The sequence below is a fragment of the Hemiscyllium ocellatum genome, chromosome 22 (genome assembly GCF_020745735.1).
Source record: "Hemiscyllium ocellatum isolate sHemOce1 chromosome 22, sHemOce1.pat.X.cur, whole genome shotgun sequence".
In the NCBI taxonomy this organism is placed as follows: Eukaryota; Metazoa; Chordata; class Chondrichthyes; order Orectolobiformes; family Hemiscylliidae; genus Hemiscyllium; species Hemiscyllium ocellatum.
In genome coordinates this window covers 29,005,336-29,077,424 of record NC_083422.1, presented here as the reverse complement: position 1 = coordinate 29,077,424, position 72,089 = coordinate 29,005,336, and the positions used below count along the sequence as shown (strand labels likewise).

The window sequence follows — 72,089 nt, the reverse complement described above, 5'->3', positions numbered from 1 at the left end:
CCCTTACACACAAGTGTGTGTCTGCTCGAAAATGAACCCTGAGACAGAAAGAGGGAGCAAGGCAGGAGGAAAGGCATTGAATCAGTCAATTATCCAAACGAAATAGTGCCTGCCCATCTTGTTCGGATAATTGAGGTTCCTCTGTACACTGCATCAAACAGCGACATAGATTAAAGTGGAAAGTTCCTATCATTTACAAGTGGTATTACACAGTAACATTTTTTCACTGGTTAAGAAACTTTATTTTGATCCCAGTTGCTTAAAGGAAGTCAGAGTGTGTAATTGCCTTGAACCTTATCTTTAATACACCAATCCTAAATGTCTGTAGTGAAAGGTTTTGCAAGTGGTATCTGCAGTGTTATTTTCATGTCTATTTGGATGGAAAATTTTGGCCACCTCCTCCCCTTTAATTGTGCCTCAGTCTAGCTCCATAGTAGAACACTGTTTCAAAGCCAACCACAATGTCAAAAAGGCACAACCACTGGCAGCTCCTATGAACATTACAATAATCTCTTTTCTGTTTGAATCCGAGGTCTGTTTTCTCCAATTAATTAGCCTTTGTGATACTCTTTTGCATTATGCAGACCAGCTCTCTTGTGTTATCGGTATTGGGTCATGGTCACAGCTGACAGAATACTTTCTCTGACATCCCCTCCTCATGATGTCAGATTACTACCATGGTTTTGTCTGAAATTTCCCCCCCCCCAATGGAAAACAAACGTTTGCTGGCAGAATGTTGCATTCTTTGTTGATTGGCAGAGTCTTATGCATGTTTCAACAGACACCCAGCGCCGAACAAGTAATTTTGATACATGCTGGAATGAGGCCATTCAGTCTCAGAGTCCAGTGCTTCAACAACACACTATTTCTCTCATAATCCAACATAAAGCTACTTTGTACAGCAAATTGTACTCTGTTCCAAGAGTTGGATTGTGTTGCAAAGGAGGAATAAAAGATGAATTTCTCTTAGATGACAGATATAAAGTGATGAGAAAAAAAATTCAATCTCTCAGTTTGCAATTCCACGGGAAACTGTTCAGGCAATTGTGTTCATACAGTAAATCACAGATTGCTAGTGCGCCGCTCTGAAATAGTGGTGGGGGGCTTCTGATTTGCCAATGAATGGAATGTACTTTTCATTACTATTTTACAGAAAAATAACATGATGGAAATCCTTTCCTCAGGTTTGATGTTGGATAAACTGTAACTTTTAAAGGTAGTGCTTATACTCATGCAGCCACTTATAGATAACACTGGGGCTGCAAAATTTGGCTGCATAATGAATGTAATTGTGGGGAATAAGGTTCTATTTCAGATCCAAAATGATACTTGCACATTTCTGGTGCAGGCTGCACTGAATGGTATTTTGCCCATGTTGTTCATGCAGGCACTCAAGATGTACAACAGAAGAATACAGAGCAGGCAGATCTGGTATTAGTCAGCAATGCTGGTTTGACTCTCATGGTGCATTTTCAATTTTAATGTTACAGCTAACATTCTCTCTTAATCCCACATGTCCAAGCATGCCCAACCAGAGTTCTTTAAAGGATCATCAATCACTTTCAGATTATTGCTGATTCTTGCCGCATTTTCTTGTGTGTTTGAAGATTTGAAATATTATTTACAGTTACTGAGGTCTACAGGCAATGATATGGCACATGGTGAAGGCTTTGATTTTATTTCACTGCTCTGCTCAGAGAACTTAGTCCTGTCGTGGGTGCAATGGTTTCCATGACGACTGCATGATTGGGACAATAAGAAGACACAAATGAGGGCAAGCTGCTTGAAGCTGAAGAAGCTCACAACAGGAGGCCATGGCCAGACAATGCCTTCAATTTTAACTCCTGTTTGAACCTAAAGGAGAAACAGTATACAATATTTTCCATTTCATAAAGGAAATGCTCACATAAATTTGCCAACTAATGCAGGAAGATCTGCATCCTCAGAGCTGAATAACGGCAGCATTGTCCAAGTATTTCATTCACTCATGGCATTTGGGCATCACTTATGGTGCCAGCATTAACTTGCACATCCTTACAACTGAGTGGCTGGCTAGACCATTTCCAGTCAATTACATTTCTGTTTGCCTGGAGTCACAATTTAGGGAAAATATACTATAAGCAACGTAATGAAGACTGGGGCATTTGTGAACCAGATTTTTTTAAAATACCGCTTGACAATGGGTTCATGGTCATCATTAAACTTTCAATTCTAAACTTTTTGTTGAATTCAAATTTCACAGGCTGCTCATGATGGGATTTGAACTTGGGCCCTCACAACATTCATTAGATTACTAATCTAGCACCAATACACTAAGTCACTATCCCCTCATAAAGCTGACTGTGGCCTTTCAGTCTTTGTGTTGTGTTACAACATCACAAATATCTCACAGCTTGCCATCCACCCTGGAAGTAAGGTCACTAATGTTATATATTCAAAGAGAGAGGTTAGAGTTACTCTGCCTGTCTTTTTCCAGAGTGAAATTGGTACAGCAAACACACAGCTTTGATAGATTAGCTGGCCTACACATAGCACAGGATGATATTGACTGCACCTGTTGCCTTTTGAGCTCCATGTGTAAATTAGAGACGTGCCACAACATTTTCTATTCCCTCCATGTTCACCTGGTGTGTGTTCATACTTAGAGCATCATGCCAAAAGATTTTTCTTATATCTTGGTAGCAGTCATCATACCTTTGTTCTGTGCAAGTCTGCTGACTATCTCTTGCATGAAGGCTTCCAATGCTGGATTTGCAAACCTTGGATACCTGATATGAAGCTCAGCTGGTCATATTTTTGCCTCAAAGTCTCGCTGCAGGGTTGAGTACAATAATCTTGGCTGACTGCCGTACAGTACTGAGAGAGCTGTATTTTCAGAGGTGTTGTCTTTAACCTGATGATAAGCTAAGGTCCTGTCACCTGTTCAAACTGTTGTAAAAGGTCTCATAGCACTATTTTGGGAGAAGACCAAGGGAGGCATTCCTGTTGACCTGACCAATATCTACCCCTCAATCAACATCACAAAAGTAAACTATTCTGACCAATAGCACATTGTCTTTGGTTGGAGATTGCTGTATATGAGTTGGCCGTCCTGCTTCCTGTATAGTGATTACACTTCAAAAACACTTCATAGAGTGTGAAATGTTTTAAGGCATCCTGTAACTGAAAAGAAGCACAAATAGATTTAAGTCTTTTTTTAATAAATGCATGTCATTTCTTACGCCTTTCCTTGTGACTGCAATGATTTACATGACTTTTCCAGTCAAAATGTCACTTCACTTTAACAGATGTTGACTGCCTGCAATTTATAGTAACTCATGATTTTGTAACCACATAATGCTTTCAGCCACTTTGCTCAGTAGTGGCTAGATGAAATAATCAGGTAACTGAACAGGTAGCTTGAACTTTACTTGCATTGAAAGCATTGGTCACATGTTAATACATTGCTATCCCCATTTTCAGGCATCAACACATTTCACAGCTTAGTTTCCTAAATAGCCCAGGCAACACATTTTCTAATCACTGCTCCAAATCTGTGATCTGTGAGTTAAAAGTGCAGTGCTGTGTTGTGGTGAGACTTGCAGCTTTGAAGCCATCCTTCAGAAGGATTAGAAACCAAGCATTCCATATACTTCCAGTGTACAGCATTTTGGGTCAGAAAGGAGCCATTTGCAGCAGGTCAGGCAGTACCTATGGACAGGCAGAAGTGAAAGTATTGACATTTAATATCCAAGATCCATTTTTGGATATTGCACATAAACAACAGTAAAGGAGGTTAAAAAAAAGGAAAGATAAACAAAAACAAAAAAAAATAGAAATACCTGGGAAGTGCTTGGGTGGAAAATGGGAAAGGCCCAAAATTAGCACAAGGCATTTGGAGGAATAATGAGAGAGATCAAAGAAATAAGAGGTATGTAGAGCACAAAGAAAAGCTGCTAATAGTGAAAGGGAGATAGGGAGTCAGGGAAATATATAATATTAACGAGGTGAAGAAGGTCATCGTGGCTCACGCAGGAAGAATAAAGTCAGCCCTACACCAAGGTCAGTCGTGATATTTGCTCGTAATTAGGTTAATGCTAGGGTTTGTTAAGGCTGAAATTGCACAGGTCAGTTCAAATCCCTGGCAGGCACCTTCAATATTACTGAAATTAGTTAAGAATCAAGCAAGCCAGCAGAAATAATAGAATCATAGAATCCTTACAGTGTGGGAACAGGCCCTTCGGCCCAACAAGTCCACACTGACCCTCCGGAGAGTAACCCACCCAGACCCATTCCTCTACCCTATTATCATATATGCACTGAACTAATGATTAATGCACCAAACCTCCACGTCTCTGAACACTATGGGCAATCTAGCATGGGCAATCTAGCATTGGCAATTCACCTAACCTGCACATCTTTGGATTTGGGATTTTGGATAAATTTACAGGATGTGAAAATTAGCTTATACAGTCAGTTGTAAGTAAAAGAAATGATTATGAATGTTTCAGGCTCAGTGACATACTATCATAGAATTGAACCATCAAGAAGCAATTGAGGGTGAAAACAAATCACTGGAAACGTTAACAATGGGACACAATTAAATGCCTTCCATCAGGGTAAGCTTGGAGATGAAGGGACATGTAATTAGGTGGGAGGGGATAGGTGGAGACCCACATGGATGGCCTTTCCATCCTGTTACCTTTGATATTCGACTAGTGGCTGCTGAGTGAGTTGCCACATATATGGAGCCCCAAATGCAAACCCTAGTCTAGCTTCCTTTCGAGATCCCAGGAAGAGTCCCATTCTATCAGGCACTGAGGAAGTCAGTCTCAGAAAATAGTTGGCTTTTGGTGTGTCCCACAGTTCCATCCCTGTAAACCAGACCTTGCCTTCTCTCCCTTGCCCTTCTGTGGCTTGAAGCCAGCCTCCAGTTAGCATTCCTGCTCACACTTCCTGCAATTCACAGCTGCCAGCTTCTGGGGCTGGAGGATTTTTGACCTTGGAATCTTTGATCTGGGGGATTTCCAATCGCTTGCTGTGTGAGTGCCTAATAGGCAATTAATATGATAGGCCTTCCTCAGAGGAGGTGACATTAAGCTCTTGCAAGTTTTCTAATCACTTGCATCAAATACTATACAGAGACATATTGGCTATCTTGGAGAAGGAGGTTCATTGATGTGTAATTAAATATCCTGATATTGACTGATAATTAGTGGAGAATAAAATCAGGTAACTTCTGTACTCATTACAATTGAAACCCATACAGCCTGGCGGATTGGATGAATGTAGCCAAACACATGCCAAAATGCTGCTAAAAATTTGTTCTTTGATTAATTTAATGGAGTTAATAAGCTGAACAAAGACTTCTTAACTGGACATTTTGAACTTTTTAATACGATTTAACTGAAATAGGAATTTAATCAGCAAAGAATGTGAATGAATGTCCAAAAATGTATTTTCCACAAATTCTACAATTGTGAATCATAAGTAACACTTCATAAAATTAGTGCCTATGACAGTTTATGCCCTGTAGCTATCAGGGAAACATATTGAACAAATAAATTATTACTGACTACTGCTAAACCAATTATTTATTACAAAGGAGACTTGGCTAGTAAAATATTGAAGAGGGAAACGTTTGAAATGATAGACACTGGAGTATGTCAAATGGAGACTGATTTGTAACAGCTCCTCAAGGGGCAGTAAATGAACTTCAACTGTCTCAGATGTTAGATATCTGCATTTATGAGACGAACAATGCATGATGTTAGAACTATCATTATGCTCTGCTGATATCCTGGGGGAGTTAGTAAGTACCAGATATATTTTCAGTAATGGACCTTTGTCAGCATTTTGATAGGTGATGTTACATGACTTCTGTTTCCTAGTAGATGGAAACTCTGAGACTCTTAGAGAACTTTAAAACTAGGTGATGAAAGTATTAATACTAGGCTGCAAGTCGATGTGGGAGGTTGAGCACAATTGCTTGCGGCCTTAAAACAGATAAATGCAAAGTCAGATTAATTTTTTTTCCAGCTGAAGGATTTGTTTAACTTTTGTGCTCACATCCTTTGGTATTCAGCTACAGATAAAAGTTTGATTAACTCTAGTCTAAAAGCAAGTTTGACAAAAGGAGCCCTGAAGCTCTGACAAATTGATGCCTAAAATCATGATCTTTGTTTAAAAGAAAAAAATTGGAAGAATTATGGATTAGTCTGGACATAACCCTAAAGGGTACTGTTATTCTCCAAACTGTAGGTGATTTATAGCTAAAAACAAAATCTTCACAGTAACAGACCTGACAGGAAAAGCACAGGCGAGAAGTCTGATGGCAAGGACATGGAATGGTTGAGTGCTCAGAACTATGCAAAGTGTTAAAAAGCCCTCAGTCACAGCTCCTGTTTCATCAATAATAGTGACACAGAGAATATAGAGTTACATTGTGTCTGAGGCACTACCTGCCCCAGTGTGGACGCCTCCCATTGTGCATAAAGTTCTTTTTAGCACATGTTGAGCCTCGGCTGATTCAGTAAAGTGCTTTGTAAGTTGTTTCACCTGCTTCCCTGAGGTTGTGAGTTGTCAATCCCTTTGCTTTTACATCTTGCCCTGGAGCTGCAGCAATGAAGCAGTGAATCTATCAAAACCACTACAGCTCAATAGACAGATTATTTTACTTCTCATTTCCGTGTCTGATGCCACTTAACTATCTGAGTATCACATAAACTTACATAAGTCCATCACAGATGTTTAGGTGACCAAATTTTTGCATTTCTCTCAAACTATCTGCTTTGTTGTTTAAAATTTCTAGACTTATTCTTGTGTTTATCTGACATTGGGAGATTATTTTTCAGTACTTTAAATGTAGAAATATCATCATAAACAGTGAGAATCTGACTAGTACTGTTCTTTTTCAAACTGGTTATAAATTACCAGTATATATTTTAATAATCACTATATTTTACGGAATAATGTTTGTCCAAACTGTATTCAGGATTGGTCAACTAGAATTCTCTGAGGTGAGAGCTATTCTCCACATCAATTCTGTTGAATACAGTGTTATTTTGAAAAATTGGTGATTAATTGGCCAAAACAAAATGTGTTCAATTTACACACTCAGCTTGGTGTCATTTGGGAAAAGTATCTTGGCTGTCTATCTAACTTTTTTTTAATAGTCACTCATTTTGCAGTTAATTTAGAAAAGCCTTTCTATATTGTAATATATCTACTTCATTTTCTTTGATGCATCCCAATTAATATTTACCACGGATATATGCAGTGCAGGGATAGTTTCGCCTAAGATTCACCTCCTGATAAAGAGGGAGCCTCTAAAAGATCAGACAGGCTGATGATTAAATGTATCTTTACATTTCAAATACTAAGGGGATAGCAGCAGCATTCATCCCACAGGGTTCATTTACTGAAAATCTTAAAACTTGCAGTCACCAAATGTGTGTTCGGAGAATTGAGGGTGTACATGCATACCAGATGTAATTGTTCTGGTATTGTCTTCCACAGTCAAAATTACAAATTACTTGGCTTCCTAATTAACTCCATTGTACCTCTGTAAATACTGAAATACAGTCAGTTCTAATATAATGCAACAGTCCTGTTCTTGTGCTATCTTGCGTTATAAGAAAATCATATAATCGCTGCGCAATGTATACTAATGGGGCCAGAATCGCGTTATAACCAATACAGATAAGGAAAGTTCATGTTTTATGAATAACGGTCTAAATTCTTCAATCAGGTTAAAGCCAATTCACGTTGAAGAAACATGCATTATAGCAGAACCCCCGTATATTTCCTGAGCTCAAACCGCACAGGGAATTTACAAATATACATATTTACTTTGGTCTTAAAGGTAATTTTATGTACTTTAGATATATCACACACTTTTATATCCATAACTTGACTGAGAGAAAACAGTACTGAAGGGAATTGAGATCAATGTGTAAGTCCCATTGCTTCTTTGGGAGATGGTGTAGCTGAAGACAGAATGGAACTTAATTAGGGCAGATGGTGACATGCCAGAGCTCTGTCAACTTCTTGTTTCCACTGGGATTAAGTTAAGGGTAGGATTTCCCTGTCCCAGCTTCCTGCTCCCTTTCTCCATCAATTGAGGGCCCTTACAATCTGATTCCTCCTTGGGCAGTAATCATCTCAACATCAACTTGGATAAATAAGAGGAGGGCCATTCAGATGATGCATCAGTCTAAGGTGTCTATCTGTTTAGTAGTTGGGGGAGCTCTAGAGCTGCATTAATTTGTGTTCAGTTGAACATTGGGCAGGTAGGTGACTGCTAAGCTTTCAACCTTCCCCATCCTCCCACAGAAAGCCCATCCTCCCACGAATCAATTGTAGTTGTAGTTTTATGGCCACCTTTGCTGAGACTAGCTTTAAATTCCAGATCTATTGACTGAATTCACATTCCATCAACCGTTATAGTGGGATTTGAACTCATGTCCCATAGAATTAGCCTAGGCCTGTGGTTTACCAGCCAGTGATTTTGCCCCTATATCACCCTTATTTTTTACCACCAGGAACTTGCTTCCAAACTCAGTCATTGCCAGATTGGAAGCTGTGATATTAAGCTTTCCTCTGAAGAGTTAAGAGGGGTGGCTCACCACTTATTGAGCAAGCAACTTCAGACATTTAATGAGAATTGAAGATTCTGCCCTGTATCTCTTCATCTATGTGCTCTGTAAGGATGCAAAAACTCATTAGATTCAGAAATTGGAAAAAAAACAGCAAAAGCTACAGCAACAACAAAACTACAGGATTGATTTTAATCTCAATTAGCTTGGTCGAAACTGAGCAATAGGTAAGTTAACTTAATCATGTACTAGCCCTTTGAGATTACATATCAATCCCTTTGTCTTCTAAATTAGAATTTGATTTAGTATTTAGTTATTATTGCCAGTAGAAGATATATTTTATACATGTATTCTTGGAATATCATTAGCAAGGCAAACATTCATTGGCTATTAGTAATAGTCCTTGAGAAGGTGGTGGTAAAGCATCTCCTTGAACCACTGTTGACCTATTGTACATCCACGTTTTTTAGGATGGAATTCTAAGATTTTGATCATGTGAAAGTGAAGGAATGGCAATGAAATTCCAAATCAGAATCATATTTGGCTTGGAAGGGATGGTGTTTCCATTCATCTCCTTTCCTCTCTATGCAGTAGAGATTATCGGTTTGGCATGTGCTCTGGAAGGAGCCTAGGCAAGTTGCTACAATCATCTCCTAAATGGTGTACACAGCTATACCATGTTGTGGTGTAGAATCTGACTATTTAAGTGGTAGATGGGGTGCCAATCAAGCTGGCCACTTTGACTTGGATAGTTTGAGCTTTTTGAGTATGGTTGGTGGTGTACTCATGCAGTCACAACATGCCCATTCTTCACTGCGTCTTGTAAATTTTGGGCAAGTTTTTGAATTCAGGAGGTGTGCTATTCACTGTAAAATTCCCAGTCTCTGAGTTGCTTGTATAGACATTGTTTTTATATGACTAGTCCAGCTCAGTTTCTGGCCAATCATAATCACCAGGATTTTGATGGTTTGGAATTCAGTGTCAGTAGTATGACTGAAGACCAAGGGAAATAATTAGATAGTCTTTTATTGATCTTTTGCAATTGATGGATACTAGATTGATGGGACAGATATTGGCTGGATTGATTTTGTGAAGAGAACATACTTGGGCAAGTTTCAAATTTCCCTTCAAGCCATCCTAACCTGGAAATATATCAGCTTCCTTCACTGGCATTGGATCAAAATTTTGAATTCCCTCCCTAAGGACATTGTGGGTCTACCTACAGCATGTGGTCTGCAACGGTTCAAGAAGGCTGTGCACTACCACCTTCTCAGGAGCAACTTGGGATGAGCAATAAATGCCAATGTTACAGTGACACCAATGTCCCATGATTGAGTGTTTAAAAACCCACTTTGTCCGGTATATACCTTTGCTATAGCTATAATAGAGCAGCTTGGATGAGGGTATAGCTAGCCATGGAGCACAAATTTTCAGTACTACTGCTATGATGTTGTCAGAGCTCATATCCTTGTATATAATGTTGTGTATAATGCCTTCACCCGTTCGTTGATAAGGCATGAAGTTAATCAAATTGTCTGAAGACCAATATCTATGATGGTGGAGACCTCATAAGGAGGTATCACTTTTGCTGGTGATTATACAGAATGATTGAAATTGCTGTATTAGTACACTACAAATAATTCACAAGTAATAGACCTGACACTACTTAAAGATATCCGTATATTTCTTGCCAGTTTGACTGAATTTTGTGAACATTTTATGTGTCCTAAAGTTAAAAGAGAATATGCATGTTTTCAAAGATGTTTTTATGATTGCAGTCTAAAAGTCTGAGATCAATATTTCTGTTCATAAACTTTAGAGAGTAGATCTATAAAGCTGAAAATGCATTCAGTTTCTTTGTCAGCAGAGAAGGTTGAAATACTTTTATGTTGCCACTTCAGTGTACATTACCTTTGAGAAACTTGTTCAATCAACTTAAATAAGATCCTCAAATATTTTAAGCAATATGCCAAAATCCTTTTCATAAAACAACTGCAAGCACCTTTCAGCTATAAAGGGAGAATTGATTGTTTCAGGTTCACCTATTTCAAGGCACACACAGTCCTTACTTACAAGCAATTGAATGATTTTTCACCTTCAAGACTAGGATGTTAACCTGATGGAACAGATTGCTTGCTGGTACAATCAATGGAAGTGGGAATCAGGCTGGTTCTATATCATGCAGATAGTCTGATCCATCAGATTATTGCACATCTGGCAAAAGTGAATTTATTCCCCTATAGTAGAATTTTTATATAGATTTAACTTAAGATTAGAGGCACTGAATACTGAAAAGTTAAAATCAATCAAATATTTAAATTATGACACCCGTAAAACATCATACTCTGTTTATGTCAGTGCGTCTCTGGAATCTACATAATGAGAGGAATGCCATACCACTGGAGAAGTTGCAGAGGAGGTTTACCTGGGCTGGGCTGGAGAGTTTTAGTTATAAAGATTGGAAGGACTAGGGTTGTTTCCTTGGAGCAAGGAGATGGAGTGGAGGTGACATGATTGAGATGTATAAAATTGTAAAGTGCATAGATAGGGTAGAAAGGAAGGAACATTTCCCCTTGGTGAAGGGATCAATGACCAGGGAGCATAGATTTAAGGTAAGGGGCAGAAAGTTCAGAGGGGTTGTGAAGAAAAGCCTTTTTACTCAGACAGTGGTGGGAATATGGAATTCACTGCCTGTGAGAATAGTAGAGGCAGAAAAAGTCATAACAATTAAGAAGTATTTAGATATCCATCTATGATGCCTCAAGTGCTGGAAAATAAGATGAGACTAGTTTGTTGCTTGTTTTTGACTGGTGCAGACTCAATTGGACAAAGGGTAAAAAGTGAGATCTGCAGATGCTGGAGATCAGAGCTGAAAATGTGTTGCTGGTTAAAGCACAGCAGGTCAGGCAGCATCCAAGGAACAGGAAATTCAACGTTTCGGGCCAGAGCCCTTGTTCTGTGTAGTGACTTTATGACCCTATGAAAAGTCAGCACAATGCAAAGTATGTTGCAATAAGGGTGAATGGTGCCTACAGGAAACAAATTCCCTTCAAATAATTGACAATTTGCATCATATTTAAGAACTACCAAAAAATCATTTTTAAAATGGCCATGTGTATTCAATATGGAATAAAACACTGCAACATTATCCCTAGTAAATTATCATGTACATAAAGAGCAATCTTACATAGTGTGGCACTGACAGCAGCTGCCTTGGATTTCATTGTCAGCTCTTTGCTGACTTTAATCTTATGAAGCTGCAATTGCTGTAATGTGGATTTCATTTTCCCAATGTCAGCCAAGGGGATATTCAAACATTCAGCTCTGGTAATAGCATCAAGTCAGGCAAATAGTCAATCACAATGAAGTATTCTCATCAACAGCAGACCAGGAAGTACAATGCGCTGAACTTCTGATTTATAAGTTACAATTTGACAGACACTGAAATGAATGAATGGGGCATACACTAAGATTAAAGTAGGAACTGAAATATAGTTTTAAAACTTTTATAAGTATTATTTTAAACATGATTTTGTCTTAAAGGAGAAATTTGTCATTCCACAATCACAAAATTATTTTTTCTCTGGAATAGTGGAGGTGTTCAACAGTAATTATGGACAGCATACCATGAAACACCCAGTTGCATTTAAATCAAAAGGGTGTATCTTTTTCAAGGATTTTATAGACTAATGGTGTAAGAGGAACAGTTATCGCCAGTTCAGTGATCTCTCCTTGATTGTAGTATGCTGGTACTTTGGCATCATAAACAGTAGGGACATGTAAATTCAATGACAACAGCTTCTGGATTTTTGCACTTGTATGTGTATGTTTAAACTCCAGAAACTGCTGACAGTATCAATGGAAAAAGGTTGGCAAAGGCTTACAGTTTCAATGCCATTTCAACTGCAAAGTTCCAACCCATAATTGATTCCATTACTTCAGGATTCATGTCACAATATATTTTTATAGGCCCATAAATAAGTGGCACAGATATCTTATTTTGTTCAATGTATCAAAAATCCTTGAACTTTAATGCAAGGCTAGAATATGCAAAGCATTTTTTGCGAAAGTTCAATTACAAATTGAGCAAATCTATGTAATTCATCAAAATGACTGCCATCTCATTAATGAGCTTGTTCCATTTAAATTTCAGCAATTGATTTTAAATAGCTTTAAATTCACCTTTATCATGTACTTTCATATTTTATTCAAAAGTGTTGGATACTGAGTATTCCATTAATGGTTACTTTTTTAATTTAAAGAAATAAATTGATTCAAGCAATATTTTGTCCAATAATAATCTAATCTCTAATATTGGTCAAATGCATGAGATTCTTAAATTAGAACCTGTCATTTTGAATCTTAGTACAGCTGAGAGGGAAATTTCATATCCTGGAAACTAGGGTGACCAGTAATTATCATCAATTGTGAAGAAAGTATAAGTAATTTGCAGCACTGCAGTTTACTCCAATGTCCCATTGTTGCTAATTATTCAAGTTTAATAAGTTAATTTGAAACTCTGATGACTGAGCATTGATCAGCAATTTGTACTACTTGAACAGCGTAAATGTGCCTCTTCAGTCCAATAAGAACTGAGCATTTTTGCCAAAACTGATATGATGTGTGAAATGTTTTATCATCAAGCTGGTAAAAGTGACCAAAATGGTGGTTTACCTCAACAGAATCTTAAAAGAGGGCAGAAATATTCTGTTGTGACATAGACCTTGAGCATACACAAGAAAACTGACCTTACATGTACATGATGCAGTCAGGACCTTTGTGTTAGGATCAGTCTTACGGGGACATATTGTTCTGAAGGTAATTGTTCTGAAGGGGTCACAGTTCATGTTATACTGACTCTACCCATATTACTGACGTAACACATAAACTGTGGGTAGAGACAAGGAATTCTACTCATTATGTCTGACCAAATCTAATTGTATAATATTTGTCATCTAAGTACAGTGCATCTTAGTACCATACAGTCTATGGTAGAGTATCCTCTACCACTAGATACCAGATAGCCTCAACACAAAACAAAGACAAAAGAGGAATGGTGGGAGTGAACTATCTCAAACAATTCTTACCCAGTGCTATTCTGGTTGACATAGTAAATACTATCGGTTGCTATAGTGTTATTTTGAGAAAATACCACATGTTTGCAGTACTGTTGATCTGACCCCTACAATGATGAGAAGAAATCCAGAAGATCAGAATGAAAAAAACATTTTCAGCATGTTAGTTTACATTTTGAAAGCATTAGGAAGACATAATCAGTCAGGTGCTGAAACGTGACGACTGACAGAGAGAGACTCACGCAGCCATAGTAGCAGCAATAGGCTAAGTTCAGCGCTCCAAAGGTAACATTTCATTCAGATGCTGATAAGAAGCACTGGACAAAAGTGTGAACTGGAAGACAGACAATCCAGTGACATTGAGAAAATACATAGGCCTTAGTAAAGGAGGTTTTGTCATAAGTAACTCAAGGCTTCAGGAGCTTAATTTAGAGTTCTCAGAGGGAAAAGCACGTAACTTAATGAACAACGGTGCAAAGACCAGAAAAAGCAGAGGAATGTAAAAGACAGTTCTCACATTTCACAACAAGCATCATTGCCATCAACGTTAGGATAGCTACAAAGATCAGTGAAAGGACTAGAAGACCAAATTAGAATGGGGTCTCAGAAGAGAAAGCCTCAGAATTTGTTTAAGCTAAAAGGAGAAAATTCAAAGTCAGGGAAAATATTAGCTTTTAAAGGACTGAGACTTAGTAATTAGGCAAATATTTGGTGGCAAGGTTTAAAAAGGCTTCAGCCAGTTTATTTAAAATTTTTTTAGAACAAAGTGCTTGGGCTGTTTAGCTTGTAAAAGATGGAAAAACATACATTTTATCTGGGAAGAAACAGAAAAACTTCAACTTGACTGCAGAAGAGAGGAAAAGTCCAGAAGAAGTAAATGCTGTATTTTGATCACTAACAAAACAAGAAATCCCTGGAAAAAATGGTAAGTAAACACAATAAGAAGTACAGCAATACAGTATTACAACAAAAAGTATTAAAAGGCTTAAAAGCAGTGAATTACTACAATTAGTGACACAAAAGTATTTCAAAAGTACTGTATTAAAAATACTGGCAAACAAAGGGAATGCTACACAACTGAGCTGAAAATGTATTGCTGGAAAAGCGCAGCAGGTCTGGCAGCATCCAAGGAACAGGAAATTCGACGTTTCGGGCATTAGCCCTTCTTCAGGAATGAGGAAAGTGTGTCCAGCAGGCTAAGATAAAAGGTAGGGAGGAGGGACTTGGAGGAGGGGCGATGGAGATGTGATAGGTGGAAGGAGGTCAAGGTGAGGGTGATAGGCCGGAGTGGGGTGGGGGCGGAGAGGTCAGGAAGAAGATTGCAGGTTAGGAAGGCGGTGCTGAGTTCGAAAGATTCGACTGAGACAAGGTGGGGGGAGGGGAAATGAGGAAGCTCTGACCTCCAGCATCTGCAGACCTCACTTTCTCCTCGAATGCTACACAACGTCTAGCAAGATTGACAGTATTTCAATTTAAACCAGCATTTGTGAATACAAAAATATAAGATTAAAGAACAACAGATCACAACAATGATGTAGATATCAAACAGCTTTACAGATTAATCCGTTAATTGAGGAGAAATGGAAAAGGATTCCATATTTCCCAGCAGATTTAAGGACAGAGGTGGACCATACTGAATTTCATGGAAGTGATAGTTCTTAAGATGAATCAATGCTTGAAAATCAAGCACTAAGGTAAAAGTAGTGCACAACCACGGGTCACAGGAAAAAGGGGCGACTACACTTACAAAGACTACAAAATGGTACAGCAGTCTCTTTTAGAAAAGATAACTAAGGCCTCTATAGGGAAATTTAGTGATTCGAAAGACTCAGGATTCACAGAACTTGTGTATGTCAATGGGTTATTGAATTTAAGCTTGACATCAGTGCTGTCAGTCGATATTTTATCAGACCAGTCGTCTAATGCTGAAGAAGCTACTGACTGCAGAAATGAAACAACTTGGTTTGATGTTAGTGTTTTATGAGCCTTACTTGCTAATAACTCAATGACCACATGACCAACTACCATGTGCAGTTCAGCAAGAAGCATATGAGCAAGAGGTTTCATACATAATTATCTATAATTGTAAGTTGGAAATAAGCTGTTAACTAAACTGCTATGAGTCTTTCAATAAACTGAATTTACACTACTTCATCTATTTTATTTACAAATAACATTAAAAATTGATCATATTGCAAGCAGAATGATTATTAAGACCACAAGTTTGTTATATGTTACACAAGGACCATAAGAGAGTAGAAAATGTTTATACAGCTTGCAATCAACATTCCTCATTTTACAGACAGCAAGAATGTTTTGTCATCAACTTCATCAGAAGAGTAGAGGGAGACTGACAACCTCCAAACAACAACTGGTCCAGAAACTACCAGCTGTCCAAAGAAAGGTTCAAGAACAAACTACAATTGGCCAACCAGTCAAGAGTTAACCAGCAGATGTTTTCATTAGATATTCTAAATTCATGGTGGAATCCAAGCAGAATCTGTTGAGAAGACATATAGAGTCATAGATTCATAAATTCATAGAGATGTACAGCACAGAAACAGACCCTTCAGTTCAATTCATTCATGCCAACTAGTGAGCGGCACAGTGGTCAGCACTGCTGCTTCACAGCGCCAGAGATCTGGGTTCAATTCCCAACTCAGGCGACTGTCTGTGTGGAGTTTGCACATTCTCCCCGTGTCTGCATGGGTTTCTTCTGGGAGCTCTGGTTTCCTCCCACAGTTCAAAGATGTGCAGATTAGGTGAATTGGCCATGCTAAATTGCCCCTAGTGTTAAGTGAATGGGTCTGGGTGGGTTGCATGTCCTTGTTGGGCTGAAGGGCCTGTTTCCACACTGTAAGTAATCTAATATCCTAATCTAGTCCCAATTGCTAGCTCTTCACCCATTTCTCTAAACTCTTCCTATTCATATACCCATCCAGATGCCTTTTAAACGTTATAATTGTACCAGTCTCCACCACTTCCTCTGGCAACTCATTCTACATACGCACCACCCTCTGTGTGAAAAAGTTGCCCCTTAGGTCCCTTTTGTATCTTTCCCCCTCACCCTAAACCTATGCCCTCTTGTTCTGAACTCCCCCACCCCAGGGAAAATACCTTGTCTATTTATCCTATCCATGCCCGTCATAGAAATGTACAGAACGGAAACCGACCCTTTGGTCCAACCTGTCCATGCCGACCAGATATCCCAACCCAATCTAATCCCACCTGCCAGCACCCAGCCCATATCCTTCCAAACCCTTCCTATTCATATACCCATCCAAATGCCTCTTAAATGTTGCAATTGTACCAGCCTCCACCACATCCTCTGGCAGCTCATTCCATACACGTACCACCCTCTGCATGAAAAAGTTGCCCCTTAGGTCTCTTTTATATCTTTCCCCTCTCACCCTAAACTTATGCCCTCTAGTTCTGGACTCTCCGACCCCAGGGAAAAGATTTTGTCTATTTATCCCATCCATGCCCCTCATCATTTTGTAAACCTCTATAAGGTCACCCCTCAGCCTCTGATGCTCCAGGGAAAACAGCCCCAGCCTGTTCAGCCTCTCCCCATAGCTTAAATCCTGGCATAAAATGAAAATTTCAAAGGGCTTAAAAGAAACAATAGCCAGCAGGTTAAAAGGGTCTCAATTTAATTCATCAAGACCAATTGAGTGAGCAAGAATGTGTTACCTTTCACCAGTTTTGTGTACAAGGATGGCCAGACTTAAAGACCAATTAATTGGTTGAGAACACATACTTTGATCACCTGTAGCATTTCAAAATCATGGCAAACTTACTAGCTTGTGACAGAAGACCAGTTACCATAGATTCCCTTCAGAAAGAAATATTGGAAAGGCTTTGACAGGTGTACAACCAGGACTCACTCAACAATATAGATTGAAGGCCATATAACTCATTCTGGAATCTGCAATTGTACAGGATCGTCAGGTCTGGACTAATTCAGACACCCAGGTAACATTATGGGCACCTGGGGGTTTGATTCACACCATAGCAAATGGTGGAATTTGAATCAATGAAAGACACCCTGGGGATCTGATGTTGACTCCCACCAGCATGGAGAAGGGCATTAACCACCTGGCAACATTGCTGGAACTTCCTTCAGATGGTGGATCCTTCATTAACCAGGTAGTGACCTCAGACTAGGCTGATGTGATAGCTTCCTTTGCTGGACTTACGGGAAAGGGAGATCCCTCCCCTGTAAACCCAATCCACTTGTATGGTAAAATAGGGCAAAGTCAGCATGGTTTGATCAGGGGGAGGATCATGCCTGACATATCTTCTAGAATTCTTTGAGGAAGTAATGAACAGATTAGATCCAATAGATGTTATCTACCTGGATTTCAGAAGGCCTTTAACAAGGTGCTGCCAAGGAGGCTACTGAGTAAGATAAGGGCCCATGGTGTTAAAGGCAAGGTGCTAGCGTGAATAGAAGCCTGGCAAGAAGCAGAGAGTGAGGATAAAAGGGTCCTTCTCAGGATGGCAGCTGGTGACAAGTGGTGTTCCTCAAGGCTCAGTGTTGGAACCACAACCTTTCACTTTATACATTAAAGATCTAAATGAAGAAACTGAAGGTATTCTGGCTATGTTTGCAGATGATAAAAGATAGGTAGATGGACAGGTAGCTTTGAGGTGCTGGGGTGGCTGCAGAATGATTTGGACGGGTTAGGAGAGTGGGCAAAGAACTGGCAGGTGGAGTACAACATGGGAAAGTGTGAGGTCATGCACTTTGGTAGAAAGAATAGGGCATGGTCTATTTTCTAAATGGGGAGAAAATTCTGAAGTCTGAAGTCCAGAGACTTGGGAATTCTAGTGGAGGATTCTCTCAAGATAAACTTGTAGGTTGAGTCAGTGGTTAAGTAGGCAAATGCAAAGATGGCATTTATTTTGAGAGGACTTGATTATAAAAGCAGGGATGTACTTCTGAGGCTCAATAAGGCTCTGGCCAGACCACATTTGGAGAATTGTGCACAGCTTTGGGCCTCATATCTCAGGCAGGATGTATTGACCCTGGAACGAGTTCAGAGGAGGTTCATAAGAATGGTCCCAGCAATGAAAAGCGTAACAGATGAGGAACATTTGAGGACTCTGGCACTATACTCGATGGAGTTTAGAAGGATGAGGGGCTATCAAATTGAAACATACAGAGTACTGAATGGCCTGGACAGAGTAGATGTTGGGAAGATGCTTCCATTGGTAGGAGATACTCATTCCTGATGGCTTTTGCCCGAAACATCGGTTTTCCTGTTCCTTGGATGCTGACTGACTTGCTGTGCTTTTCCAGCACCACACTCTTGATTCTAGTCTCCAGCATCTGCAGTCCTCACTTTTGCCTAGCAGTGATTAAGACCCAAGGACACAACCTTGGAGTGAAGGGAAGACCTTTTAAAACAGAGATGAGGAGAAACTTCTTCAGCCAGACAGTGGTGAATCTATGGAACACATTGCCATGGAAGATTGTGGAGGCAAGGTCATTGAGTGTACTTAAGAATGAGATAGATATGCTCTTGAGTATCAAGGAGATCAAGGGTTATAGGGAGAAAGTTGGAGAATAGGGTTGAGAAACGTATCAGCCACGATTGAATAGTGGAGCAGACTTGATGGGCTGAATGGCCTAATTTCTGATCCTATGTCTTATGGTCTTATGGTCCATGTTCACAAACTAAGGTTCTAATTTTCCCTTTTGTGCCATATTCAGGGCAAACGGTGCAGGACAGTGATGGACAAACAGCACTTGACCAGGTGCACAGTAACCCTTTAAAGATGGCGTCAATACCAGGAATCCTAGGACATCCTAATAATAGTGAGCACTTCTGTCTGTGGCAGGTGAGAGGATCAAGTTTGCAGCTGATGCAAAGGTCATGACTGGGGCCTGGTACCTCGTCAATAAGTCTGGGATGATAGTATGGGAAACCTCACTTGGCCTTGCAGAGAGAAACCCTTATGGTTTGTTACCCGTGACACGTGACAGAGAGTCGAGGAATAGGGAGAGAGAGCAGTTAAATGCGAGGCTACAGAGATGGTGCAGGAGGGAGAGATTCCGGTTTCTGGATAATTGGGGTTCTTTCTGGGGAAGGTGGGACCTCTATAAACAGGGTGGTCTACACCTGAACCTGAGGGGCACCAGTATCCTTGGGGGGAGGTTTGCTAGTGCCCTTTCGGGGGGTTTAAACTAACTCTGCAGGGGCATGGGAACCTAGACTGTAGCTTTAGGGTGCAGGACCTGGAGTGTAGGGAGGTTAGGAACATGGCATCAATCTCGAAGGAGGGTGCCTGTAAACTGGAAGGTGGCTTGAAGTGTGTATACTTCAATGCGAAAAGTATACAAAATAAGGTAGGTGAACTTGCAGCGTGGGTTGGTACCTGGGATTTCGATGTTGTGGCTATTACGGAGACATGGGTAGAACAGGAACAGGATTGGCTGTTGCAGGTTCCAGGGTTTAAATGTTTTAGTAGGGTCAGAGGTGAGGGTAAAAGAGGGGGAGGTGTGGCATTGCTTGTCAAAGATAGTATTACAGCAGTGGAAAGGACGAAGGATGAAGACTCACCATCTGAGGTAGTTTGGGCTGAGCTTAGAAATAGGAAAGGTGAGGTCACCCTGTTAGGAGTTTTCTACAGGCCTACTAATAGTCCTAGAGACGTAGAAGAAAGGATTGCGAGGATGATTCAGGAGAAGAGTGAAAGTAATAAGGTGGTTGTTATGGGGGATTTTAACTTTCCAGATATTGACTGGGAAAGCTATGGCTCGAGTACGCTAGATGGATCGGTGTTTGTCCAATGTGTGCAGGAGGGATTCCTGACACAATATGTAGACAGGCCAACAAGAGGTGAGGCCATACTAGATTTGGTTCTGGGTAACGAACCAGGCCAGGTGTTAGAATTGGAGGTAGGTGAGCACTTTGGAGACAGTGACCACAATTTGGTGACTTTTACTCTAGTGATGGAGAGGGATAAGTGTGCAGTACAGGGCAAGAGTTATAGCTGGGGGCAGGGAAATTATGATGCGGCGAGGCATGACTTAGGATGCGTGGCTTGGAAAAGTAGGCTTCAAGGGAAGGGTACAATTGATATGTGGAGCTTGATCAAGGAGCAACTACTGAGTGCCCTTGATAAGTATGTACCTGTCAGACAGGGAGGAAAGGGTCGTGTAAGGGAGCTGTGGTTTAATAAGGAATTGGAATCCCTTGTTAAAGGGAAGAGGGCGGCCTATGTAAAGATGAGGCGTGAAGGTTCAATTGGGGCGATTGAGAGTTATAAGGTAGCCAGGAAGGATCTAAAGAGAGAGCTAAGAGCAGCAAGGAGGGGACATGAAAAGTCCTTGGTTGGTAGGATTAGGGAAAACCCAAAGGCTATCTATAGGTATATCAGGAATAAACGAATGACTAGGGTAGGAATAGGTCCAGTCAAGGATAGTAGTGGGAAGTTGCGTGTGGAGGCTGAAGAAATTGGGAGACACTGAATGAATTGCAGAGCTATTGGCCTTGATTTTTATGTCCTCGTTGTCTACAGCAATAGTGCCAGAAGACTGGAGGATAGCAAATGTATTTCCCCTGTTCAAGAAGGGGAGTAGGGATAACCCTAGTAACTATCGGCCAGTGAGTCTTACCTCTGTTGTGGGCATAATCTTAGAGAGAATTGTAAGGGATAGGATTTATGAACATCTGGCTAGGAATAATGTGATCAAGGACAGTCAGCATGGTTTTGTGAAGGGCAGGTTGTGCCTCACAAACCTTATTGAATTCTTTGAGAAGGTGACTAAGGAGGTGGACGAGGGTAAAGCAGTAGATGTGGTGTATATGGATTTTAGTAAGGCATTTGATAAGGTTCCCCACGGTAGGCTACTGCAAAAAATACGGAGGTATGGCATTGAGGGTGAGTTGGAGGTTTGGATTAGGAATTGGCTGGCTGGAAGAAGACAGAGGGTAGTAGTTGATGGTAAAGGTTCATCTTGGAGTGCAGTTACCAGCGGTGTTCCGCAAGGATCTGTTTTGGGACCATTGCTGTTTGTCATTTTTATAAATGACCTGGAGGAGGGGCTAGAAGGTTGGGTGAGCAAGTTTGCGGATGATACGAAAGTCGGTGGAGTTGTTGACAGTGAGGAAGGATGTGGCAGGTTACAGCGGGATATAGATAAGCTGCAGAGCTGGGCAGAAAGGTGACAAATGGAGTTCAATGTAGCTAAGTGTGAAGTGATTCACTTTGGTAAGAGTAACAAGAAGATGGAGTACTGGGCTAATGGTCAGATACTTGGTAGTGTGGATGAGCAGAGGGATCTTGGTGTCCATGTACACAGATCTCTGAAAGTTGCCACCCAGGTAAATAGTGCTGTGAAGAAGGCATATGACGTACTGGCTTTTATTAGTAGAGGAATTGAGTTCCGGAGTCCTGAGGTCATGTTGCAGTTGTATAAGACTCTGGTGCGGCCGCATCTGGAGTATTGTGTGCAGTTTTGGTCACCATACTATAGGAAGGATGTGGAGGCACTGGAACAGGTGCAAAGGAGGTTTACCAGGATGTTGCCTGGTATGGTAGGAAGATCGTATGAGGAAAGGCTGAGGCACTTGGGGCTGTTTTCATTGGAGAAACGAAGGTTTAGGGGTGACTTGATAGAGGCGTACAAGATGATTAGGGGTTTAGATAGGGTTGACCATGAGAACCTTTTTCCACGTATGGAGTCAAATATTACGAGGGGGCATAGCTTTAAATTAAGGGGTGGTAGGTATAGGACAGATGTTAGGGGTAGATTCTTTACTCAGCGAGTCGTGAGTTCATGGAATGCCCTACCAGTAACAGTGGTGGACTCTCCCTCTTTATGGGCATTTAAACGGGCATTGGATAGGCATATGGAGGATAGTGGGCTAGTGTAGGTTAGGTGGGCTTGGATCGGCGCAACATCGAGGGCCGAAGGGCCTGTACTGCGCTGTATTTTTCTATATTCTATGAATCTGAAAAAAGGTGATTCTTAGCTAATTTTGGGGTTTTTGGATGGAATCTTCCCAGGCCCTGAATGACTACGGCAACAAATTTGGGGGAATCCTTTAAGCTGTTGAGAAAAGCCATTCTCAATGTCACAACCACCAAGTCACTTTTTCCAACTAAGCCTTGGAATATTGCAACACAATTCTCATTACTGTGTGGTGAGAGACTCATTATCAGGGAATGTCATTCGTGATCACCTTCATTACTACCTAATCTCACCTCATTAATACTGAGTTTCCCATTCTCCCACTCGTTGGGTAGAAAGTTAATACTGAGAATTCTCAACATGAAAGTCTAAGCAGGTACCTGACAACTTCGCTTGTTCCTCTGGACGTCCATCATGGACACCCTATGCCAATGTTTCAGGGCAAGCTGCATGCAGTATCGCTGCATACACCCACATCCATAGATGTTGGCATCAAACACATACCAGCCTCACTACATCATTATAGCACATCTCTGATCCACAAATAGCGTGCTTCTGTTTTTTTTAATGCTGCACTTTGGTTCTCATTGGCACCACTCGCCACTTTGCTCACACAGACATATCCTGCTCACAGATTGGACCAGGCCACATTTCAGGATTCCTTGCTCATTCCTTAGTGCAGACCTAATGAGCAGAGTTTGGGGTGATGCCCCAAAAACACTTGCTAGAATTGATGAAATTTACACAGTCAAAATATGGGAAGATTCAGCTCTTTGTGTCACGATTATCAAGCGGACTGTGTCTAACTAAATCATTTTCTGTTAGAATCACAAATAGACACTACAGTGTGAAATTCTCTGCCCAGGTCAGTTTCAACCTTCACTTCTGACTTCCCTTCACTTCATTTTTTTGCCCTTTTCTAGCTGATTGTTTATTCTTCCCCCTCTGTCTCTCTTCTCAAAGGAACATTTACAGCCCAGGAACAGGCCCTTCACCCCTCCAAGTTTATTTATGTTTATTTTTTGTTTATGATGTCTTTTTCTTTCTCTTGTTGCATTTCTGCCTATATTTCTGCCTGTTTCTCCTTCATTTGTCTACTCTTTCTCTCAGAAACCTATGGGATTCACATTAAATAAGGAGGCCTCATCGTGACCCTGCAGATGTTCTTGAACAGGACTAATACATCTTAATCCAACTTCTCTGCTCTTTTTCTTTAATTTTTTAAAGAATAATAAATTTGCTTTTACAAATTTTTTTACATGGCAAAATGATCCATGATTCATTACAGGAATGTTGTCAGATAACATTTTACTGACCTACATAAGGTAGTAATAAGGACAAAATGCCTGGTCAGAGAAGTGGTTTTTAAGAAGCATTTTAAAGAAGTGGCAGAGAATTGAAGGAAGAAATACCAGAGAGAATTAGGGCAAAAATTTGAAAGTTATTGCTGCCAATAATTGAGAAAAGAAAGTTGAGCAGATAGAAAAGCCAGTTGGGGAGACATCGAGGCCTGGATGTTGGAGCTTTGGATTAGATGACAGAGATTGGGAAGGGTGATGCCATTGATGCATTTGATCACAAGAATGAGAATTTCATATTATTGAATGATGTTATTCTCTTTCCTTCCACACCTATTTGTAGTCAACGTTACTATGTTCACCTAACCAGCTTTTGCCTTTTTAAAAATAATTTATCATTAACTTTTCAAAATATAATTTTGAGTCTCACTGATGCCAAAATTTGTCAGATAGTAGAAGTAATCTTTTATTGTTTACTCTGTGAAATCTTTCATCATTTTGAACACCTTTATTTTATTCCCCCTCCCCTACTTTTATCTTCACTGTTCATGTTAAATATAATCCCAGGGAGTGAAAACTGGCAGTATTGCATCAGTCCAACATTCAGTCTCACTGACTTGGATGGAACTGAACATCAGATATGTTGCATAAAATGCAGCAAATTCAATGATGCCTGTATTGTGTCCCTGCCCATATCGAATTTTGCCATTACCCCTGATATTTCAAACCTTTCTTACTACCTATAACCTTTTTTTTCTGATATTATTTGAGTGAATTGTTGCTATACTTGATCCTAAGCTCCTTTTACTGAGTGCAGAAAATTGCAGGGATTACTCTATTGTGACCTAATTGATATTCTGAACAAATTCAACAATGTTTTCTTGTTTTAGATTTGGTGCCCTTTGTAAAGAACGTGATGCTGAACTGAAGCTGGAGTGGGGATGGAGGAGTTTAGGTGGGTTAAAGGCAGTGTATCAGTGAACAATTCATCTGTGCCCAGAAACAAACCAGTTGGGCTCACTGCTTTATCATATATATATATATAACATTCTGGGATTTTACTTCAATACTGCTGATAATCTGGCAACCTTCTTGCAGCACTTCCATTCAGGAGATTAATTGATTTGTGAAGACCGATGCAAGAATATGTCAAAGGGATGTGTAGCTGAGCACCTGTATCCCAATCTCTGGGCTAGAATGCTTGGTTCCCAGAGAAGGCTCATAGTATTCTGGATAGGTTGATTATTAAATAAAGTACGTTAAGAGGGTAAGTAATATGTGGCCAAGGAAAGATATTGCAACTAATAGCCTTTTATCATTGGGATTTAGTACACTATATTTGGATTTAGTATGTTTTATTGAACATATAAATTAGTCTTTCTTTTAGCTTGTGTTTTTGGGCAGGTGAAAATTAATTTCAATTATGCTCAATGTCGATACTCACATATTGTTATAAAGATAAAAACATCTATAAATAGAAAAAATATGAACTTGTGTCTTTTTAGGACAAAAACACATAATCTCAGACTAAGAGAATGCCCTGTTAGGACAGAAATAAGGAGAACTGTCTTCTCTCAGAAGATAATGAATCTGTGGAATACTTTACCAAGAGTGTTTTAAAATTCTGAGTTGTTAAATAATCAAGGATGAGATAGACACATTTTTAATCAGTAAGGGGATCAGAGGCTATGGGGAAACGGGAGAAAAGCAGAATTGAGGATCTTTAGATCAGCCATGATGTCTTTGAATGGCAAAGCAGATTTAATAGGCCAAATTGCCTACTTCTGCTTCTATGCCTTGTTGTTTTTTTACCAACCTATTTATACTATAGTTTGAAAGTATTTTCACGCATACTTGCCTAGGAGTTAAATTCAAAGTCCAGACTAAAGTAGAATTCTGTGTGTCTTTTTCCTGGAATGTCCTAGTCTCTCTTGTTTGTATATCTTTTTCTTTACACTCTTGTTCTCTGTTCACACAATTTCTCTCCAGTTCACTCTCGTCATAAGTGTTCTATTTCCACTCCCATTATCTCTGTTTTCATTTCTACTGAACATAATTTATTCTTTCTGAACAGTTCTACTCTGTGGTGCTTTCTAACCTTGCTGCAACACCCAGTACTAGATAAAAATGAGTGCTGTTTGTGGAGAATGTTTTAAGCTGTGAATTTTCTTTAAGTTCAATCTTGAAGAGAAATTGAAGCTTGTGAATTATGGACACCCAGGGGATAGCGACAACTGTCTGTTTTTTATTTGCAGGCCTCTTCTTTACAAATGATCATTGTGTTGGGAGCAGTTTCAGTCACAATTTATACATTAATCAATTTATGAATTTTATGTGGAAAACGATCAGGTATTTTGGGTTCCAGGTTAAAACAATGACTGCAGATGCTGGAAACCAGATTCTGGATCAGTGGTGCTAGAAGAGCACAGCAGTTCAGGCAGCATCCAACGAGCAGCGAAATCCAACGATTTCGCTCCTCGTTGGATGCTGCCTGAACTATTTTGGGTTCCAGTAATAATACATTGGTTTAGCATTCATTTCCTCAATACTTTCTGATGTTGACTTTGAATATATGCTTTATATTTCATGATTATGTGGACATGGGAATCAAGAGTTTCCCTGAATTGCACTGGTCTTTTTTATGTTATTTGCCCAATACAGATAAAACTGGTGCTAATGATCATGTCATTTAGTTGCACGTTGCAACAAGAGCAATTTGCAATTTTGTAATCTTGTGCACTAATTTTCTAAATGTTGTGGCTGTAGCAGTCACCACTCACATAAATTGCAGATTAAGACTGATATTCTTTAAGATTGTGGGCTTTTGTGCTTTATAATAAAATATGTGACATGTTTATGTCACAAGAACTGATTATCAACTTGATTTGGGTGCATTAGTAATAATCAGGGTTCATTGATGGTTCGTTTTTTTCTTCTCATGCGCCAACTGTCTTGAAGCTAATGTCTTGTCTAATTCAAAGTGTTCTCAGTCCAAGCCATGTCAGTTGACAACATATTCTAATCCCAATCATTCTGCAGTTGGGTAAACCTCATATACATTACACCTTGCACACTTTACCTGCGAGTGAAAAGTGGAATGTGTGAATGCATAGGCAAAATGCAATGCCAATAATCTCATATCATTCACTAATTAGCTTTGCAAAAGCTACCAATTCAGTTTAATAAATCCAGGGGGCATTGTGGAAAATGTTTAGATATCAGCAAAGTAAAACACAATGCGGATTAGAAAATTGATATACTAGGTTCAGCACACTAAGTATTAATGAGATTACACCAGGAATTGGTATTGGTTACCTGGTATTTAACACTTTGAAGTCTGAGCTGGCTGGTTGGAAAGGCAAAAACGCTGAAAAACACAATAGGTCAGATAATAACTATTGTGAGGATATAGTGATTAAATTGCTATTATATTACCATCTTTGTTCTCTCCAAGTTGGTAATTCTTTCAGATTTACGACATTGCAGATAATTTATACACCGTGTTTTTTTCTCTAATGGCTGAAAATTAGAAAAGAACAGCTAAATTCAAAGTGACAGTCATTATTATAAACAGCTAAACAACATAAGAAAAAGCTCAATACAATAAATTGATGTAAAATTATTAGTTTTCACTGTTACATGCTGGTTTACTACATGATGGTAATGATACAGCTCTGCTATTTGTTTGCCTGGTTGTTGCTCACTAAGCATGCCAAGACCTGCAAAAATAGTTAATGGTAGGTATGGTCAATTAAGATATGCTTCCCATTGATCATCCTGTCGTACCTGCCTTAATGTGGAGCCATTGAATATGTGATCTATTGTGAGTGAAGTATGTCTCTGAAGAAGTATTCAACATTAGAATTAATAAATCATTTCTATCTCCTAGTGATGCTGTTATAATTGCTCTGTCAGGTACTTTTTTAGAGGGGAGATGGGGAGCTTCAGCCCCCACTGATTACTTGCCAAAGAAGTGCATACTCACTGTCACTGGCTACCCATAGATACAAGTGTGGATCCTCAGTGCAGAGAGACATCTTTTGGACTGCCTAACCTGTCTAGCATTGCTATGTAGATTCTCCTCTTCTTGCAAACACTTTGTTAGGAGACCCTTTTCTGCCTAAAAGTGCTGGAGGAAACAAAATGGAACTCTTGGCACGAAGTCTCATAGAAACTCCAGGGCAATATATGTAGTTGCCACAAATACTCTGAAAATGATGGATGGGGTAACAGGAGCAAAGAATAGGCTGGTGTTAGAGGGGAAAAGAGAGCACAAATGGATTTATGAATGCAGGAATTTGTGGAGTCAATTTAAAGATGAAGATCTGGAGCACTAAGGAAATTCTAAGGCCCAAATAGGACCAGAGATCTGGACAGGATGGGAATGGCAGAGATATTCCTTCGGCCAGAATGCAGGCCCAGTGTTTTAGATAATCTGTCACCAGTGGAGGACAGAATCTTGCTATGTAGAAATAGCAGAAGTCCAGTCTCCAGACCATGACAATGTTAAGATTTCAGCAGCAGAAGATGCAAAGATACACAGCTCTGCTAAGTTAAACCTCCGTATCTGATTCTCACAACTTTATGTCCCACTGACAATTGTAGAAGTAAATCTTACTGCTCAGTAAAGTACAAGTTTTTTACGAGTTAATTTCAACAGCATTCAAACATATACGGAACATAATCCTTTGATGTCTGCATCTAAATTCACTGAGTTTTGGTGAGTGTCTTAAGACTGTGTGCACTTCATATCAATCAAATGGAAACTCTACCTTTGTGGATTCTTCAATAATCAGGTTTAGAGTGACACTGTACTCAGTGGGAATTCATTCAGTATGGCTGAATGGGGAGGAAGTCTCACATGTTGTGGCTTTCAAGTGTTTAGTCATATTCAGTTATATTGCCACTACACATTAATGTGCAAAACTACTTCACACTAAGATGTATAATTGGATTGTCATGCACAGCTTTCTTGCAAATTAAGCACCAAGATGATCAAGAAGAATTAAAACATGTGGCTAAAATGTGGCCAGGGAAAGTAAGCTGTTCCTCCTGTTAATTTTGACACCATAGAGAGGTTCATGACCCCAGACTATCCCATTCAGTGGGTTTAAGGATAAAACTGAGACATAAGAAGTGAAAAAAAATCAAAAGTTCTTTTCAAGCCTTTTAAGAATAACTGTACTATTCTTGGAAAAAATAGAGCAGGAACAATGGGCCAAATGGCCTCCTTCTCTGTTAAAATAATTTGGTGATTCTGTGAAACCAATGTCTGGAATCCTTAGTTTTGTAAGTAGAAATATCAAGTGGAAAAGAAAGGAGTTTGTGCCAAATCCGTTTAAACTATTGACCGAGCTTCAACTGTAGCATTGTGTTAAATTCTGGAGACCATTCCTCCAGAAGGATGTCAAGACCTTGGGGAGAGTGCAGGGGAGAGTTACTAGAATGGTAAGGGGTAAGGGGCTTCTATGGGCAAAGATTAAAAATGTTGGATTTGTTCTTAAGGGCAGAGCAGATAAAAGACAGACATTATAAAGAGATTCAAATTCATGAAGGGATTTGATTAAGTATTTGGAGGAAGCCAGCTTCTACTTGCAGGAAGTTAGTTAGCAGCGAACACAGGTTAGAGATAACCAGTAAAAGAATCAGAGAACAGATGAGATTTTTAAAATTGCCTTGTTGTTAAGGTCTGGAATGTACTGCCTGAAAGGATGCTGGAAGCAGATTGAATACTGCAGATCCAAAGTTAATCACCTTTCAGTCAAGTTGAAAATTGCATTTAGGTGGACAGCCTGTCAAGTTGACTGCAATCATTATAGATGAGATGTTTTTATTTCCTACCTTGATTGAAAAAAAAAGTGCGAGTGAATAGGAAAAGAAGTGAAAAATGTCAGCAGTGCTTGCATATTACTAATATGGGCCAATTCAGCTACTTTTCATTTGGCTGCTGGAATAATGAAAAAAATATTTCCAATTTTCATAAGTGAAGTATTCATCTATAACAAAACTACCTATAGAAACAAGTTTGTCATTTTAGAGCATTTTGCATTTTGATTATTCTGCAATCAAATAGACTAACTCCAGATACCAGACAGAAAAGCAATCAGATTTGGAACCAATTTAGCAGACACGTCTCTACTCTACCTCAAAACTCAGATTTCAAACATCCCTTGCAATGAAAGGGATGGCACCCTCTGGTGGTAAAGAGGTAATATTACAAGTTGAAATTCTCAATCTGACATTAACAACACTTGACAGATGACTTTCAATGAACATTTATTTAAAATCTATTTATGTTTCAAAAGCAAAGCACTTTCCTTTACAAATAAGGGTTTAGTAACTAGATAGCATTTAAAGTTAGCACTGAAGCATTCACGCAAGGAAACATGCTTCAATTAACACACAGAATTCTATTTTTAACTTATACATTGCCACTAAACTCTATTTCATAACTCAAATGTTTAATGGGTGTGTGGGGGGTGGGGGGGAATTACAATGCTATTAGGCAGGAACTGTGGAGCATAAATTGGGAGCAGATATTGTCAGGGAAATGCATGCAAGAAATGTGGAGGCTGTTCAGGGAGCACTTGCTCAGAGTGCTGGATGGATTTGTCCCACTGAGGCAAGGAAGGGATGGTAGGGTGAAGGAATCTCGGATGACAGGAGATGTGGAACATCTAGTCAAGAGGAAGAAGGAAGCTTAGTTAAGGTTGAGGAAGCAAGGATCAGACAGGTCTCTAGAGGATTACAACCTAGCCAGGAAGGAACTGAAGACTGGACTTGATGGGTAGGATTAAGGAAAATCCTAAGGCATTCTACACTTATGTGAAGAACAAGACTATGGCCAGAGTCAGGATAAGGCCAATCAGGGATAGTGGAGGGAACTTGAATTAGAGGACGTAGGGAAGGTCCTTAGTGAATACTTTGCTTCAGTTTTCACTGGTGAGAAGGACCTTGCCGTTTGTGAGGACAGCATGAAACAGGCTGATATGCTCGAACAGGTTGATGTTAAGAAGGAGGATGTGCTGGAAATTTTGAAAAACATAAGGTTAGATAAATCCCTGGGCAAGACGAGATAAACCCAAGGAAGCAAGGAAGGAGATTGCTGCATCTTTGGCAATGATCTTTGCATCCTCACTGTCCGCTGGAGTAGTTCCAGATTATTGGAGGGTGGCAAATGTTATTGCTGAAAATGTGTTGCTGGTCAAAGCACAGCAGGCCAGGCAGCATCTCAGGAATAGAGAATTCGACATTTCGAGCATAAGCCCTTCATCAGGAATGAGAGAGAGTAGCCAGGCAGGCTAAGATAAAAGGTAGGGAGGAGGGACTTGGGGGAGGGGCGATGGAGGTGGGATAGGTGGAAGGAAGTCAAGGTGAGGGTGATAGGCCGGAGTGGGGTGGGGGCGGAGAGGTCAGGAAGAAGATTGCAGGTTAGGAGGGCGGTGCTGAGTTGAGGGAACCGACTGAGACAAGGTGGGGGGAGGGGAAATGAGGAAACTGGAGAAATCTGAATTCATACCTTGTGGTTGGAGGGTTCCCAGGCGGAAGATGAGGCGCTCCTCCTCCAGCCGTCGTGTTGTTATGTTCTGCCGGTGGAGGAGTCCAAGGACCTGCATGTCCTCAGTGGAGTGGGAGGGAGAGTTAAAGTGTTGAGCCACGGGGTGGTTGGGTTGGTTGGTCCGGGCGGCCCAGAGGTGTTCTCTGAAGCGTTCCCCAAGTAAGCGGCCTGTCTCACCAATATAGAGGAGGCCACATCGGGTGCAGCGGATGCAATAGATGATGTGTGTGGAGGTACAGGTGAACTTGTGGCGGATATGGAAGGATCCCTTGGGCCTTGGAGGGAAGTGAGTGTGGAGGTGTGGGCGCAAGTTTTACATTTCCTGCGGTTGCAGGGGAAGGTGCCGGGGGTGGAGGTTGGGTTGGTGGGGGGTGTGGATCTGACGAGGGAGTCACGAAGGGAGTGGTCCTTGCGGAACGCTGATAGGGGAGGGGAGGGAAATATATCCTTGGTGGTGGGGTCCGTTTGGAGGTGGCGGAAATGACGGCGGAGGGAAATATATCCTTGGTGGTGGGGTCCTTCCATATCCGCCACAAGTTCACCTGTACCTCCACACACATCATCTATTGCATCCGCTGCACCCGATGTGGCCTCCTCTATATTGGTGAGACAGGCCACTTACTTGCGGAACGCTTCAGAGAACACCTCTGGGCCACCCGGACTAACCAACCCAACCACCCCGTGGCTCAACACTTTAACTCTCCCTCCCACTCCACCAAGGACATGCAGGTCCTTGGACTCCTCCACCAGCAGAACATAACAACATGACGGCTGGAGGAGGAGCGCCTCATCTTCTACCTGGGAACCCTCCAACCACAAGGTATGAATTCAGATTTCTCCAGTTTCCTCATTTCCCCTCCCCCCACCTTGTCTCAGTCGGTTCCCTCAACTCAGCACCGCCCTCCTAACCTGCAATCTTCTTCCTGACCTCTCCGCCCCCACCCCACTCCGGCCTATCACCCTCACCTTGACTTCCTTCCACCTATCCCACCTCCATCGCCCCTCCCCCAAGTCCCTCCTCCCTACCTTTTATCTTAGCCTGCCTGGCTACTCTCTCTCATTCCTGATGAAGGGCTTATGCTCGAAACGTCGAATTCTCTATTCCTGAGATGCTGCCTGGCCTGCTGTGCTTTGACCAGCAACACATTTTCAGCTGTGATCTCCAGCATCTGCAGACCTCATTTTTTACTGGCAAATGTTATTCCCTTGTTCAAGAAAGGGAATAGGGATAATCATGGGACTTACAGACCAGTCAGTCTTACATTGATGGTGAGCATTATTGGAGAGGATTCTGAGAGACAGGATTTATGCTTATTTGGAAAAGCATAGCTTGATTAGAGGTAGTCAGCACGGCTTTGTGAGGGGCAGGTCATGTCTCCCAAGCCTTATTGTACTCTTTGAGGATGTGACAAAACACATCGATGAAGGTAGAGCAGTGGATGTGCTGTACATGGATTTTAGCAAGGCATTTGATAAGGTCAAACATGGTAGGCTCATTCAGAAAGTAAGGAGGCATGGGATACAGGGAAATTTAGCTGTCTGGTTACAGAATTGGTTGGCCTACAGAAGACAAAGGGTGGCAGTAAATGGAACATATTCAGCCTGGAGCTCAGTGACCAATGATGTTCTGCACTGATCTGTTCTGGGACCTCTGCTCTTTGTGATTTTCATAAATGACTTAGTTAAAGAAGTGGAAGGGTGGGTTAGTAAGGTTGCTGACAACACGAACATCGGTGGAGTTGTGGATAGTCTCAAGGGCTATTGTAGGTTACAACTAGACATTGACAGAACACTGAACTAGGCTGAGAAGTGGCAGATGGAGTTCAAACTGGGAAAGTGTGAAGTGATTAATTTTTGAAGGTCAAATTTGAATGTAGAATACAGGGTTAAAGGCAGGGTGGAGGAACAGAGGAGTCTTGGGGCCCACGTTCATAGATCCTTCAAAGTTACCACCAAAGTTGATAGGTTTCTTAAGACGGCGTATGTTGTGTTGGCTTTCATTAGCAAGGGGGTTGAGTTTAAGTGCCGCAAGGTTATCTTGCAGTTCTATAGAGCCCTGGTTAGACCACACTTGGAAAATTGTGTTCAGTTCTGGTCGCCTCATTATCAGAAGGATGTGGAAGCTTTAGAGAGGGTGCAGAGGAGATTTACCAGGATGCTGCCTGGACTGGAGGGCATGTTTTATGAAGAAAGATTGAGGAAGCTAGGGCTTTTTCCATTGGAGCAAGAAGGATGAGAGGTCATTTGATAGGGATGTACAAGATGATGAGAGGCATAGACAGAGTGGATAGCCAGAGACTTTTTCCCATGGCGGAAATCGCAATCACAAGGGGGCATAATTTTAAGGTGATTGGAGGGAGGTTTAGGGGAAATGTCAGAGGTTGGTTCTTTACTTAGCTGGTAGTGGATGTGTGGAATAGAGTCAGATACATTAGGGACTCTTGGATAGGCACATGGACGATATTAAAATGTAGGGTATGTAGGTTAGTTTGATCTTAGAGCAGGATAAAAGGTTGGCATTGTACTGTGCTGTACTGCTCTATGTTCTCTGTTCTATGTAAACTGTTTTTCTAAGATTAGTGAAGGCATGCAAGGATAATGGAGCTTTATAAGACTTTGGTTAGGCCACATTTAGAATATTACATTCAATTCTAGTCGCCATATTACAGGATGGGGAGGCTTTGGAGAGGATGCAAAAAGATGCGGCCTAGATTAGAGGTTATGAGATATAAAGATAGGCCAGAAAGACTCAGGTAGTTCTCTCGGGAGTAGCAGAGGCTGAGGGGATCCTTGATAGATGTCTGTGAAATTATGAGATGCATAGATAGGGTTGACGGTCAGAATATTTTTCCCAGAGTCGGAATATCTAAAACTAAAGGGGCATGAATTTAAGGTAGGGGAAGAAAGTTCAAAGGCGATTTGAAGGGCAAATGGTAGGAGTCTGGACCATGCTGCCAGTGATGGTGATGGAAGTTGATATGATAAAGGCATTTCAGAAACTTTTAGATAAACACATGAATATGCAATGAATAGGAAGATATGGACCAAGGGCATGTAGAAGGGATTAGTTTAGTTAAGCTTCATGTTCGGCACAACATTGTGGGTGGAAGGGCTAGTTCCAGTGCTGTATTGATCTATTTTTATATTCTATGAAACAAATCCAGTTGCTTTTTTCCTTTGTGCATTTACTGACGCCCACCCTTAGCCACATATGCTATGCTCTTTTTGGAAGTGCATAGAATGCAAGCAGTTGAGTATTTCAAGGCAATGACACTCAGTAAAATTAAATTGTGAGAACAAATTGAGAATGCATTTCAAATACAAAGATCAACAGGAATATGACAGTAAGTTATTGTGATCAGGAAAAACAAAGGCCTTCACTGTTAACAAATTCTAAGTGGAATGAATAAAGCTTTCTCTCTTTTTTAGTTTGTTTCTGGGATTTCCATCATTATACAGCAAAGAATTATTTAGCAGCACAGTATGAATTTCACATTTTTAAAATCTATTTAGGCTTTGTGTGAATTCCTTCATCCAGCTTCTGATTAAATTCACCTGTAATTATGTTTACTTTTTGCTGTTCTGCAATTAGAATAACAGAAAGAAAAAGTGTGGAGGATAATTTGGATACACTCAGTTCTTATATCTGTTAAATACAATCACAGTATGGAATCATGCTTTTTATAACAATTTACAAATAAGAAAACATTAATCTTTGAAATGATAAGATATGTAATGTGCTGTAATTGCAATCAGATCATATATGCGTTCTCATTCTAGAAATAATATCACATTTCAACCACTTGATGGCAGCATATTCTCTTTATGAAACGTTTGGCAGCTTGTGCTTGCTACAACCCAAAAGCGTTCACACACTTGTTGCTAATAGTGTTCTCTATCTCTGTGAGTAATATGAGGTGTATTTTAATATTTTTAAATTTATTCATCAAAAAGAATTTATGCCCAAGTTTGCAAAATCAGGCTGAAATGCATCAGTAACAATGCAGACTTAATAATGCAGGGTTTTCTTTATAGCCATACCTCACAATACCTTCTAAATAAATAACATTTTAATGTTGTCTTTATGTAAGAAATTTAAAATATTTTTACTTGTATACCAGAAAAATGATTTACATAGCTCTTTAATTGTCTTCATAATGCTCCACTGACAAGAATTTACTTTGAAATGTCATCCATTTGGTGCATAAATCTTAAAATCAACATGTGCTCAGCAAATTCCCACCAAGAATTGATCAAGTAAATTACAAGTTGATTTAGTAGTGTTCATATAAGGGATGAATGTTGACCAAGAAATGGGACGAACTGCCTGTGACCTTTGAAAAATGCCCTTGGATCTCTCTACAATCACCTGAATTTAACAAATACATCTAAATGCTGGAACTGGAGGAAGATCAAGTCACAAGAATGAATAGCATGCTTGTACTTAGTACTTCTTCTTCACCCCTTGGTACACTCCACCGCAACAAAGTTGTACACAGCCATTCGGATAGAGACTTGCAAGTACATTGACACTAGTGACCGACTATACTCCCAAAAGAAGCAGGACAAGTTGGAATTACACTGAAGACATGAAGGGTATAAATTTCCATTGTGATTCTCCTGATCATTGGTTCAGGAGAAGAACTGCAGAAACTCAGGAAGAATGGCAGGAACAATGGTGGAAAGGAAATCCACTGTAGGTATTTAAAGCAGAATGGATAATATTGAGGGGACAAATCAAAGACCAAGGGTTAGAACTCTCTGGATAATGTCAGACATCTGCCTTTGTTTGAAGAGTTAATGAAATCAGAGTTTTCAGAATTCTAAGAGGTACACTAGAGAGAGCTAAACATTTGGGGCAATATCCACAACTTTAACCAAAAGAAGGGAGTTGGAGTAATTCCCTTTTGTTGAACAGAGAGGATTTGTACAAAGAGACTATATTTACTTTTGCATAGCTAGTGTGGAATATGTTGAAGACATTGCCCAGGTAGATCATGTAACAAGACAGTATTAATTCAAGATGGAAATGGATTTTGTTTCTCGGGAAAGAAGTGCTTTGAGAATTTAAGAACTACTGTGCGATGTTTCTTGAACTTGAGATGAGCCAAATGGTCTTTTCTGGTTTGCATATTTTTATAGTCCTACATTCCTGTGTTTGACCACAAATGTTATTTTAAAAATCAAATTTGCAACTGAAAGAATTCAATTTCTCATCATCTGACAATATCTTCTTTTACAATTGTTATTGCTTGATGTAACATTACAGCATTAGGTTTCAGACTTCGTGCTGCATTTTACTGAGTTCTGGTACATGATGTGCATTCATATAGAATCATATAGTTTATGGAAATAAAGTGTTTCAGAAATGCAATGAAATCAATACCAATTATAGAAATACAATTAAGGTGAAAGATATACTCCCTAGAATTACTTCGTACTTTAATTACCCTGTGATTGTGTTCCATGTAAACATTTTATGTTTGTCAAAATCTTCAGGAGTTCTGTAAAATTTCTCGTTTTTGCGTATCTCCGTGCAGATGCCAGAAGTTTTTTCCATTTAATGTGACCCAGCGTGAGCATCAACACCATCAACAAACTTGCCTTTCTATTGCATCTTTAATACAGAAAAAACATTGTGAAGTACTTCTTAAAAGCATAGGGGAGAAAATGGGCATTAAGCCAATCAAATATACATAGTCAAATGCATCATACAGCATAAACTGTTTTCTCTGCCACAACAAAATCTTTGCTTAAGAAAAGGACTCATTATCACTAAAATGTGATTATTTTGTATTTCCCATGGCATGCATCTTGACAGTTGCTCCATCTGCTTCAGGATTTAGAGCCAATGTATCATTTACAGCTACAAAGGGCCAGATTGAAAAGGTATTAAAGGTAATTTATGTAAACACCTCATAGATGTCAGAGAGAGAGAGGAATGTGGAGCTGTTTTTAAGCAAGATGCCAGAAGATAAAGGACAGTGTCTGAACACATTGTTCTGTCCACCGTGACTCTGTTTAATAATTTTGTCTTTTTTTATTTAAGTAAGAATTTGGATACTCTGTCTCCGATTTATTATTTTTTAGGCCATGGTTTTAGCTGCAGGAACTTTTGTATGCACCTGTGGCTAAATACTTGATAGAATACACACATCCCTAATCATAAGGTTCCAGATTACTCACAAGAGTGAGTGGAACAGCTTTTCTCCTATCGGCAGACTTTCACTCTTCCAGCAGCTGTAAAATTCACAGGATAGCTTTCCTGCTGCTCTCCGGACATCTCTGACCAGTTTGCAATTTTACTTGGGGGCAGGTGAGACTTAGGGTGGCCCATCCACCCTTGCCCCAGTTGAAGTCGTGAAGTGGCTAACTATTGGGTATTTTGGGACCGTATTCCAACCAGCTTCAATTTTGAGGCTGATCACTCTGCTTGTCTCTCAGGAATGAGGGGTATCTTCCTCAAGGCCCCCTTTCCACATCAATGCTAACATCCAAAATCTCCCCACACCTCCTACCCTCCCATGCCAAATCATGTAATGCCTCCCTGGCCACTGCATCAAGAGTCTACCTGCCCAGCCCTCAACCTCCTGTAGGCTTTACCCCTCCACCATACTGTGAGATCTACATTTCTGCAGTTACCTGTTAGTGGCTCTGGAACCTGGAATTTGGAGACCACGTTTACTCCCAGTGCTGGCTACTGGTGCACTAGAACAATAGAGCTGTTGGCTGATCAGAGGGAAGGGTCCCATCTCCACTCAATTAATGCTCTTTGGAGCTCTCTCGGCACATTTTTAAGATATACACTTGGTACAGTCTTCAATTCCTCCTGTAGTTCTCTGTTAATTAAATTGCTATCTTACTATCATTTCAACTTAACCAGGTAGAAAACTAATTGTACCTTTATTCTCTCATTAATGAGTCTATTTCCTACATCACTTAATTTTTGAGATCGACCAACATTATTCCTTTTGTAACTGTACCAACGTAACTCATGCATTTCCCATCCAGTGGCTACATGGTTAGGCCAACATGCCTATACCTTATGTCATCCAATTCATCAGTTCCATGTTGCCTTTTGAAGTCAATGTTTGGAAATAATTGTTAAGCTTCCATATATACATGGTAGTCATTTCACATTTTACAATAAAATTCAGCACTGTCTGTTATTTTACAGTCTGAATGCCTGCCACCCATTGATGACTAAGATGTTCCTCAAAGATCAGCAAAAGTGAAGTCATCTACTTCTGGTCTTGCCCCAAACTTCACACAATAGCCCGTAAATCCCTATTCCTGCCCACCTTCTTTCTCAGCTTCAAACTGACAGTGTGCAACTTTCACGTATCGTTTGACTCTGAGGTTCTAGTCGTACATCTCAAGACAATTTTTCACTTCTGCAATACTCGCAACTTCAACTCCACTTATCTGTCAAGCACAGGTTCCTCATTGCTTTCCTTTCAACATCCACTCTATATAAATATCAACCCATCCAGAACTCTACTGCCCGTATCCTATATTTTGCCAAGCTCCACTCTCCTACTGCCCTGTTCTTGCAATGCTCCACTAGCTCTATATCTTCAAATGCATTGATTTCAAGGTCCCCATCCTTGTTTATGAATGTCTCCATTAATGTTAATGACACAAATTGCTCCAACTATGCAATGCCATTTATACTCCTTACTGCATGAATTACTGTATTCATTTCCTTTTTTAACCCATCATTAGCCACAACACTATAAACATGCAGTCAAAAATACCAACCTTTTTATATCATCTCGCATCCATTCAAAAATGTCTTCGAAGCCTATTTCATCAAAATCACCCTGTTATCTCTGCTAAATCTTCTTCCAATTGGCCCTCATTGTTTGATGTTTTCTCCCTCTTGTGGAGCAGTAAGGTATTTCACTATGTTAAGGTTTTACACAAGTGTAATTGTTGTTCATGAAGTGTCATTCCTAGTTGACTCACTTCCCTTATTCGATGATGAGGTAGGTACCAAGATGGTGGAAGTATGAATAGTTTATTAAGAGAGGGAGCTTGATTATTTAAATGGCCTTTTCTCATGTAATAATTCATGCATTGCAGTAGTTTTGGGAGCAACAATAACTTTTGTTTCAATCTCAGAATTATAACAGAGATCTGATTATTAGCATATTGCTGTATTAACATAGAACTGGTTGTGTGCCAGGCACTGAGACACTGATACAAGCTTATTTTAATAAGATAATGAAAAAGAAACTAAACATGCAAACTTGTTAAAGGAAAGTAATCTGTACTTGTGACATACAACCATTCAGTTGCTGTTGAAGAAGGATGGCAAATGGACTTTAATTAGATAAATATGAGGTGTTGCAATTTGGTAAGACAAACCAGGGCAGAACTTACACAGTTAATGGCAGGGTCCCGAGGAATCTTGTCAAACAGAGGGACCTAAGGGTTCATTTACATAGTTTCTTGAAAGTGGCATCAGAGGCAGAGAGGATAGTAAAAAAGGCATTAGGCATGCTTGTCTTTATTGGTCGGAGCACTTTGTACAGGAGTTGGGACATATCTTGCGGCTGCACAGAACTTTGCTGAAGCCACTTTAGGAGAACTGCATACAGTTCTGGTCACCCTGCTATAGGGAGGATATTATTAAATTGGAAAGAGAGCAGAAAAGATTTACAGGGATGCTATTGGGACTAGAAGGTTTGAACTTCAGAGAGAGGCTGGGATTTTTTTTTCTCCCGGGAACTAAGGAGGTTGAGAGGTCACCTTATACAAGTTTATAAATTCATGAGAAGCATAGAAAAAGTGAATAGCCAAAGCCTTTTCCCCAGAATAGAGGAGTCCAAAACTAGAAGGCATAGGTTTAAGGTGAGAGGGGATAAAATTAAAATTGAGGGCCAACTTTTTTACACAGAGGGTGAAGCATATACAGAACAAGCTGCCAGAGGAAGTGGTAGACACTGGTACAGTTACAACATTTAAAAGAATTTGGACAGGTATATGAATAGGAAAGGTTTAAGGGGGTATGCATCAAATGCAGGTAAATGGGACTAGTTTAGTTTGGGAAACCTGGTCAGCACGGATGAGTTGGAACAAAGGTCTGTTTCCACGGTGTATGAATATGAATCTATAACTCTATTCCTGATCACAGTTACCAAATATCAATAGTAGGTGACTTTCTGCAAATTCCTGGTAGTGTATTGAGTTTGTTAAGAAGCAGCAGTTTATTTATCAGTTAATTAGGCAAAATAAGTATATGATCTTGACAGATAAGAATGCATCACCGATCCTGAAGCTGTCCTGGAGAGTGAAGGAGCAAGGGTGGTCATTTTTAGTGATATTTTCGTCATTGCTGATGTAAGGGAACACCTTGTCTTCTCCCAACAAGATGGTAGTTCCTTTCTTTGAATCCTCTCATTCATCACCATCTCTCCCCACCTACCACTGCTGATGCATCTTATTTTGGGAGCTACCCAGCTATGCTGTGTCAATCATCTGTCAAACCCACTTGGCCAATAACCACAGGCAGCTAATCATGATGCAAGATGACCATTGTCCCTTTGCTCAAGTGCATTTGAAAGTAAGTTTTCATTCCTTCTCAGAACAAAGCTATTATATTTTTGAAAACATTGCTCAGAATAGGGTAATGTGGTGCCTGATAAATCTTTTGTTTATGTTTGTGGAAGGCTAGTTAGTACTGTAACACAATTAAATGGTGTTGCTATGCAGGCAATACCAAATAAGGAATGCTAAATGAATATCAGTTTAGAGGGGACCCAAAGCTCAGTTACAGTAGCAGTAGTAGCAATATGTGCTATCTTCAAGATGCACTACAGAAATTCACCGAAGATCTTTAATCAGCACCTTTCAAACCCATGACCATTCCCATCTGGAAGGACAAAGGCAGCAGATACATGGGAATACCACTATCTTCCAGTTCCCCTCCAAGCCACTCATCATCCTGACTTGGAAATGTATCACTTTTCCTTCACTGTCGTTGGATCAAAACTCTGGAATTCCCTCCTTAATCACATTGTGGGTCCACCCACAGCAGGTGGACTGCAGCAATTCAAGAAGGCAGCTCATCAACACCTTCTCAAATGCAACTAGGCACAGGCAATAAACGCTGGCCAGCCAGTGATGTCCGCATCCCACAAATGAATGAAAAAGTTCCAACTTTGCAAATTTATTTTGTAAATTACCAGAAATACATAACAGTTGCAATAAGGAAGTGACACTTGTAAGTATCCATTCAGCTTCTTCTTGCCAGAATTTCCAGGAATATTCCATTTGTGCCAGTTATGGAATATATGAATTAATCAGTTTGTTTTAAAATTTTGGGATGTATGCACACATTCTCAAATTGAATGACATCATGTAGTCTTCAGATTGGCATTATCCAAATGCTCTGGATGTTTATACCATTCTCATTCAGCTGCATTTGGGAATACTAAAGAACCACTCAATAACCTTAAATGTTGCAAAAGGTTTGAATTATCCAGCTAAAACGAAACGAGCCAATGTTTTCATTGCTGGAAGTCAGCTTTTTTTTAAATCAATACAACAATGCCATTTTCAGGTGTAAATAATTAATGTAACTTAAATGTAAACTGATAGCAAAAATGCGGGGATTTTATTCATTTTCTTGTAATACTTAATTATCTCAGACAATAAATTTATGTTAATTTCCCATTAATTAGACACTGGACTAGTAATCGTGGATAATGTTCTGAAGACAAGGGGTTGAATCCTGCCATGGTAAATAGTGAAATTTGAATTCAATAATATCTGGAATTTGAAAAAGAATTGAGACTAATGGCAGCCATTACAACTATTGCTGATTCTTGGAAATACCCATCTAACTCATTGATGCCCTTTAAGGAAGGAAATCTGCTATTCTTTCCTGGTCTGACCCATAGCAATATATTTGTCACTTAATTGCCCTTTGAAATGCCCTCGCAAATTGTTCAGTTGGATCAAACTGCTGTGAAGTTTAAACAAAAGAATGAAACCAGGCATCCGCCTAGGCATCAGAAATGACAATGAAAAGCATAGGCTTGGGGCCATGCAAAATCCTCCTTGCCAACATCTAGGGGCTTGTGAAAATATTAGAAGGTCTATCCCACAAACTAGTCAAGGAACAATCTAATGTGTTCATACTTGTAGAATCATACTTTACAGATAATGTCTCAGACACCACTCTCACCAACCCTGGGTTTGCCTGGACCCATCAGCTGGACAGATCCACCAAAGACGGCAGCACAGTGGTACACAGCTGGGAAGAGTTGTCCTTGGAATCTTCAATATTGAATCCAAATCCCGTGAAATCTGACTGCAACAGGTCAAACGGGCAAGGACGTTTCCTGCTGATTACCACTTACTATCTCTCCACAGATGATGAATCAGTCCTCTTTGATAAACCACTATTTGAAGGAAGCACTGAAGGTAGAAGAGGCATGGAATTTACTCAAGATTTGAGACTTCAGTGCTAATAACCAAGAGTGCCTTGGTGGTATCACTATTGACTCAACTGGCTAAGTCTGCAGGAGGTGGTAAGGGAACCAGCAATAGGGAAATATCTACTTGATCTCATCTTCACCAACTTTGCAGCAGATCTATCTGTCCATGACAAGATCATGGAGAGACCATTGTACAAGTTGTTGTGGAGCTGAATTCATGTCTTCACATTGAGAATTTTCTCCATCATGCTGCATGGCACTACAATTTGCTAATGTAATACATTTCAAACAGATCTAGCACTCCAAGATTGCACATCCATGAGGCACTGAAAACTAACAGCAGCAAATTTGCAGTCGATGATAATCAGGAACGAGATGACTCAGCAAATTCTCCACTCTGACATTGCCATTAAGCAAGGAGATCAACACTAGTTCAATGAAGGGTGCAAAAGGCCATCAGGAATACCTAAAAATGAGGTGTCAACTTGATGACAATACAACACAGGATTACTTGCTTGTCAAACAGTGGAAGCAGTATGTAATCAACAAGGCTAAGTGATCAAACAACCAACAGATCAGGTCCAAGCTCTGCAGTCCTGTGACATCCAGTCATGGAAGGTGATGGATAATGAGCCAACTAACAAATGAACCAAACTAACAAAAAACAAGTCAAATGCATGTTCCATCTTGATCTCTCCTGAGGATCCCTGTCACTTTGGATGTCAGTCTTCAACCAACTTGATTCACTCCACATGACATCAAGAAATGGCTGAAGGCAGAGGATATAGCAAAGTCTACATTTCCTAATAATATTCTAGTTACAGTCCTGAAGATTTGTGCTCCAGCTGTACCAGTACAGTTATAGCACTAGCATTGACCTGACAATGAAGAAGATTGCTTTTATATGGCCTGTACATAAAATGTTGGACAAATTCAATCCAACCAATTACTGTTCTAACAGTCTGCTCTCGATCATCAGATAAATGATGGAACGGGTATTCACAGCACTTACAGAGGAATAACCTGCTTACTGACAGTCAGTTTGAGGTCTACCAGGACCACTCAGCTCTTATTGGTCCAAACGTTGACAAAAGTGCTGAACTCCAGAGATAAGGTGAGAATAAATGCCCTTGAATCAGGACAACATTCAACAGAGTATGGCATTGAGGGCCTACGCAAATTTTGGGTCAATGGGAATCGGGGAAACCTCAGTGCTCATTGGAGTCATACTCAGTCCAACGAAAATGATTCTGGTTATAGGGGAGTGATCATCTGAACTCCAGGACATCACTATAGAAGTTATACAGAGTAATGTCAAAGGCCCATCATCTGCTTCGTCGATGACTTTGCCTCTAATATAAGATTGTAAGTCGGGATGTTCGCCAATGATTGTACAATGGTCAACACAATTCAGAACCCCTCAAATACTGAGGCAGTCCATATCCAAATGCAGGAAAACCTGGACAACATCCAGGCTTGGGTAATTAGTGGAAAGTAACTTGCACCACCTAAATGCCAGCAATGAATATCTCCAACAAGACAGGACCTAAAAGTCATTCTTGATGTTCAAACCTTTACTGGATCCTCCACTGTCAACATCCTGGGGATTATCATTGAAGTGCTGCTAAAATGGACCAGTCATATACAGTAAATACTCCACTCCAATTGTAGGTCAGGGGCTAGGAATTCTGCAGTGAGCAACTTGTCTCCTGTCTCCTCAGTGTATGCCCACCATCTCTATGGTACTAGTCCTAAGACTGGTGGAATATTCTCCACTTGTCTGATGGGTTCAGCTCCTACAACGTAAGAAATTTGAATCCCACCATCCAGGACAAAACATTCTGCTTGAATGACACTCCATCCATTAGGTTCAGCATTCACTCTTCTCACCGCCAATGCAGAGTAGCAGCAGTATATACCATCTAGAAGATGTACTGCAGTAACTCATTGACTCCTTTTCCAATCTCATGACCTCAACCACCTTGAAGAACAAGAGCAGCAGGTGTAAGGGATCACACCTTCTGCAAGTTCCCCTCCAAGATATACACCAGCTTGGCTTGGAACTATGTCATTGGATCAAAATCCTGAACCTGACTTGCTAACAGCACTATGGATGTCCCTACACTCCACGGACTCTGTCATTCGGGAAGAAAGCTCAAGACAAACTGTTCTAGGACAATCTGATATAAATATTAAATGGTGCACTATTTAGCAATGCCCACATTCCATGACTGAATAAAACAGTTATGATTGATTAGTTTGCACTCCATATAGGCCTGCCCAGTTTCTAGAAGGACAATTTTTTTTCTGTTCATTATCCATCTTAAAAAAAGGTACATCAGGCCACAAAAGTATGAATCACTTGCATATGCCCTGGTTTCCACTCTTCACAACACAGCACGACCAATGGATCAGGCTCTACTCTAGTTCTAACTTTACCCTGACACCTTCAAAAGTAATAACAAGTGGGTCTTATCTGATCCTACTACTCTCCTAACTTCACTTGTAGTAAAATCTTGCAATTTTAGCCATCACTCCCAATTCCTTACACCATGGGATGCAGTGAGGAGTGCACCTCAAGAAATCAGTTTTCTTTTTGTTGATTATTTTCATATTTAAGTAGTGGAAACTAAAAATGAATGAATAAATATATTTGTTTTCCACCCAGCAGCTTTGAATTGATTGTTTTCTCTTGATTGTATGATGGTGCTGCTATTCCAAATGTTGGATGATATATGCATCATAACACACATTAATTCCAAAGTCATGTTCCTGTCCTAAATGCCACCCCTCTGCAGATTTAGAATCAACAAGAGAAGTTAACCCTTATTTCACAAGTGACAGGCACCTGCAGCACCACTTTAGGATACCAGGCTATTTCACCTGACAGCTGGACACTTATAAATTCTCAAGTGTCGCTTGTGGAATTTTATTTTTAGTTTTTCTGATCATTTTATGGTAATGTGGCTGGTTTGAACTTTATCTTGTTCCCATGATTGCCCAGCAGACTATTCCCACATGTCAAACATTTATAGCATGATTTCAAAGAGCATTAGGAAGTTCTCCCCAGAGACCTGGCTAACATTTCTCCCTCAACCAACTTCATTATAGTTCATCTAATCATAACTACATAGAAACTAGGAATGGGTGTAGGTCATTTGGTGCTTTGAGCTAATCATTCACTGCTGCATTTATTGTTTGTGGGACTTTATTGTACATATGTTACTTATCACATATATCGATGAAAATGCACATCAAAAGTAATTAATTTGTTGCACAAATGTCTGAAGAATATGATGTTGTGCTATTCCATTTCTTTTCTCTGTTGTGACTAGGTAGTGAGCCCTTTTCTACCACATTAAAGGCAAAAAAAAAGAGATTAATGCAATTCTCAGTTGGTATTTTGTGTGTAAATATACATTTTTGAATGTATAAGTTTTGGACTTCTGTGATATGCAGCATAAATAATTACAACAAATAACTTACTGATTATAGCATATGTTGAGGTGCTAGCAGTGATGGGACAAAGAGTAAAATGTTTGAAACCTGATATTAAAGCATAAAATGTTTGAATTGTAGTGATACAGTGCAAAGAAAAGGTCAAGTGTTAGTTAAAAATTGATTAGTTCAGCTTGTTAATAACAGTTTCTCTTTTGCTGTCTGCTTTGAATGAAAATAATATATTAATTTTGATGTGAAAAGAAAATGAAAACAAAAATATAGATAAATACTTGCAAAACTGGTTAAACTAAGACATATTCATTCCTCTTACTGAAAAAAAAAGAATTTATGGTGTAGCTGCATGACCAACCAATTTAATGTTATCAGCTGGGCTCAATATGGCTGATTTACACTTACTAGAAGCTATGTGTGTTAATTTGCAGATGCACCTTTTCCAAATTAGTAAAAGCATGGAGACAACTATTCCCGAGTGCATTTCCAATGATAAAGCCTGGACCGATCACAGTCAATTTAGTTGGTTTGCTTATTTTCAACAAATTATGGGTATTAACTGTCCTCCAATGCTTCAAATCAATCAAAGTCCACTTGGAACCAGTTGGCACCCTCTTTTCATGCCATTTAAATCGGTGCATTCATGTGATTCTGTCCTGATAAGTGAAGGATGAAAATTTTCAAAAGCATGTCTATTTTTCTTAGCAACATTCAAGTTCTGTATTATTTACAAATACAAATGTTTGGGGTAAAAAGGGTCAAAATATGCATTTTCTAGGATTTCTACTAAGATTTTCTGAAGGGCTATATTTTGATTTTCGGGATTAGATTTTTCATATTCACTAACTCATTTATTAATGCAGCCACATTATGAGACGTTGTGTATTTGTATTGAGGTAATAGAGTATTAGAAGGATTCATCAATATCTCAATCACCTCCTTAAACTTAAAGCCACAGTACAAAAGGGAAACACTAATTTCCTAGTATTTAAGTTTGTACAACATAATAGGCAAAGTTAACAACAAACATTTTTTTAAAAAACGTCCATTCACTTCTACATACGAAAAGCCATCATCCTAAACATAGCTTCCACAAATGCCTCACCACTTCCATTTATATGCTCACAGGTGGAACATTTGAACTCAACAGTTACTACACTTGATACAGTGATTCATATGTTAATCTCACATTTAAATGTAATAATTAGTGCAATGTTCATTATAGTAGGATGCAATACATGTTTTTCGAGTATAGTTGCCCCTGACTTTAGACAGCCCGAAACTGAAGACTTCACAATCTTTTGCAAGGAATTAATTTCCTTAGTGATTTAAAGTTTTTTTGATCCCTGTTACCTGAGCATTCTTTGGTGACTGGTTTAAAACAATTTTCTCTCCATGTGGTTACCCACTTCCCTCTTGCAGCCTCCTATTTCCCCCCACCCCCACCTCATCCAACAGATGAAATACTGATGCAGCAAAAAGCTCCTGATCCTGGTCTCAGCTAAAGGCCAATCTCAGACTCTGCAAAACACTACCCCGAATTCCCATCTTGGTTAAAGGTGGCCCTCAGTAACTCCGTCACTGCTATCACTAATTTACCCAACTGTCCGTTGGTTTTCTGTTCACAGGTATTTTCTCTCCTATATTTTGCTTATAGACTCCCTAGTGAACCAAGCAGCAGCAAGAACGGGAGAAAACTGGCCTGTGATTGCAGAAGTAGTTCCTCATCATTTCCTTCCATTCTAATAATGGGACAATTGTTGTCTGATTGCTTCCATCCTTGAGTAGAATTTTTTGGGCACTTCGGGAAATTCTGGGGGACAGATTTGCCCGCTGTCCTCAGCTACTTTCAGCTTTGGTTTGCAACCACCTTCAGCCAGATGATGGATGATCCATCTTGACTTAAACCTGATGACTCGTACCAATTTTTACAGATGCACCATAGAAATCATCCTATCCGGATGCATCACAGCTTGGTACGGCAACTGCTTTGCCCAAGACTGTGAGAAATTACACAGCCCAGTCCATCACGAAAACCAACCTTCTTTCCATTGACTCCATCTGCCTTTCCCACTGCCTTGGGAATGCAACCAACATAATCAAAGATCCCTCCCACCCTGGTTATGTTCTCTTCCACTCTTTTCCATCGGGCAGAAGATACAAAGGTTTGAAAGCACTTACTAACAGATTTAAGAACATCTTCTTCTCTGCTGTTATCAGACTTATGAATCAACCTCTCATATATTACAACTCCTCTTTCACTGCACCTTCTCTGTAGCTGTACATTCTGCATTCTGTTACCTTATAGCATGCAAAACAGTACTTTTCACTGTATTTTGGTATATGTGGCAATAATAAATCAAATAAAAGGAAGGCCAAGCTGTGCTAGTATAGCCAAAACACTAAGAGCTACTTAATAATGCATGAACTTGCCCAAGTATTTGCCCTCCACAAAAAGCAGAATTATTCCAAATCAACCTTTCCAAAATCTGCTCTTAATCATCAGCAACATGATGTATTATTTCATCTGCAGTGTTATTAAGTGGTACTTGTTCTTTATTAATGTGTACACTGATGCCAGCCAATACCGTGAAATGGATCCCATACAGTCTGTAGCTAATACTGTTCAGTAGATCCCTAATGTTCTTAGCGTGACTGATTGTTCCCACTGTCCACATCACATGCAGGATGCCAGAACTTGCCACTTCACTTCTCAATGCCTCCAATATCATTCCACAATCCTCCCCACTGTTGACTCACCCTTAACCTTCCTGAGTCTGCATATAATCTGTCATTCACCTGCTTTCATCCCTTGTGCCATAGAGTTCAATGAGGAAATCTGTTTACCTTAGACACAACTGCCTGAAGCCAACTGATGCATGCCACCTTTAAATTAATATGGAACAGATGCTGTGAGATTCCCATTTGCTGCTCACTTTATCATGAAGATAGGCCATAATTATGAAAAGTTTTATTGAATGAGCATTCATGGCATGCATAGGTATTACAAGAAGGAAACAGTTACAGGATGATGTGAAGCAGAAGCCATCACAAACACAATCCTGAGTTCACCTCTAAGTTTGAACCCACTATTAGGCTTGCAAAATTTCAGTTCCTATTAATTAAGTAACCTCATCTACCATGTTTCCTGCCCTTGCAGGCTCTATAAAATGCCAACTCCAATCCCTGGTGAGCGACATTGTGTTCTTTTATTGCTGGAGTAAAATTAAACCAATCAAGCAAAACCCTGATCTACCTTCACTCAATCGCATTCACCTTTCAACAGGGTTGCTGTACAGTAATCAGGATCAGACGCTTTGGCTGATTACCTTCTCCCTCTTCAAATAGCAACTATGCATCAACTAGTCAAAATCTCAGCTTCAGCCAAACCTTAGCCCAATTCATTAGATATTCAACATGCTAGTACAGATCTGAAGGAGTGCAGTATTAACATAAAAAAAAAGGGAACAGGATGTTGTATATTGTTGTACCGACCACTAAAGGCTTGTGGTTAGGATACTCAAAAGTTTCTGCACCTCCTTTTATATTTCGGTGATTTATAGTGTTATTGGCTGTAGGACCTATTGAATACAATACAACATAGTCCTTAGTTGATGACTTGCAAGTTAATACTTATTTTTGAAGCAATTATAAATCTTACAAAGTCTTTTTCCAAAATGTCCAATCCTGTGTTCTCTTTGGTCCATTAAATCTTGATGGCAATAGTATCTCTCCTTCCAAAGCTTCTTAATATTGTTACTTGTTCTTACTTTATTAGAGCTGTTTTAAATCTATAAGATCTCAATTCTTTTCTTCTGTTTACTTCAAAGATTAAATGATCCCGCAATAGATAAAACCTATTGACTTTGAAGATTTTAAGCTTGCATTAAAGCAATACTTCTTAATTCTCTTATATTGAAGTCTATTCAAACTTTGAAACATTGTATAATAGCAATATTGTAGTGTCTTCTTTGCTAGCAAGTCTTTTGAACTCTATTATAGTGATACTGTGCAAAACTAGAGTCATAGAGTCACAGGGCTCTATAGTATGGAAACAAACCCTTTGATCCAGCTCATCCATGCTGATCAGATAACCTAAACTAATCCAATCCCATTTGCCATCATTTGGTCCATATCCCTCTAAACCCTTCCTATTTATATACCCATCTAAATGCCTTTTAAATGTTGTAATTGTACCAGCCTCCACTACATCCTCTGGCAGCTCATCCTCTGCATGAAAAAGTTGCTCCTGGGTCCCTTTTAAATCTTTCACTTCTCACCTTAAACCTATGATCTCTAATTTTGGTCTCTGCTACCCTGGGAAAAAGACCTTGGTTATTCATTCTATCTAGGCCCCTCATGATTTTATAAACTTCTATAAGGTCACTCCTCAGCCTTCAATGTTCCAGGGAAATCAGCCCCAGCCTCTCCCTATAACTCAAACTCTCCAACCTGGCCACATCCTTGTACATCTTTTCTGAACCCTTTAAAGTTTCACAACATCCTTCCTATAGTAGGGAGACCAGAATTGAATGCAGTATTCCAAAAGTGGCCTAACCAATGTCCAGTACAGCCTCAACATGATCTCCTAACTCTTATATTCAATACTGCTGCAAATGTGTTGCTGGTCAAAGCACAGCAGGCCAGGCAGCATCTCAGGAATAGAGAATTTGACGTTTCGAGCATAAGCCCTTCATCAGGAATAAACTTTATTCCTGATGAAGGGCTTATGCTCGAAACGTCAAATTCTCTATTCCTGAGATGCTGCCTGGCCTGCTGTGCTTTGACCAGCAATACATTTGCAGCTGTGATCTCCAGCATCTGCAGACCTCATTTTTTACTCTTATATTCAATACACTGACCAGAAAAAAATTGTACCAAATGGCTTCTTCACTATCCTGGCTATCTATGACTCTACTTTCAAGGAGCTATGAACTTGCACTCCAAGGTGTCCTTGTTCCGCAACATTCCCCAGGACCTTACCATTAAGTGTATAAAGCCTGCCCTGATTTGCCTTTTCAAAATGCAGTATTTTATATTTATCTAAATTAAACTCCAACTGCCACTCCTCAGCCCATTGGCACACCTGATCAAGGTCCTGTTGTACTCTGAGGTAACTTTCTTCACTGTCCACCACACCTCTAATTTTGGTGTCATTGGGAAACTTACTAACCATACCTCCTGTGTTCACATCTAAATCATTTATATAAATGACAAAAAGCAATGGACCTAATACCGATCCTTGTGGCACACCACTGGTCACAGGCCTCAAGTCTGAAAATCAACCCTCTACCACCCTCTGTTTCCTATCTTTGAGCCAGTTTTGTATCCAAAATGGCTAGTTCTCTTTGTATACCATGTGATCTAACCTCGCTAACTAGTCTACTGTGTGGAACCTTGCCAGAAGCCTGACTGAAGTGCATTTAGATCAGATTCACCACTCTGCCTTCATCAATTCTCTTTGTTTCTTCTTCAAAAAAACTCCATTCTTCCAATAAAGCTTTATTTTATAATAATACTGTATCTATGTATGTTTAGTGTGAATTTTCCCACCTTTTCTTATCAAGAGAGTGATTTTCCATGCTTTCCTCCTACAGCCAAGATGGAAGTTACCTGCTTTGTCACAGGCAATGTGGTCATCTAGCACCCTGCTCCACTCCCCCAGCAAACACCCTGTGAAGGTCAACAACATAAAATACATCCCTTTGCATTTTTTAAAAACACATTTCTCTGGCTTCAACCTTAATACATTTCTTCTGCCAAAACTTTGATTTAAATTAGGCTGACCTGGTCTTAGCATAATGGTAAAGTTCTTCTAACTATCTTCTTCCACTGGACTGTCTTTAAAATCTTTTAACTTGCCCTTTTGTCTTAAAAGTACTTTCCAACTTTTCTATTACTGCAGCTTCATTATAATCTAATGTTTGAGTCTTGGTTTTGTCTATTGTGGCCGTGCCTTATGAAATATTTCATGATGACACTGATACTCATTTTGAAGTGTAAGTACATCTTTTCAATTGTAACATTTCCAACCCAGTCTTTGGTACCATTATTTTAAAAGTTTTACCCCCTTACCCAGAGGATTTATAACTTTTCTCATGACACTCCCGAGTTCTGCACTGATCCTCTGTCTCTAAGGAGTTGACTAATTCCTAGTATGAATGGTTTTTACTCTCTTTCTAGCCCTCCTGTGCCTCTTACCAGTTTTGAGGTGAAGGTTTCCTTCTGAATTGCTGCCTTTACCCTGCTCCTGCTTCCATGAGAGCTGCTGACTGCTTGTCCACTTGTGAAAGTGAGGACTGCAGATGCACTTACCCACTTTCAGCTGCTGATGGACTGTGTTTTCTTCAAGCAGCAATATTCTTAAACTGGTAATCTCTCTTATCTTCTGAATGTTTCCGTCTGTGTTGAATGGATTTTATCCACCATTGTTACCTTGATGTATTTATGCACTGATCACCATGTCATATGTTGCAGCATCAACTGGTGGCTTTGGTACAAATAGGGTACAATGCTGCTGTATTTTCTATCCTATTTTTTATGCTTGTCTCATGACCCATCCAATTAGCAGTTGAGCAGCTAATTTACTGTTGAATTTTAATGGAAATGAACATACACAAGAAAATATATTTATTGCATGAAAGCAAGAGGTACAAGTAACATTTGATTAGTCCATCAACAGGTGCAAGTGGGTAAATACAAAGACTATTAGGAGTCTCAGATGAAACATCTGACTCCATCAGAACCTTATGCTAGACTCCAGGCTTCTCCATCAAGACTCTATGGTATCATCAGATTGGTGGAACATAATCCAATCTACAATATTAACCCGTTCAGAACTAATAATGTATACAACATAGGTAGGGTCCCTTGAGCCTGCTCTGTCACTGAATAAGGTGACAGCTGGACTGATCATAGCCTCTATTTTACTTTCCTGCCTATCCTCATGTAACCCTTGACTCTCTTGTAGATCAAAAATCTGCTGAACTCAGCCCTGAATATATTCAATGATCCAACTTCCCTCATTCTAGACCCTTCCTCCAGACTCAGAGTCCACCCTGTCAAGCCCCATCAGAAACTTCAATAACATTACCTCTCATTCTTCTGGACTGTAATGAGTTTAGGACTAAACTGTTCAACATTTTCTTATGAGATAACTCCTGCAGTACAGGATAAGCCGAGTAAACCTTCTCTGATCTGCCTCCAACAGATTGATGGAGATGCTGTCTTTCCCAAGTTAAAACAAGGCGTTATCTGCTTGTTCAGCTAAAACTTTCCTTAGTGTTACTGAAAGAGGAGTAGGATTTATTTTCTCAATAACCTCATTCACATTTCTCCTTTAGTCAACACAACTAAAAACAGTTGACCACAACTGATCATTCATTTTGCTAATAATTTGTGTGAGCCTGAGGATACATCAATGCTAATTAATTGCTTGTGAAAGATTTGGGACATCCTGAGGTTGTGAAAACTCCTTTAAAAGTGATTTTCTTTCTTTTACACTATTTGAAGTGACAGTCATTCTCTTTGATGAATATTCCTCCTTCAACCAACATTGGACGAATCAAATAACCAGTTACTTAACTGCTGGTTGCTTGCAGAAGCTCGCGAAGAGTGAAACAACTGTTTCCCCACTTTAACAGCAGTCACTCCCTCCAGAAGTTACCGTTTGTTTGACATGTTTCTGGGATTGGTGACAAACTGCCCATCTCTGATGGTCATAGAAGTGTATTGGAACGTGTGCGTTGTCTGTGACATACCAATAGGGGGCACTAACGTACAGCCTCTCGCCTTTTGTGATACGTCCCGGAGCACAGCAAACTTGAAACACCTCAAACTTCAACACCACAACAACGACTGCAGTCACTTTCAGTTAGAAACGTAACTCAGGGAAAGGATGCACTTATCATTTTGTGTATAACGAAATATTTTGGGAGACGGCACCACGCTTATATTACATGTCACAACACACAGATGATTCCCCACATAACAGAAAGTGAAGTGTTTGCTGGTAAACAGCGAGAGGAAACATAAGTGTTTTGCCTGCAGTAATGCAAAATAACTTTTCCTCATCCAGATACCCCAGCTACTGAGTCTACTGATCAATCCCGAACTGTTTATTTCTGCAACATGGAACTGATTCCAAGGGAGCTCGGCTGGGACTGAGTTTGCACATACACAGCCCTGTTTGTGGTAGTTCGAGAAAGATTTCTCTGATTTAGTTGTTTAAACAGAGCAGACTCGTTTGCGGCGTCTCAGTCTGGGGCAAATAAAAATGAAGATAGGACGGAATGGAGGAAGGACTCTGATCACCAATAAACCTGCGTGGGGCCCACACCGAGAAAAACAAGTGCCGTAAGTAAATCCAATTAACTTCTGTAAAACGGTGCCATCTACGGAAAGTCTACTTCGATTTTTAGCCGTCGAAACGGATTCCTTTGGGTGCTACCTGAGAACTATCGGAGATTCAGTTGCAATACATTAGTTAGAATTCGCAGATAGGCGCAAATTGTAGGATTTCCCCAAAGTACAACGAAGAAGGGAACGTCTAGAAGTTGTTAGGACTTTTGCAGAGTTTGTGCTCCTCTGCAGGTGAGAGATGCTGAGCCAGCCTGGCAGGACGAGTTGAGTGCTGTTGGCAGTCAGGGAGAGGGTTGGTGGGATGGGGGGAGGTGCAGCCAGATTGGTCTACCTGTTCTGGTTGAGACTGCAGGCGATGCACCTAGCCATTATTTAAATGCCGCACTTGGCGCTGGCTCGCAGTCTTCCCCCCACCTCTCCCCTCCCCTCCCCCCGGACCCCTCCTTGCTGAGAGTGAGCAGGAGCACGCCGGGACCCGCGTCCCCAGCGGATGATGAACGCCTTTGGCCAGGCGCCTGGTGCCAGTGGTCAGCCTGCCCCTCTCCAACCAGCCAGTGCGCAGGAAATCCTGGACATGGCTGTGTACTGCGACAACTTCAGCGTGTACCCCCAGAACCTGCACCACCATCACCACCACCACCACCACCCTCAGCGGCCGTCCGCCCATCCCCCGAGCTACGGGCTGAGCGACTACACTCCCCCCAGCGCCAGCCCCTACCTCTGGCTCAACGGAGCGCCGATGAACTCTTCGCCTTACCTGGCCGGCAGCAACGGGGCAGCTTATATCCCGCCCGGCTACGGCACGGGCCAGCGGCAGTTCCTGGCGCCTCCGTCGGGTTTTGGAAGCACCGAGCTGGGCTGGCTGTCCCTCCCGAGCCAACAGGAACTTTTTAAGATGGTTCGCCCTCCGTACTCGTACTCGGCGCTGATAGCCATGGCGATCCAGAACGCCTCGGACAAGAAGCTGACCCTCAGTCAGATCTACCAGTACGTGGCAGACAACTTCCCCTTCTACAAGAAGAGTAAAGCGGGCTGGCAGAACTCCATCCGGCACAACCTGTCCCTGAACGACTGCTTCAAGAAAGTGCCCAGAGACGAAGACGACCCAGGTACCCGACCCAGGCTCCTTTCGGCGCGCTCGCAAACCTGGAATAGTTGAGGGGAGGGTAATGGAAGTAAAATACTGCGGACGCTGGGGGGTCGGAGATAACAGCAAGAAAAAAACTGATGCAGAAACTGCGGGTCTGGCAGCGTCTGTGGTGGGAAAGGCGAAAGGCAGGACTGCAGATGCTGGAGATTAGAATCGAGAATGTGATGTTGGAAAAGTACAGCAGGTCAGGCAGCATCCGAGGAGCAGGAGAATCGATGTTTCGGGCTAAAAGCCCTTCATCAGGAATTCATTAATTGTGAATTGTGGAATAATGATCAGCCTTCCTTCCTGATGAAGGGCTTTTGCCCGAAATGTTGATTCTCCTGTTCTTCGGATGTTACCTGACCCTTTGTGGAGGGAAAACAGGTTTGGGGTCGAGCTACCAGTCCTCAGAAACTCTGCAATTTTTGTTTCGGTTCATATTTCCAGCATCTGCAGCTCTTTCTTTGGTTAAATATATGCAGCTGTTTTGTATAAACTCTTCGTCTAACTTTCAAAACTAAAGTCTGCTAATCTCAATCGATGAATAGTACATTTAGATAGAACTAGAAGTGTTACAACGCAGAGCTGAGCGACTTTCCCACTGTCATTACACCAGGGTATTCCTTTTGTGGTGTTTTCCCCCTTTTAGCTGCCGTTAGATATTGACAATGAAAGTCCACTTTGGGCAATGCGAACTATCAAAAGTGAGGGGGAGTTAAGGAGAGGGGAAGGGACTAAATCAAAATGGTGTTGGAAGGAGAAATAACTACTAGTTTATTTTCCCTCTCTGTCAGAATTATAAATCGCTGTTCTTGATGAGATGAGCTAATACTTTTGAGAATATTGGTACTTGTCGCCACAATTGTTGACAGCACCCCAACTGTATAACAGCAGGTCAACGGTGGACCTGCAACAAGGGGCTCGGTGCAAAGCTGGCTGCTGGCTGAATCTTATCAAAAGCCAGACAGAGTCAGAGCCTTGGTGTCAGAGTCTGGAGTATTCACTGTTTAATGGGGATGGGGAGTCGCTGATCTGATCAGCTGCAAACTTGCCGGCATTAACTTGTTCATTTGTGTTTGTTTTAAAAAAAATCTTTGTTTCAAATTGCATTCTGTAATTCTACACTCAGAAAGCTGGTCGGGGGGCGGGCGAGGAATGCAATTTCTCAAAACGTTCAGCCAAGATGTGAAGTTGATCATGCTCAAGGTTAGAGTGACTGACTGACTCTCTCGTGTTTATTATTCCAGGTAAAGGTAATTACTGGACCCTGGATCCCAATTGTGAGAAAATGTTCGATAATGGGAATTTCAGGAGGAAGAGAAAGCGTCGATCAGACACTACAGGGCCCAATGGCCACGGGCTGGGCGACAAAACTGATGACGCAAATCTGAAACCGTCAGATACAGCCAGTGTCCTGGGGTCGGCCTCTCCCGGACAGCAGAGTTCTCCTGGGACTGCGAGTGACTCTAAACCCTCGGTCTCACCAGCCATGCAATCCAATCCCTGTTTCAGCAACTTCGTGTCGAACATGAGCACCATGGTCAACGGCAGCACTGGGGTGAACAGACCGATTTCCTCTGGGGGACTGGTGGGGGATTTATCACAAGCTAGACAAAATCTCCCCGGACTCAATTCGTACTCACCATCACACAACCCAATGCACAACACAGTCGACATTCACAATCGTTTGAACTATTATCAGTCTCCTGTTTCCGGTCAACAAAGTGGACTGAGCGGCCCCTTGTGTAACCACTTCAGTGTCAATAATCTGATTTACAGCAGAGAAGGCACAGAGATTTAACCACGAGGAGTGTACGTGTACAGAGTACAAACTTTAGAAACAAAGAATATGCCTTTTTTATATACAATAGCAATGTGAGTAATATTTCTAGTGCCGTTTTGATAGAATTGGTTTGTTTTCGTGTCAAATTGCGCTTATTGTAAATGACATGGACAAATGCAATCATGTTTACTTCCAACTAGCATTTTGACACAAAATATTTGTTTACATAAGGATTAAAGTTCGGATAGTAAAACGAACTGTAGATTGAAATCTGTAGGTGGGGATTTGTGCACTAAGCAACCAAGAAAAAACTTAATGATGTAGACGAATGTGGTATGTATCCACTTATCAGAGATTTGAACTGTAGGATTGTCGGACACTACTATATAGGGAGAAGTAAATAGTTTTTGTAAAGTTGAAATATGAAAGTTTCAGTATTTGTATTTTAGGACGTAGCTGTCAGAGTTTGAGTTCATTGTTTGAATGGGATTCACTGGACGCCTTGTGTGCATTGGGCAGTTTTGTGTTTTATAATCCTGCGTCCTTTCTTACTAGCTGGTCGAGTTGAGATCACCCGCTGTTTCTGTACTTAAACTTGCGTTTCTTGTTTTTTTAATTAAAACAATTCTTCCTATTTGAACATAGTCTCTTGAAGTTTTATGTGCAGCACGCGTTAATCTCTAGAACGTGGTTGAAGGTTCGAGATACAAGACAGTAAATTCAGACTTTAATCTCTAGTTTTTAATGAACCTTTTGCATTTATCGCATGTTTTATCACGAACACATTTTAAGCGGGTCATTTCTCAACCATGTGGTTAATCGAGGCTTTATTCAAAAACACTTGACGTAGGTGTAATGCACGCGTTGTTTTTCTTCGAGTTTGAATAAATGAGCCCCAATACCGCTCGTATTGTGACTTTTATTTAATTATAGTTTGTAGCGTTAACGTAGACGCGAACTGTTCCAAATTTAAAACTAAGATGCCAAAACTTGTCACTCCCCTCTTGACTTTTCTTTCATCTTGAGATAAATTGAACTAATTAACCTACAAGTATTGCATCTTTATGAACTGAGAATTCTCTTAAACAGATATCATGCATACAGCCACTACTGTCAATAATTATCATTTAGCGTCAAACATCGAAATATTTCAATGAGTTCTTCAACGGCTTGCGGGTTTAGGAAGTTCATTCCCTTTTGAAAGAGTTGTCGTCTCTTTTTTTAAAAAAGCAATTCTTCCTTCACAGCACAGGATACATTACCCCAATTTACGCGGAATTGTAGCCGTTCAGACAATCCTGAAGTTAAACACGACTCGGAAAAGAATTCAGAGGATGCCTGTTGTCGACTCTTTGAAGTTCATTAAAGAGAAATGGATAAAGTGGGGAGGGAACGCACGAAGGACCTGTTGATGTCCACGCTGACCGACTTCAGCGAGCAACGACAGCTTCCCATTTGCTGCTCCTCTGACCCTGGTCAAAGTGGAAGACCGGACGGTCCTGCAGGGCATTGAGTGTTTAACATGAAAGATTGCTACAACTCGTTAACTGCTACAACATCAGTTTACTTTATGCAGACCGTTAATATTGGATATTATCGTTACCGCCTGTTATTGTCATAAACTACCCGTGGCGTGATGTTTTATTTGTTAGATTCTGCGGATTCACCCCAAGCAGGAACAACGAACCTGTTATTTGGGATTGGGCATGGAGGGGATCGGTCTAGAGACTTTATCGCAAACTGTGTATGTTTACTTTGGGCGAATCAAATAAACAGAACTGAAACCGAATCTTGAGGCGAGGGCTCGGCTCAGCACACAGCCAAGTCTCAGATTTCTTTCGCTGTGTGTATGGTTCCACGTGTTGGCTGTTTTATACTTAGTGTCATTGCGCACTTTAAAATAAATACAATGAGAATTCAAATCTAAATTTTTCTTTTAATCTCGAGCAGTGTAAACAGTTAAACAACTGGATTGCTCTAATTTTCACGTTCATCCTTCACAAGTGCATTCCTCTGCGCTCCACATCTACTGTTGACCGTCTTTCTCCCTAACATGACTTATTCTGAGTTAGAAGATTTTCAGACTCTCACGAGTGGTGCAGTTTGGGACTGAATCTCAGAGTGGCTGACCCTGAATCTCAAGAGTGGGAAGATTTGCAGGTACCCCAGTCCAGAGCTTGTGGTTTAGCGACAGGGACGCTACCTACTGTGGCATTGAAGTCCCCAGAACCACTGAAAATGACAGAAGAACCTCATTATTCAAGCGATTTTAAGCCTTCAACTGAATTGCTCTCTCTGATGCCGCCTTCCATTATAATAGAATAATTTCCAAACTGTAGCTGAAATTTATTGAATCCAGTTAGCAACAAATAAGGTGAAAGGAATGTTTACATATTTACAGAATTTTGTGCGAAGGGAATCAAAAAGCGACTCCTGTCAATATATTAGATTCAACCCTGAACCTTATTGTATTATCATTGATTTCCATCGTGAGACCTGAAGCATCAATTCCGCTTTGTTCCTAGATCTGCTGAAGCATAAGTAACAACCGGTTGCATTTAGATCGCGCCTTTAACTCGTAAAACACGTTCCAAGACCCTTCACAGGATGGTTAGCCAAGACAAAAGGAGGGATTAGGACTAATACCCAGAATCGTGGTCAAAATGGTTTCGCGGTGGGATTTGAACGAGAAAGATGAGATCGGGATATCTGGGGAAGTTTAGGGCTAGGAATCTGCAAACCGAGGTTCTGTCATAGCCATCTAGATAGTATTTGGCTGGCGTTAACTTTTTTTTGAATGAACATGTTTTGCTGGTGCAGCACTTTAGTGACAGGCTCGACATGCAGACTTTAACAAGTTTAATCGTGCGTCAAATTTAATCCTCCCCCCTGCCGGGTAGTGCATTAATTAGTGTATTTTTCAGAGACAGATTTTTAAATACCACGTACCATAAAATAATAGATTGCCCCCAGACATACAAAGTCTTGCTGCATCAGAATGAAATGCCCTCAATGTATCTATATTCTTTAATGCACACCAACTTTAAAATGGGTTTCAAGTTCGCGTTTAGCTTTTCTTAACAAGACAAAACTTTACAGGAAGATTTTAGCGAAGTCCATCATCTGTAAAACGGTGGGAGGTGTGTAGAGATTTTTTATTGCTGTTTAATGGAATTTATTAACATAGACAGCGAGCCCTTGAAAGGAGCATTTTTTTTAGGTAATGCAATAGGGATTTCCGAATACTTTAAAGGAAGGAAAGCGGCATTAACTTTTGTGTATCTCAATACGAAGTGTCAGAATAGATAACCGCAGTTACTCTGCAATTTCATGTGGAGTTTAAACTTTTAATTGTAACGACCTCTGCCATTCACAGAATGAATGGACTCAAGTCATTGCACAACAGAAGGTGATAGTCCCTGATCTCCTCCTGTCACTTTGCGGGAAAGGGATGCGAAGCCAAAACTCAGAAGTCCAGTTCGAAAGTTCAGTCTCACTCTTGGCTGCTGATCGCCAGGCACTGAAGTGAGCTTTCTTCCAAATAAATTGAATTATTTGAGTTTATTTCAAACCGGCCTTCCAATCAATCTCCCTTATTGTTTGACGGCAGAGACCGAGTTTCAGAGTAATTAAAAGTCGAGCACTTACACAACACTTCATCCTAAAGAAACAAGTCTAATTCAGCATGAGTATCTCCACAGATTTGGAAACAGCCTAGCTCGGGAATTTGTATAGGTCTTAGGAAAACAAGAGCCAAACAGATAGTAGAGCTGTATTAAAAAGTATGTCTATAGTTCACTGGTATCCACAAGTTATCGGAGCGGTTGTCGTGAAGTATTTTCAACTTTCATTATGTTGAAGTTATTAAAATGAATGTTGGGATGCAGGCGAATTATTGCCCTTCATACTTGAATGGTACATTGATCTATTTATTTAACTGCTTCACGTTCACACATTTTAAGCAGCAGTAGAAATGTTAGACATTAGCAAATACAGGTAAACTTACAACACTTGACGTATTTAATATGGAAAAAGTGAGGAACTGATCAAGTTAAAACCATGCGTTTTGATCCTGCCCGGTTGAGTATCTTTAAGCCCTTGTGTGTTTAGGGGCGGAGGGGGGTGGGTGGGTGGGGAGGTGGTGGGGACAGATTTGCCCGCCCTCTCCGCACTTTGTTTGTTGGGGATGTTTGAGATTTATAGGATTCCTCTACACTTTTTGGAGAGGAATTTATATGACCTCTGTATCTTTTAAGGATGAAGGGAAGAGGGGTGTTGGTGAGGGAATTTATATGTAGTGAGGAAATAATCTATTGTTTTAATCTTTGCTGCCACGGAGGGGAGCTTAGTTTTTTAACAAAAATATTTTCCCTTTCTCAAAAATGTATTCGCTGTGTTAACATTTTCAGCGTATTGAGATCAAAAGTCTTTTTTGAAGTAAATACAGTTGATTCCACACCGGGAAGTTTAATTCGAAGGGACATTCACTCACAGAACATTAGCAGAAACTTTTGCACACAAGGTGAAGTTGACGAGAACCAGGATTTGTTTCATTCCCCTGGCTAGAACTCTCTCAACACGTTCACTTTAATGAATGAGGCAATGTTGCTGGCGGAGGCGACCTCTTCCTGAGAACCGAGATAAGCACAGTGACCCCGGATCTGGGAAACGAATTCAATCACTCAAAGCACATTTGCTTAGGGGTGCAATCACTAGGCCCGGGGTTTACACAATCCCTCAGAAACCAACGGATGATTCATCCAATTGGTTGCTTTTCTATGTTTGAAATCGAGAATTTCTGAAACAACATAGTGCACCTCTAACAGGTTCCTCTACAATTCTCTTTTGAGGTATAGTATTTATTGTCACAATGAGTGCACCGGGCTGTGTAATGCCAAAACATGAACAGACCAGTCGAAAATAAAGCAATGTTTGCATCACTTATATAAGAAAGGCTTACGCTCCGACCTGAGTGAAAAATAGTCCAGGTTTTATGCTCTACAACTTCAGTTTGAGACATCGGAGATCTATTAGCGCAATTTTAATTACACTTGCACATATGGAACCAGGGCCTACCCTGAAGGATGAGATAATGGAGACAAATAGGAGCCTTCCACCCTTTTTCTTGAGATAAGTTTACGACGAAATAAACTGGGTTAATGAATCATTGACGATGTAAATCATTACGTTGCTGCTTTTAAATTGTCAGTAGACACTTGATTACCTCCAAACATATTTATGTATCTACTTCAAAATGTGCCTGTGGCCTAACTCGGACAGTCCAGACGCATTTAAAGATTAAGAACAAGATACCAGAACCAAGCGGATTCGTCAATTAATCAAACGAGCTAATGCCCCTAATAAACTGATTTGACCATTTACTTACTGGTTCACAATGTGGAGTTTAACCATCACACTTGCCAAAAAGCTTTGTTGTAAACACTGTACTCTTTCCAGTTTAAATACTCAGAGCCATTGCAGACTTCAGCAAGTGATACAGAAAAATGGACAGGATAGACACAGAATCTTGCTGAGAATCTGAAATCTATATTTCCACCAGCATGACAGATTTTTATTGATAACACTTGTTCCAATGAATTAATTATTAAAATTAGTCTAATTAGATAAAGCTTTCTGAATTAAGGATCGCTAGGCAAACAAACATACGTTTCGACAACATGATTGCTGGATTCATGTCAATAGACCCTGTTAATAATTCAGTTTATTGTTTAAATAGACTGTAAAACATTGTGCTATTTAATATATAGGGAAGCCATGTACTGCACATAAAACTATCAAATCTGTTTAAATTGCTGGAATAGCCCACGTCCTGTGTTCAAAAGGCATGACAATGGCACTGAGAGGCTTCGCTAAGATCTTGCATATTCAAATCTTATATGACTTTGTAAGCATCTGCTGACTCGACAGCCCTGTGGCGTGATTCAATAAATTCGGGAATGAGATTACGAGAACGGGCCAAATTTGTTCCTTAAAATTACTTATGATAGCAAGGTACCTTTTTGCTGGGATACTATGAGACAATCCTCCTGTCGGCAGTGTATCGCCTCTGCAGTATTTGTTAACCCAAGATAGATGCTCTGTAAAGCGATGTCAGGATAGACCAATTTCATTGACAGTAGGAATTAAGCATCGAATCTCTATCAATATATCGTCATGGCTCATGTCACTGCAGCATATTCAGTCTAATTAAATTTGAAAAACGTAGAGGTCAACAGAGAACAATTACAAAAAAGGAAGTTACAGTCGAAATAAAGTTGATATTTAAGACTCAGACCTGACAATACTCCAGCAATAATGCTGAAGGCGCGCTCCAGGATTAGTGCTGCGCCTAGCTCCAGTTGAGATGCTGATATCTATACAACAATGTGGAAATTGCTTGGGTATATCTTGTGCACAGAAAGAAAAACAAATCCAACCCCACCAATTACGGCCTTATCAGTCTACTCCTGATCCCAGCAAAGCGATAGCAGAAGCTGTTGACAGCAATTACGTGCCACTTGGGAAGGAATAATTCGCTCACATTTGCTCAGTTTGGGTTTTACGAGGCCACACTGCTCCTGACCTCATTCCAGCCTTGGTCCAAATTTGAATTTAAAAAACTGAACTTCAGAGGTGAATTAAGAGTGACCACTCTGGATATCACGTCAAAAGGTATGTGGCATCAAAGATGCGTTGCAAAACTGGAGTCAATGGGAACGGGGAGGCAAACTCTCCAGTGGTCCGATTCATATCTAGCACAAATGAAAATAGATGTGGTTGTTGAAGGTCAATCATCTCAACTATTGGACACAATTGCATGAGTTCCTCAGGGCAGTATCCAAGGCCCAACTACCCTTAGCTGCTTCATCAGTGACCTTTCCTTCATCATAAAGTCACAAATGGGGATGTTCGCTATAATTGCCTAGTGTTCAGCATCAGTCACAATGCCTCAGGTACTGATACAGTCCTTATCAAGATGCAGTGAGATCTGGAAAAGATTCAGGCTTGAAATGTTAAGTAGCAAGTGACATTTGTACCACAGAAACACAAGTGACCAACTCCAACACGAGAGAATCTGACCATTATCCCTTGACAATGGCATTCCCATCATTGAATCCCAGCATCACCAACATCCTGTAGATTTACCAAAAATTGAACTGGACTGCCCATATAATCACTGTGGCACCAAGAGCATGTATGAGGTAGGAAATCTGCACTAAGTACCTCATCCCCCATGTCTGTCCACCATCTACAAAGCACAAGTCTGGAGTGTGATGGAATACTGTCCACTTATTTAGATGGGTACAGCATCAACAACATCAAGAATCTCAAAACCATTCAGAATTAATCAGTTTGATTGTCACCGTAATCAACACCTTCAATATTCATTTCCTTCACCACTAAAACACACTGACAGCAGAGTGTACTATCTACAAGAGTCCTCACTGTGCCTCATCAAGGCTCCCTTAACAACACCTTCTAACCCCATGAGCCTTACCATCCAGAAAAATAAGGGCAGCAGATACATGGGAATATTACCATTTGCATGTTCCATGCCAAGACACACACCATTCCAATCCTGAATTTTATTTGCATTCTCTCACTGTTGCATTATCATAATTCTGGAACTTCATTCCTAACAATACCATAGGTGTCCTTCCATGTCAAGCAAAGCAACAGTTCAAGAAAGCAGCTGACCATTAACTTCACCAGGGCTATTGGAGATGTGAAGTAAATGCTAACCTAGCCAGTGACACCCACATCCTATGTACAAACTTTTTTAAAAAACGAGCTTCCATCGTACATTGTTAATATACTCTTAAATGTTACAGTAGAGAGGCAACGTATTCATCTATTCAAACTTTAGTATGGGGCTTAAAGAATACTCATGAGGATGCTATTTAGCCAAGATGATACATGTAAGGTTACATTTATTACATTAAATATATGGTACATTATTGTTCTTTTATTGAGCCCAATTTACTTAGTTTTCCTGTTACAGGATTAGAACAATAATATCATTAAGAACACATCATTACTTTATTGGTGAGTATGTGGTTTGTTGTCCTGCTTGATCATAAACTTGACTTAAAACCAACATCCAGTCTGTCACCAATATTGTCTACTTCCACTCCAGGCAATGTTTCGCACCCATTACTGCTGAAACTCCACTATTGTCACCTCTTCTTGGTCTCCATATGCAAAAATACTAAATACAAAAATTTAGAATAACTCCATCCTATCTCACATAAGGATGCTTGTCACTTGTTACCATAATTCTTGCTAATATACGTTGACTTGAATTTAAAATTCTCATCCTGATCTTGTAATTCCTTCATTTTACTAATTTGCAACCATAAAGAGCCCTTGTTCCTCACAATGTTTGTTCTTCCAGCACCCTGTCTCTCATAGCTTTACTTACCAGCAACTTTGTTCATCTCACCCTACACTCTGGAACTCCCTTTGAAATTCACATATATTCCTACAGCATAAGTATTGAGTCTTTTTATTAAAAAAAAAGGAAACTTGCAAATATATTCTTGTTCAAATGTACAAAGTGATGCATTAAACGGATGAGGAATGGAATATTCCTACTTCAGTTGAAATGCATGTACCTCAAGATCCTGTTCAGCTAATCCGAAATTCAGATCATTGATGTTCAGATAACTGAGGTTATTCTGTACTGGGTTTCTCACCCCAAAATTCCCCATAATGCTCTAGTCTACGATAGTGCCTCAGCCGCCTACACAATCGCCATTCTATTTCGATTGTATCTGATTACTGACTATGAAACACCTTTGGATGTATTGCAAGTTTAGAAGAATAAGGGGGTATTTCATAGAAACCTTAAAACCATGAGGAGAAGTTTCATTACCCAGAGAATAGTGAGCCTGTGAAATTCGTTATCAGACAAAGCAGATGAGGCCAAGGCACTACTATATATGGTTTCAAGAAAGAGTTGGATATAGCACATGGGGCTAAAAAGATCAAAGGGTATGGGAGAAAAGCAGGATTAGGTTGATTTGAATGATCAACCATGATCCTAATGAATGGTGGAGCAGGCTACAGGGTCCAAATGGCTTATCTCTGCTCCTACTTTGTATGTGTCTATGGTACAAAATGGGGATTATAACATTGCAAGTTATTTTTACATCATATAAATAGCCTCTCAATTACCTCTTGAAGTAATTGGTCACTATTATGAAAACTTCCAAAATAAGGTGCTTATTTATCTCAAATATTGTTTCCTTTGTCAATCTCAGTACTAATGGAAACTTAGCTTGCCTAGTAAAGATTCATCATGAGGTATTAAGATATATTTTAAACAATTAATTAACTGAAGACATCCTTCCAGTTTCAAAGTGTACAACAAACACAAATCTGAAGTCAAATTGTTGAAGTATTAAGAGGAAGTTAAAAATCACACAACACCAATCATAGTCCAACTGGTTTATTTGGCAGCACGAGCTTTTCGGAGCACCTCTATTTCATCAAACTAGTGCTTCCAAATAAACCTGTTGGACTATAACCTGGTGTTGTATGATGTTTAACATTTTTCACTGCAGTCCAACACTGGTACCTCTAAGTATATTAATAGGAAAGTATAATTTTGAAATATTATGGACTTTTGGTAATACTTGCACCAATGCAAATTTTCTACCTAGATTATGATATATAAACATCTTCTATCAGAGTAAAGAACTTTTTCCTGGTGGGAAATTTATGAAACATTGATATTTAAGATTACTGATTTCATTGTTTTAATGTTTTGCATTTTACCAAAATCCTGATAAAAGAAAAATGAAAGAAATGCATTATCAGAAATACTATCAAAATCAGTAACGTGACCACTTTCTGTGCGTGGCTAATAAATATCCAGCTTTTTGTAAGGTGAACAATTATTTTTATGTGTTTTGTAAAATAGGTGGGGGTGTTCAAAATGTATTGCTACATATCTTATGAATGGTTAATTCCACCTTTTTAACATCACAATTCATAACTATTTTCTTTGGAGACTACAAATGAAAATATCTTCATTATTAAAGCTGTCACAATATACAGGACGTTAATTGTACTTTCTCTAAGTCTCCTTGGTAGTTAGGGATAATTCATCAAACTGCTAGTTTACTTTTCTATTTTGCATGCTTCACTGATCTTGAGCATCCTCAAGGCTACTTTACCTTACCACCGGAACTGCAGTAACCCAGGGCTTCTTGATTTGGCCTAGTTAGGTAGATTGCAACCTTTTTTTTAACATGCCTGAGGGGCTGGGGTTGGCCATATAGCTCTGGACAGGGGTGATACACAGTGAGTGTGAATGTGTAAGACTTTAATGAAAGGTTTCAGGCTCAAGGGATCAAGCCCTGATAGAAAAGCTCCTAATTACAGGGCCAGAATTCTGCATGCTTCCCCTTCAACAATTTAATCTGGTCCTTACTATGAAGCAGAAAGAAACATTCCTCTACACTTAATGTCCTCCTAATTTTCGCACTGGCAGCAAAGCTAAGAAAGGTTAGATGTCACACCACGGGCAAAACAATAGAAGACAACACTTCCTGAAATTGTAGTGTTAGAAACAAGAGATCACTGCAGCTAAGGGTCACAATCCATCTCAGATGTCATGGAGCCAGGTTAGACATAATCTTTTGATTTCCTGGTAAACTACAATAATAACAGAAGAGGTTATTGCTTCTTGTAGTGGATCTGAATTGTGGCACATGTCACAGCATACCACTACAAAATTATTAGATTTTGTCAGTCATTTGACTGTGAGCATCATTGCATTGAAGAAAAGATTAATTACATTGTTTCAAATTCAGTTAGATTAAAATAATGTCAACTTACAAACTTACAGTTGACTGAAGACAATTTATTATTTTACTGAAATGTTTTGAACATAATTAACATTTTAATTGTCTATTGTCTTCAAAATTAATTTGGTTCATGTCTAGAATGAATGTTTGCATTTTTACAGAAAATCATGTTTTATATTAATGATAATCTGAAACCCCATTTTACCAAACTAAATTTGTAGTATTAGTAGTTATCTTTCAATGAAAAACATTTCTAAAAGTTAAGTCATGAGGTATTTTTCAATTCTATTTTTATACCCATTTGAAAAATTTGCAGAATCATCAAAAAGAAATAAAAATGTAAGCATGTGTCAGAAAGTGACCATTTCAGTCAGTTGTACCTGTGCTATCATAACCTTCCCCTAGAAAGGATATGGTCAATCATTGTAAATGTCCCCCCACTTCCAGGTTGCTTATTTGTCTCATTTGATTATTTGGAGCACTCACCATCTTTCTTTATTGGACTTGTACTGTACTGATTTCCAAAATGCATTGTGAACTCACTGAACTTATTCTATTAATTCCCACTTATTCGGTGCATTAACATTATTTTTAATCCAATCCCTGTCTGGAAGTTTATAGCTTCCTATTATAAGCTTCATAATTGTCTTTGTAAATATCTGTGTTTGCTTGACATAGAACACAGAACATTACAGCGCAGTACAGGCCTTTGGCCCTTGATGTTGCGCCGACCTGCGAAATTAATCTGATGCCCATCTAACCTGCACTGTTTCATTATTATTCATATGTATATCCAATGCCCATTTAAATGCCCTTAACATCAGCAAGTCTACTACTGTTGCAGGCAAGTAGTTCTTTACTCTCTGAGTAAAGAAACTACCCCTAATATCTGTCCTAAATCTATCACCCCTCATGTTAGCCTTCACCATCCAAGGAAAAAAGTTCTCACTGTCCAGCCTATCTAACCCTCTGATTATCTTATATGACTTGATTAAAACAACTCTCAACCTTCTTCTATCCAACGAAAACAGCCTCAGGTCACTCAGCCTTTCCTTGTAAGACCTTCCTTCCATACCAGGCAACATTCTGGTAAATCTCCTCTGAACCCTTTCTAAAGCGTCCACATCCTCCCTATAATGCGGTGAGCAGAACTGTTTGCAATACTCCAGGTGCAGCCTTACCAATGTCTTGTACAGCTGAAGCATGACCTCATGGCTCCAAAACTCAACTCCCCTACCAATAAACACCAACACCATATGTCTTCTTAACAAATCTGGGTGGCAACTTCCAGGGATTTATGCACCTAGACACCGAGCTCTGCATCTTATCTGTGTCCCTCTGTAACCCACAACATCCTTTGACACTATCCACGTATCTGCCTACCTTAGTGTCATCTGCAAATTTACTAACCCATCCTTCTAAGCTCACCTCTAGATCATTTATAAAAATGACAAACAGCAGTGGCCCCAATACAGATCCTTGCAGCACACCAGTGGAAACTGAGCTCTAGGATGAACATTTCCCATCAACCACACCCTCTGCCTTCTTTCAGCTAGCCAATTTCTGATCCAAACTGCTAAATCACCTTCAATCCCGAAACTTCTTATTTTGTGCAATAACCTACTTTGTGGAATTTTATCAAAAGCCTTACTGAAGTCCATATACAACACATCAACTGCCTTACCTTCATCGACCTGTTTTGCCACCTTCTCGAAGAACTCAATAAGATTAGTGAGGCACGACCTACCCTTCACAAAATCATGTTGATTATCTCTAATCAAATTATTCCTTTCCAAATGATTACAAATCTTATCTCTTCTAACCTTTTCCAACACAACCAAAGTAATTACCAGGGTTGTTCCAACTCTCCTTCTTAAATAAGGGAACAACATTTGCTATCCTCCAGTCTTCTGGCACCAATCCTATCAACAACAATGACATAAAAACTGAAGCCAAAGGCTTTGCAATCTCCTCCTTCACTTCCCAGAGAATCCATGGATAAATCCTATCCAGCCCCTGGATCTTATATATTTTCAGATCTTCCAAAATTGCTAAAACCTCCTCTTTGCCAACCTCAATCCCATCTAATCTTGTACCCTGTATCTCCATATTCTCCCTAACTTTGGCCTTTTCTAATGTGAATAATGATGAAAAGTATTTATTAAGCACTTCCCGAATGTCCTCAGATTCCACGTATAACTTGCCAATACTATCTAGTCACTCTTTTATTCCCGATATACCTATCGAAGGTCTTAGGGTTTTCCTTGATCCTATCCAACAAAAACTTCTCATGTCCCCTCTTGGTTCTTCTTAGGCCTCTCTTTAGATCTTTTCTGCCTAACTTATAAGTCTCAAGTCCCCTAACTGAGCCTTCACGTCGCATCCTCACATAAGCTTTCCTCTTCCTCTTGACAAGAGCTTCAACTTCTTTAGTAGACCATGGCTCCCTCTCTCAACAACTATCTCCCAGTCTGATAGGTATATACTTATCAAGGACTCGCAGTAGCTGTTCCTTGAATAAGCTCCACATTTCAAGATTGTCCATGCCCTGTAGTTTCCTTCCCCATCCTATGCATCATAAATCTTGCCTAATCACAACATAGTTGTCTTTCCCCATTATACCTCTCTCCCTGCAGAATATATCTATCCCTGCCCATTGCTATTGGACACAAAACCGAATTGTGGTCACTATTGCCAAAATGCTCACCAACCTCTGGCCGGGTTCATTTCATAAATCCAATATGGTATCGCCCTTTGTTGGTCTGTCTACATACTGTGTCAGAAGACCCTCCTGCACCCAGTGGACAGAAAACTGACCCATCTAAACTGTTTGAACTATACCATTCCCAGTCAATATTGGGGAAGTTAAAGTCCCACATAACAACTACCCTTATACTCTCGCTCCAACCGAGAATCATCTTTGCTATCCTTTCCACTACATCCCTGGAACAATTCGGTGGCCTATAGAAAACTCCCACCAGGGTGACCTCTCCTTCCCTGTTTCAAACATCAGCCCAAAGTACCTCAATGGATGAGTCCTCAAACCTTATCTCAGCTGCTGTAATGCCATCTTGATTAACAATGCCACACCACCCCCCCTCCCTTTGTGGACCTGCTCCCCTTCCTCCTCAAAGACCCGGAAACATGATCAGAGACATTATGAACCCTGGCACCTGGGAGGCATCAATCTCTCTCGTTCCCACAAAATCTCCTATCTGTCCTCCTAACTATGGAGTCTCGAATGACTGAAGCTCTGCTCCTCTTCCCCCTTCCCCTCTGAGCAATAGGGACAGACTCTATGCCAGTGACCTGTGCCTTATTGCTTACCCCTGGTAAGTTGATCACCCCAAAACTGTAGACTTGTTGTTGAGGGGAACCACCACAAGAGATCCTTGCACTGCCTGCCAGTACCCTTTTGTACCCCTGACAGTAACCCACCTACCTTCTTCACATGGCTGTGGAGTAACTAACTCTCTGTAACTCCTCTCAATGCCCCTCTCTGTCTCCTGAATGATCCAAAGTCCATCCAGCTCCAGCTCCAGTTCCCTAACATAGTTCTCGAGGAGCTAGAGTTGGATGCATTTCCCACAAATGTAGTCAGCAGGGACACTAGAGGTTACTCTTACCTCCCACATATTGCAGGAGGAACATTCAACTGCCCTAACC

The 72,089-nt window shown here is 40.2% G+C and overlaps 1 protein-coding gene across 2 annotated transcripts; it reads left to right on the top strand.

The window, feature by feature from the left end:
* The first annotated feature begins 54,228 nt into the window (after positions 1-54,228).
* On the top strand, positions 54,229-58,249 carry foxi1 (forkhead box i1). 2 transcript variants are annotated; one of them, XR_009645881.1, is made up of 2 exons: positions 54,229-54,688; positions 57,074-57,163. XR_009645881.1 is itself a non-coding variant. In XM_060842422.1 (2 exons), the coding sequence occupies exons 1-2, from the start codon at positions 55,185-55,187 to the stop codon at positions 57,625-57,627; spliced, it is 1,173 nt and encodes a 390-aa protein (XP_060698405.1). In that variant the 5' UTR covers positions 54,908-55,184; the 3' UTR covers positions 57,628-58,249. The 2 variants fall into 2 exon arrangements, 1 of the variants encoding a protein (XP_060698405.1); XM_060842422.1 differs by lacking the exon at positions 54,229-54,688 and adding an exon at positions 54,908-55,803 and having other exon boundaries at positions 57,074-58,249.
* The last annotated feature ends 13,840 nt before the right edge of the window (positions 58,250-72,089 follow it).

Excerpts from the sequence above, each read along its gene's own strand:
- foxi1 (XM_060842422.1), top strand. The coding sequence starts at position 55,185 with ATGATGAACGCCTTTGGCCAGGCGCCTGGTGCCAGTGGTCAGCCTGCC. Across the intron at positions 55,804-57,073 it reads CAGAGACGAAGACGACCCAG|GTAAAGGTAATTACTGGACC; the intron begins GTACCCGACCCA and ends TTATTATTCCAG.